The sequence below is a fragment of the Capricornis sumatraensis genome, chromosome 1, assembly GCF_032405125.1.
Source record: "Capricornis sumatraensis isolate serow.1 chromosome 1, serow.2, whole genome shotgun sequence".
Lineage (NCBI taxonomy): Eukaryota > Metazoa > Chordata > Mammalia > Artiodactyla > Bovidae > Capricornis > Capricornis sumatraensis.
The window spans coordinates 212,203,045-212,275,133 of NC_091069.1; the positions used below are offsets into that span (position 1 = coordinate 212,203,045).

General features: G+C 37.8%; 1 protein-coding gene across 1 annotated transcript; it reads right to left on the minus strand.

Moving 5' to 3' along the window:
* Positions 1-27,530: 27,530 nt before the first annotated feature.
* Positions 27,531-58,109, minus strand: NMD3 (NMD3 ribosome export adaptor). Its single transcript, XM_068970289.1, has 16 exons — positions 58,013-58,109; positions 57,394-57,449; positions 56,176-56,310; positions 54,116-54,212; positions 48,673-48,753; positions 47,820-47,948; positions 47,318-47,408; positions 39,427-39,505; positions 38,652-38,748; positions 36,146-36,263; positions 35,113-35,258; positions 33,014-33,126; positions 32,164-32,236; positions 30,712-30,818; positions 29,337-29,407; positions 27,531-28,900 (listed from the first exon to the last, which is right to left on the minus strand). Exons 2-16 carry the CDS (start codon positions 57,435-57,437, stop codon positions 28,770-28,772), a joined length of 1,512 nt encoding a protein of 503 aa, XP_068826390.1. The 5' UTR covers positions 57,438-57,449; positions 58,013-58,109; the 3' UTR covers positions 27,531-28,769.
* Positions 58,110-72,089: the final 13,980 nt, after the last annotated feature.

Sequence of the window (72,089 nt, forward strand, 5' to 3'; positions counted from 1 at the left end):
GATGAAACACAAGCTGCAATCAAGACTGCTGGGAGAAATATCAATAACCTCAGATATGCAGATGACACCACCCTTATGGCAGAAAGTGAAGAGGAACTAAAGACCATCTTGATGAAAGTAAAAGAGGAGAGTGAAAAATTTGGCTTAAAGCTCAACATTCAGAAAACAAAGATCATGGCATCTGGTCTCATCACATCATGGCAAATAGATGGGGAAACAGTAGAAACAGTGTCAGACTTTATTTTTTGGGGCTCCAAAAATCACTGCAGATGGTGACTGCAGCCATGAAATTAAAAGATGCTTACTCCTTGGAAGAAAAGCTATGACCAACCTAGAGAGCATATTAAAAAGCAAAGATATTACTTTGCCAGCAAAGGTCCGCTAGTCAAGGCTATGGTTTTTCCAGTATTCATGTATGGATATGAGAGTTGGACTGTAAAGAAAGCTGAGTGCCAAAGAACTGATGCTTTTGAACTGTGGTGTTGGAGAAGATACTTGAGAGTCCCTTGGACAGCAAGGAGATCCAACCAGTCCATCCTAAAGGAAATCAGTCCTGAATATTCATTGGAAGGTCTGATGCCAAAGCTGAAACTCCAATACGTTGGCCACCTGATGCAAAGAACTGATTCATTGGGAAAGACCCTGAAGCTTGGAAAGATTGAAGGCAGGAGAAGGGGATGACAGAGGATGAGATGGTTGGATGGTATCACCGAGTCAATGACATGAGTCTGAGTAAACTTTGGGAGTTGGTGATGGACAGGGAAGCCTGGCGTGCTGCAGTCCATGGGGTCACAAAGACTCAGACGTGACTGAGTGACTGAACTGACTGATATAAAATATATAAATCTTCTTTATCCATTTGTCTATCAATGAGCAGTTTTGTTTCGCCCACGTAAATAATGTTGCAGTAAACACAGAAGTATGTATAACTTTTTAAGTTACTTGTTTTCATTTTCTGCGGATAAATACCCAAGAGGAATTGCTGGATCATGTAATTATATTTTTAATTTTTTGAGGAATCTCTATGCAGTTTCACATAGTGGCTGCACCGATTTATATTCCACTAACAATGCACAAGGATTCCTTTTTCTCCACAACTTTGCCAAAAGCTGTTATTTGTCATCTTTTTGATAGCAGCAGTTCTGACAGCTATTATCTCACTGTGGTTTTGACTTGCATTTCCCTAGTAATAAGTGATGTTGATCCACCTTTGCATGTGTTTGTTGGATATCTGCATGTCTTTGGAAAATGTTTATTCACATATTCTGCCCATTTTTTTAAATGCTATTTGGACTTTTTTAAAGTTGAGTTGTATGACTATATGGAATATATCATTTGCAAATGCCTTCTCCCATTGCATAGGTTGCCTTTTCATTTAGCTGACAGTTTTTCTGTGCAAAACTTTTTAGTTTGGTATAGTCCCATTTTGTTCATCTTTATTTCCTTTGCCTAAAGACATATCCAAAAAATATATATATACATATATATATGTATATATATATTGCAAGACTGATGTCAGAGTGTATTGCCTGCATTTTCTTCTAAGAGTTTTACAGCTTCAGATCTGACATTTAAGTCTTTAATCCATTTTTAGTTTATTTTTGTATGTGCATGTGCTCAGTTTTTCAGTCATATCTGACTCTATGATCCTTTGGACAGCAGCCCACCATGCTCCTCTGTCCGTGGGGTTTTTCAGGCAAGGATACTGGAGCGGGTTGCCATTTCCTCCTCCAGGGGATCTTTCTATGATGATAAAAGTACTTCAGTTTCATTTTTTTCATGTAGCTGTCCAGTTTTCACAGTATCTTTTATTGAAGAGGTTGTCTTTTCCCCCATTGTACATTCTTGCCTCCTTCAGCATAGATTATTTGACCATATAGGCATGGGCCTATTTCTGGGCTCTCTATTCTCATCCATTAATTTGTTTTGTGCCAGTACCATATTTTGATTACTGTAGCTTCACAGTATAGTTCAAATCAAGGACAGAAATACCTCCAGCTTTGTTTTTCTTCCTCAAGGATAATTTGGCTATTCAGGGCCTCTCATGTTTCTATACAAATTTTAGAATTATTTGTGCTAATTCTGTGGAAAATGACATTGGTATTTTGCTAGGGATTGCATTGAATCTGTAGATTGCCTTGAGTAGTGTGGCAATTTTAACATTATTTCAATTCAGGAGCATGAGGGATCTTTCCATTTATGTCCTCTTAAACTTCTTTTACCAGTGTCTTATAGTTTTTTGAGTAGGCCTTTCAAATTCTTAGTTAGATTTATTCCTAGGTATTTTATTCTTTTTGAGACAACTGTAAACGGGGTTCTTCTCTTAATTTCTCTGACAGTGTTATTAGTCCACAGAAATGCAACAGATTTCTGTATATTAATTTTGTATCCTACAACTTTACTGAATTCATTGATGAGTTCTAACAGCTTTGTGATGGCATCTCTAGGATATTTTAAGTGTAGTATCATGTCATCTGCAAACAGTGACAATTTTACTTCTTCCTTTCCAATATGGACTCCTCTTATTTCTTTTTCTAGTCTGATTGCTGCAATTAGGACTTCTAATACAATGCTGAGTAAAAGTGGCAAAGCAGAATCCTTGTCTTGTTCCTGATCTTAGAAGAAATGCTTTCAGCTCTCCACCTCCGAGTATGATGTTAGCTGTGGGTTTTTCACTTGTGTGCTGTGCTAAGTCACTTCGGTCATGTCCAACTCTTTGCAACCCCCAAAACTGCAGCCCACCAGGCTCCTCTGTCCATGGGGTTCTCCAGGCAAGTATACTGAAGTGGGTTGCCATGCCCTCCTCCAGGGGATCTTCCTGACCCAGAGATCGAACCTGTGTCTCTCATGTCTCCTGCATTGGCAGGTGGGTTCTTTACCACTGGCGCCACTTGGGAACCCCTGGGTTTGATATATATGGCCTTTATTATGTTGAGATATATTCTATGCCCACTTTGTTGAAAATTTTTATCATAGATGTTGAATTTTGTCAAAAGCTTTTTCCATATCTATTGAAATGATCATAGTGTTCTTAATTCTTCAATTTGTTAATGTGGTGTACCACACGGATTGAAGAATTTGAACCATCCTTTCATGCCTGGTATACAGCCCAATAGATCATGTTTCATGGTTTATGATCCTTTTAATGTATGGTTGAATTCAGTTTGCTAATATTTTGTTGAGAATTTGTGTGTCTATGATCACAAGTGATACTGACCTACAATTTTTTTTTTTTTTTGAGGTGGTGTCTTTGTCTGTATTGATATCTGGTGATATTAGCCACATAAAAGGAATTTGGAAGCATTCCTTCCTCTTCTGGTTTTTGGAATAGTTTGAGAAAAACAGGTGTTAACGCGTTTAAATGTTTGGTAGAATTCACACGTGATGCATCTGGTATTGGACTTTTGTTCGCGAGGCTCTGCTATAAGGTGTCCCCAGCAGCTCACGAGAAAGCTTCTTGACGGAGTCTGTGACACAGGAGGATCTGTGTCCCTGTGATGCCCTCCAAGAGCCCGGTGCCTCCCATCTTCCCCTGCACCTGCCCAGTCATGCCGCTCACAAATCGGGACTCTGGATGGAATGAGAGAGAAATGAGCCTCTTTGAGCAGCCCACAAAACTGCAAGGGCAAAGTGCTCATTCATACACTCTCATTTTCTCCCACAGGAGAAATCACAGATTGAAAAGCTCTCTCTTGGCTCTAAGCAGTGCTGTCTTGGGATGGGGTGACACAGAACAAGTTCCTCTTACCCACTCCAGTGCATCATACGTTTTTGTTTTAGTGGTGTGCTAGAACTTCTGCACTGGAAATTTTTGACTTCCAAAATGGCTCTCTTGTTCATGAATGACTGTCTAAGACAGTGTTTTCCAGGAGTTCCTGGTCTGTAGCCAAGAGGGGCTGAAGTCAGCTGGGTCTAGGGCCAGGACCAAGGTCCAGTTGCCTATTACCTGATGCATGGGTAGGCAAGACTTCTCCTGGATTCCTTGGTTTATAGCACTGGATCCCACAGCTCCCACAAAGGCACTTTTGTCCTTGGATGGATGCAAAGTTGTTGTTGGAAGAGGGCCACAAACGAGGGATGTCTTAGTCAGCAATATGTTTGACGTCACTCCCCAAAGAGCCCAGCCCTGTATTTTTCAGCAAGCTGAGCAATCCAGGAATGGAACAATGTGGACACTATAGATTTCTTTACTTAAAATTCTTGGATCTATCAATTACCTAACTCTCAACCTCCAGCTCCATTCCTACAATTCCCAGCTTCAACCCAATACAGTATTGCCTCTAAACTTTGAACACTGCCCCCGCCATTGTCCATTCCATGCTTGTCCTTTGGATCTGAAATGAACTTGGCTTCTCTGATTTGATCCCCTCCTTATTACCTGGTCCCATCCATCCTTGGTGGCTCAGATGGTAAAGAGTCTGTCTGCTAATGCAGGAGACCCAGGTTTGATCCCCGGGAAGATTCCCTGGAAAAGGGCATGGCAACCCACTCTAGTATTCTTCCCTGGAGAATTCCATGGACAGAGGAGCCTGGCAGGCTACAGTTCATTGAGTTGCAAAGAGTCAGACATGACTAACTGACTAACACACACACACATCCATCCTGAGTATCTACTACAAAAGATCAAGCCTAGGTTCGCAGATCAAATTAGTCATTAGCCAGAGGCATGAGACTACCACTGAGCTTATCTAGTGCTCCCCTTGGGAAGAAGTGGGCAACAGTAAACGATGGTTGGACATGTTACAATTATCATGAGTATAGTCAGAAGGAGAGCACAATTCTGCCAGGCTGTCTGCTGCTTCTACCACCATCACCAGCAGTTCCTTTCCATGTCCTGGGTGTGTCAGAAGGAGTGGTCTGGCTCAGCTGACCACCACCAGAAGCAACAACTGATTTGTCAGGAATAGCAGAAATAAACTGAGAGACCGAGGCATGAAAGTAGAGAAGACTATAAGCTCCCTAGAGGTAAGAATTGTGTGTCTTATTCATAATTGCCTGTCTAGAGTATGCCAGTGTCTAATATGTGAGTAGGTTCTCAATAAACTTGTTGAAATAATTAATTAGGAAAAGAGTGGTACTATCTTTGACCTGTATCTTGTTGTTGTTATTCAGTCACTCAGTCATGTTTAACTCCTTGCAACTCCATCTTACTCCATCTGACAGTCCTTTAAAGGAATTTAAGTCCAAAACATGTATTGTTCCAATCATGGTGCAAGGCGTTGCAAATATATGATAGACAAAAGGAGTTAAATGTAATCTTTACTCTCAAGTTTATAGCTTCCTTTAAGCAGAAAGGCGGACACATTTTAGATGTTTGTGTGTTAAGAGTTTCACTAGAGTTATGGATAAAGAACTGTGAGTACAGATAGTGCTATTAGGAGTAATTTATTCTATTGAAGTTGGGAGCCTACAGGAAAAATAAAGTGACGTATGGGGTGGGCCTTGAAATAAGCAGTATCTCAGGGGAACTTATGAGGAGACTGAAATTGATCACACAGTGAGGCCTCGTGAGGAACAGCTCCAGCCCGACAGCAGAGTGAGTTCAGGGCTGCTAGTGCCCCTCTGGCAGACAGAGCTAAGTGACAGACAGTAGTCTCTACCACAGAGAGCCTAGGATATACCGGAGATGTCCTAGAAGATCCCTGAGGACATATATTGTGGGCAGAAGGCTAAAGACAATTACAGAGCATTCCCAAGATAAGCCAGTGGTCCATACAGCTCAGCGTGGAAGATGCCTCAAGACACTGGTCAGTTCAAGGCCCTCTCAGAGGGTTTCTGGGCTCTTCTGGGCAAGCCCTGTGGATCTAAGTCTAATGAGGTGGGTCAGAGCCGAGATGGAGAAGTCTAGGACTCAGAGATGGCCTGGAACTACTTGAGACTCTAAGACTATGGCTAGCTTTCTGTGGTCACCCCACAGAGGAATCTTCTGTGCAATTTCCCCAGCTCCTGAGATCACCAAAGAACAGAACCTCCCTGGAGATTTGGGCTGGTCTACACATAAAATAAGGGACATCATTTTACCTGCAGTCACCTATACAATCTATAGAATACAGGCTGAGGCCCAGATACTGAAGTCCATGTGGGAAGAAAAAGTCCATGATCAGTAAAGATGATATGGGGATGGATTAAAGTCAGCAGGTTATCTCTCTTGATTATTTAGAAGACAAAATAGAAATTTCACTGAGCAAGAAACCAGTTACACAAAATTAAGGAAGTGAGACCCCAAGCAGCACTGAATGCAGGTGACATAAAGACCCCAAGGAAGCAATGCAGGCCATGAATCAGGATATTCATATACTTCCCAGAAGCGTCATCAGAGCTCCAGCTGCAGCACTGCTACTTATTGTATGCCTGATGTTTTTGTTCAGTTCAATTCAGTCACTCAGTTGCATCCAACTCTTTGATGTTTTTGTTAATTATTGATAAATAAGTATTACCAATAGAATATTATAATAGAGAAAACATCCATTTGCTAAGGAAAAATGAACCTCATTTAAATTATTTGCATTATGAACTAGGATTAATGAGTAATGACAATAACAGTACAGAAGTTTCACTTTTCAACACACTTTCCCAATCATTGTTGTATATGGTATTCATAAACTCTGATGAAATAGGCAGATAACACACTAACAGAAAGGTTATGTTATCTGCACCTCCCGTGAATTCACAGCAAAACAGGAGTCAAGCCCAAGAAGGCTGATTCCCAATCCTGTGGTTTCCTAATCCTGGCCAAGGATGGCCACCAGGAAAACCACTATGACCCACTTATTTAGCCATTTCCAGAGTTCATCTATCAGATGCTTTCTATCTGAGTTGCTCTGATGAATTCCTGCACCTGATTGTTCAGCAATCAAAGCACCTGAGTTCTTAAATACCTATTACATACTTCATGAAAAGTTTTCATAGTAGCATTTGAAACAAAATCATCCTCATCTTTCTTTTATGATGCATGTTCCCTTTTGCATGTAATAAGAGGAATAAAAAACAGACTAGCTTTATATCAGGCTTTTACATGTCTAAAGTCACAGTTTGGATAACTATGTTGAGGGTAGATAAGACACGCTGCTAAGGAGCGCTGAGGAACAATTTATCACGACTGAGATCTCCACACATTCCCTTATTTTAAAATCTGAATTCAGCAACCAGGAAGGATGCCAGTGAAGTCTTTAACCTATTTGCCATTATGTGGAAAATGCCCAGGGCCCAACCCTGAGCAAACAGACACTCCCTTGGTGGACGCCTACTGGTCCCCAGTCTCTCACAGCCTGGTCTCACTACACCTCACCTCTGGTCACCCACATGCTCACGGCCACCTCAAGACAGAATACATGTCTGCTTCCCCATCTAATGCTCCACTTGTAGATTTGCCTTGTCAAGAGTTCCAGCTCTGGTCTCTACTATTAATCAGCACAAGCTTGAAAAGAAGCATTAGCCCACATGTTGGATGAGTAATAAATTTACACCAAAATCACAGAGGAACGTAAAAAAAGTCCAACAAAATAGCTTAATGCACTTGGCAGCAAGCATCAAGTAAAAATGTCTTGCTTTTCTTTTTAAATTTATTTTTGTTGATATTTGCTGCTGGTATTACTCAGATTGCAGCTACAAACAAAGCCAAAGGACAGAGAAAGGAAACAGAGAAGGAACGAAATAAAGAAGAAAGTTAGCTGCGCAGGAGGCTCTAGTCTCACCTCCGAACTTCGGAGTTTTGCTCAAAACTACTAAGTGAGTTATACTTGCCTATCAAGTAGTTTCAAATGTCAGTTTTTTAAGAATATCTTCCTAATAGTTCAAGAAAATTCAATGGCCTGATATTTATGGATAGAATTTAAGAGACTATGACATCTGAATGGAGAGACTGAAAGATAGGGAATTCCTTCTGAAATTTCTTACACCATGACATTCTTAGATTTCAAAACAAAACTCAAACTTGCTTATGAGTTGCAGGCAAAAAATGTTGCCTGCCATTCCAGCAAACAAATATTGCCTGCCAACAACCCATCAGCCACAGCAGCTGCCCCCACTGGTATCTGCTGAGGAAATCAGGATGGAGAAAAACAGGATACAGGCCCTAGATAAGATGCATATATAAGGAATAACTTCAATGAGCCCAGACTATTGCACCTTCCCACACATAGGAAAGCACACAACCATTAATTTGAGGTATCTGCTTTGTGATTGGATGTAATCTTTTGATGTTTGACTAAATGTTTTGTTTGTTTTCTCCTGGCAAAAACTCCTATACTGTACATCCTGGCTCTTTCCTTACCTCTTCAGAACTGCTCCTCCGAGCTATCTGAGAAGCTGCCTCCTAGGCTATAGTCCTCAGTAAGGTCCCCAAATAAAACATAGGTTGCAATTTTAGATTGCACATTTTTCTTTAGTCAGTTGTCTTCAAAAAAATTTCTCACAATACTCATCCTAAAACAAAACCACAAGATTCCTCCTGTCATGTTCTGAGGTTAGAGTATACCCTAGCCTGTTCCTCTTCTGTAATCCATAGCTCTTCTCTGAAGCCAGACTCCCCAGGTTCAAATCTCAGTTCTGCCACTCGGGACAAAATACTGTCCCTTCTCCATCACTTACTATTTTGAGTACGTGATTGAACCCTTTTTTGCTTCACTTTCTCATCTGAATAAAGATAACAGTATTACCTACCTAATAAAGTTTGTGAAAGGATTACATGAATTAATGTACATAAGGCATTTAGAATGATGCCTGACATAAATAGCACACACACACTATGTGCTATTACTATTTCCTCTTAAGAATAAAGACATCCTATATAGGCTTGCAATCTCAATTTTTGGTTATGCAAATACCAACCACAAGCCTCAGGAAGAACAAAAGGTAATGGTAAAACACATTCCACCAGGTAATTTTAACCAGTGAGCTGTCATTTCACTTACTTTTCCTCCCCTTGATCACCCTTTTGATCTAGAGATACAAAAAAAGGTGATGGACTTGAAAGCCAAGCAACAAGCAGGAATCAGGAAATGCAAAACTGGTGCCTTCCAGACTAGTCAGCCCCTTACTGGGGGAAAGCTCCACCTGGCCCAGCACTGCTTTGTCATAGGGCTCAACCTCTCCACTGCCTACTTACTCCCTGGTTACAAAAGCACAGAGGAATAGAGAGAAGTCTGTGCCAGAGTCAGCAAACTTCCAGAGTTATAAGATACAGCAGAAAGGGCAATCAGAGAATCAGATCTGGGAATCAGGGCTCTCATCCTGGCTCTGAGGGACCTCAATTCGCCCTTCTGTTTCATACAGAATGAGAATGCCTATGCTATATACCTTATTAAGATGTTGTGAAAATTAGTTGAAATAAGGCATGCAAAGGCATCTTGAGAAGTATAAAGTACTATAAAAAGTTTCAGTAATACTAGCTAGTATAGCGTGAGTATCAGAGAAGTTGCTCAGTCGTGTCCAACTCTGCAATCTCATGGACTGCAGCCTATCAGGTTCCTCCATCCATGGAATTTTCCAGGCAAGAGAACTGGAGTGGGTTGCCATTTCCTTCTGCAGGGGATCTTTCCAACCCAGGGATTGAACCCAGGTCTCCAGCATTGCAGGCAGACACTTTACCGTCTGAGCCACCAGGGAAGCCCAGCATTAGTATAACCTCCCCTAAAGGTAGCAGATGTTACAAAAAATAATAGTTCATTTTTATTAAAATCAATTATCAAAGTTAATTTACCAAATGCAGGGTTAAGAAAATTCTCCAGACATTTTTAGAGAATTTAGGATAGTGGTTCCCAACCCTTTCAGATCCAATATTTCCTTGTGTAAACATGTATCTTTGTAATACCTCCTTTACCATCCTGAAACAAAATTCATATGAAACATAATTTCCAAAAAGACCAACAATAACATAATATATATTTTAATATATAAATCTTGGGAATGACTAAACCAAAAGACATAGATAGCCAGAAACTTGCCTATATATGGAAAATCACAGTGAATATAACAGGTACAAACACAGGCTACAGAGTTGTGCTATATCAGATTCAAATACAACCAGTGTTGTTTGCTTTCGATGTCCTTTTCTGAAATAGTAAACAATCCTGAGCTCTAAACAAAACAAAATACAATCTTCCCTTAATTTACATGGTCACTGTATTCCTAAGATACTCAGTGTCTAGGATTATAAAATCACAACTACTTTGTGCTGTAAAACAGAGTTAGGTCCTGAACTTAATTATAAACAGATTTCAAAGCTACTAGAATAAAAATAAGTCCCAGGTAGCAAAGGACAACTCTTGCTTTTACAGAACAGACTGTGCGTTGCAGGCTATCCAAGACCTCTGGGCTAACAACATTCCCACAAATTTATAATTTATAGAATGTCTCCTAGGGAGCAATACCATTCCTTTGAGAATCATGGCTATAGGGCTTCAGAGAGACTTTAACAAGTTTATGTGGGCAGTGCTGCGAAAAAAAGTTTGCTAAATCACAGAATACTTCCCAAAGCCCCTTCTGGAAAGACTATTAAATCACTAATCACACTTTCGGAAATAATGGTATTCATCACTTTTTAAAATTGAATTCAATAGTAAAAGCATGCTGAATACCTGCCACAAGAGAACAACAGTAAGAAAGCTCTGAAGATATGTTTTCCAGGAATGGAAGGCCTGATGCTTGGCTGGGCCTCTCAATTTATCAGTAATACAGAAAATATAACATGTCTCCAAAAGGACAAGAGGGAGGGAGCTCATTAAAACTGTTGTAGAATACTCAGACCTAGACACAGAGCCTAAGTCATCAGTACCATTCAGGATAAATGGTATGCAAATTTTATACTTGGAGTACAGATTGTTGCTTGGAAATTACTTCTATGGTCCTTGGATGTACTATATTTATTTTTTTAAGGTCTATAAATTTTTCTATGCCTACTTCCCAAAAGAAAATGGGATTTGTAGATCAGTCCAGTGAAGTCTAGTGAATGAAGTGGGTAATCTTGGCTGTTTTTTCACTGTCAATATATAAAAGTAAACCATGAAATATATATATTTCCATTCTTTTCCCAAACAAGCAGGTTTTATATGCATTGAAAGGTATGCTTAAATTAGAAAGCCTACATTTTAGGTTTCACTTTTCCCAAACCTAGCTTTAACCCATAACCTAGTGATTACTAGAAAAATATATAAAATCTCCACTATTCATGGCCTACTGAAGCTAAAATGTCCCAGTCTCTGCATCAAAGGAGGGAAATGTTAGTTGCTCAATCATGTCCGCCTCTTTGTGACCCCATGGACTGTAGCCCACCAGGCTCTTCCATCCAGGTGATTTTCTAGGCAGGAATATTGGAGTGGGTTGCCATTTCCTTCTGCAGGGGATCTTCCTGACCCAGGGATCAAACCCAGGTCTCCCACATTGCAGGCAGACTCTACCATCTGAGCCACCGGGGAAGCCCCAAATGAAGGAAATAGACTCTAGTAAATAATTACAAAGAAAGACACCTCGCCCAACCTGAAGCCTTGGAAAGGGTTTCTTGAAGACTAATAAGGAGCCAAAATTATCTCCTTAGTTACACTGTCAATACATTCTTATTTCAACAGATTTTAACACAAGTGTGAGAATAATGCTTCTGATTTTAAGTACTTATCATGCACTAGTGCCACCTGGCGGACATTTTTAAACTACAGCTTAAAATTATTATTTAAAAAGAGTTTGAGGCTTTCTCTATTAACTTTTTTTTTTTAATTTTTTAACTTTACTTTATTTTACAATACTGTATTGGTTTTGCCATACATTGACATGAATCCACCACGGGTGTACATGCGATCCCAAACATGAACACCCCTCCCACCTCCCTCCCCACAACATCCCTCTGGGTCATCCCCATGCACCAGCCCCAAGCATGCTGTATCCTGCATCGGACATAAGACTGGTGATTCGATTCTTACATGATAGTATACATGTTTCAATGCCATTCTCCCAAATCATCCAACCCTCTCCCTCTCCCTCTGAGTCCAAAAGTCCACTATACACATCTGTGTCTTTTTTGCTGTCTTGCATACAGGGTCATCATTGCCATCTTTCTAAATTCCATATATATGTGTTAGTATACTGTATTGGTGTTTTTCTTTCTGGCTTACTTCCCTCTGTATAATCGGCTCCAGTTTCATCCATCTCATCAGAACTGATTCAAATGTATTCTTTTTTAACAGCTGAGTAATACTCCATAACTTAAAAAAAAAGTTTATATATATTATTTTGCAACATACTTTATCTCATAGTTTCTGTAACTTGAGGACCAATGCATTAATTCACTCCTATGAGATTCACCTATTAACCTAACTCCGGGTCATTTGCAACCTGGCCACATTTCATCTTTGTCCAGATTTGTAAATGGGTTGCTCCTTGGAAGAAAAGCTATGACTAACCTAGACAGCACATTAAAAAGCACAGGCATTACTTTGTCGACAAATGTCCGTCTAGTCAAAGCTATGGCTTTTCCAATAGTCATGTATGGATGTGAGAGCTGAACCATAAAGAAAGCTGAGCACTAAAGAATATATGCTTTTGAACTGTGGTGTTGGAGAAGACTCTTGAGAGTCCCTTGGACTGCAAGGAGACCCAACCAGTCCATCCTAAAGGAAATCAGTCCTCAATATTCATTGGAAGGACTGATGTTGAAGCTGAAGTTCCAATACTTTGGCCACCTGATGCAAAGAACTGACTCATTGGAAAAGACCCTGATGCTGGGAAAGATTGAAGACAGGAGGAGAAGGGGGTGACAGAGGATGAGTTGGTTGGAGGGCATCACCAACTTAAAGGACATGAGCTTGAGCAAGCTGCAGGAGTTGGTAAAAGACCAGGAAGCCTGGTGTGCTGCAGTCCATGGGATTACAAAGAGTTGGACACAACTGAGAGACTGAACTAACTTTAAATGGGTTAAGTTATCACATACATAAAATAAGTATTTGCAGTAGTGCTGCAAAGCAAACTCAAATGAAATGAGCAAGAAGAGAGCACAGTGTTTATCCGTATCTTTAAACCCACTTCAGTTCTTTAGTGAAAAGACTTATTTATTCAGCAGATCCAAATTATAGATGGGTTTCCCAGGCAGCTCAGCTGATAAAGAATCCGCTTGCAATGCAGGAGACCTGGATTTGATCCCTGGGTTGGAAAGATCCCCTGGTGGAGGGCATGACAACCCACTCCAGTATTCTTGCCTGGAGAATCCCCATGGACAGAAGAGCTTGGTGGGCTACAGTCCGTGGGGTCACAAAGAGTTGGACATGACTGAGTGACTAAGCACAAATTTTAGTTTTCAGTGGTCCTGCCTGAATAGGATCCAGAGAAGCACAAGCTTTAAGGAGAAAGAATTTATGGTTATAACTACATCAAAGTTAAATACTTCTGTTTAATGAAGGATATTATTTGCAAATTTAACAGCTTAATATAAGGAGTGAAGATATTTATAATTTCTGAAACCAGTAAGGACTACAAGACATTTCACCAAATCAACACAAGGCAGAAAAATCAAATAACGGGCAAAGAATATTAATAAGCACTGACCAAAAAGGAGTATTAATGGATGTTCTGCATTTTATCAAATAAATATAATTAAAATGAGAGATTGCTTTACACCTACTGGGCTGGCAAAAAATTATTTAGGAAAGTCTGATACTAGCAAGTGCTAGTGAAAAGTGTGAGGAAACAAAAGCCCTCAAGTATTGCTGATATGAGAGAAATCTGGCAGTACTAAGTATGCATATACCCCACAACCCAACAGTCACATTCCTGGTTATATTAGCTACTTATTACTATACAACAAATTACCTAAGATTTAAAGGCTTAAAAGGACAAATATTTATTATCTCAAAGTTTCCGTGGGTCAGGAATCAGATGTGGTTTAGCTGAGTAGGGTCTCTCAAAAGGTTGCAATTGGGCTTCCCCAGTGGCTAGGGGAATCCACCTGCCAATGCAAGACAGGTTTGAACCCTGGTCCAGAAAGATCCCATATGCTGTGGAGCAACTAAGCCCGTGCACAAGTACTGAGCCTGTGCTTGACAGCTGGGAGCTGCAACTACTGAGCCCACATGCAACAACTGCTACTGCCCGGACGCTCAAGGCCCTGTGCTCTGCAACAGGAGAAGCCACTGCACTGAGAAGCCTGCACACTGCAACTACAGAGTAGAGCCTGCGGCTAGAGGGAGCACACAGGGCAACAAAGACTCAAAGCAGTCCATAAATGAGAGTCAGCTGGGGCCTCAGTTACCACAAGGGTACTGGGGGAAGCATCTGCCTCCAAGCTCACTCACAAACCTGTTGCCAGGCCTCAGAGCCTAGCTGGTTGTCGGTCAGAGACTTAAGGTCCCTGCTGTATGGACCCCTCCATGCTTCTCCCAAAGAAGAGAGGATGAGAAATGGCAGGTAAGAGTCAGATCTTTAAAAATTTCATCTTGCAAGTGGCATCTCATCACAATTGCCAGATTTTATTCACTAGAAGAGAATTGCTAGGACCAGCCCACATTAAAGGGGAGGAGATTACACAAGGCATGAATATTAGGAGGCAGGGATCATTGGGAGCCATTTTAGAGGCTGCCTGGCACACTGGATATATATCCCAGAAATTCTCAAAAGGTCAATATAACAGGGATGAGACTGTTCATTGCAGCACTGTATGCAAAATAACTGAAGACAACTTAAATCCCCATAAGTGGGAAAACAGATGAGAAGAGAAAGGGTGATAAATAAGTATGGTAGAATATCATGGGGAAAAAAAAGTGAACCAAGTTTATTTTACAGCAACATGGATTCACTTCAGAAACCTACTTCTAAGTATAAAAAAGTAATAAAGAATCAATTATCAGCACACTTATTTAAATTTAACCCATCAATAACATTATTTATCTTTAAAGAACTTATGGTAAGTAGATACACATGGTATACACATGGTATAACTGAGAAAAAGGAATGGGCATAATAAATTACATGAACCAAGATCAACATGCTACTGAAATGGGTAAAATCAACTTAATTCTGTGGATCTAAATGCATTAAAAACAAAGCTCCAAAGACGAGGAATAAAATGACTACATCCCTCCAGTGCTATGCCCAAGCCCCCAAGTTCTTCACAGACAGTTACTAATTATAGAAGATATGTGCACACTCTGTGCACAGATTAGCTACCTGTTATTTTTCACCCCACCTACCCTTCTATATGCTACTCTGAACATCTGGGGCTGGGAAACATCAAACTATTGATACATTTCTAAGGTCTCCTGCCAGGTGGCTTCCTGTTAGGCACTGAAGGGAACTGAGGAACCTGAAGAAGCAGAAAGGCCCTGGCTTCCAGTGTATGACAGTTGCTGATAAGACACTTGCTGCTATGGAAACAAGACTCCAGATGAGCAGCCAGTGCAGAATCATCAGCCTTTAGTTAAGCGACACCACTTCAGCAGACCCTTGTGTCTTCAGGACTACAACAGCAGGTCAACTCAAAGGCAACACCACTTCTGATCTCTTCTGATGCACTTCTGACCTTCACCTTCCTTTTTCCTGCTCCAGGCCCCTTGTCTTCCTTTTTGCACTTCCAACCCCTTTACGTCAGTACAGTGTACAGACCATCTCAAATACCACACTTCTGTAATACTATCTTCACAATCATTGGACACAATTTTAAACAACTGAATTCCCATTTTACAGATAAGGAGATTGGAAAGTACCTGGAAAGTCAGATAAGAGAAGGAAAGTACCTGCCTGAGGATCACAGCTGGGAGGTGAACTCAGGACATTTGACTCTTATGTCTATGCACTTAACTATATTCTACTCTTCCTTTCACACACATATAAGTAGACTAAAAACTGTATTTCCACATGATGTCATATTAAAAAAATGTGACTGTATGGTAAAGACAGCTGAGTACCACCTGTGGGCCTTTAAAATAAACATTTATTTTGTATCCTCATACTTTAGAAAAAGGAAAATATTATAAAAGTTATACAATAAAGGATATGACCAACCTCCCTTCCTTGATAGATTCACTCATATGCTTAGGGGTAAATATGGTTCCATAAGTCATGCTACATGTCTGATACTAATTATATGGATAATAATATTATCATGCTTTCCATGATAATAATATCTGGCAGCAAAGGAGCATGTTACTGTGAACATTTATATTAATAGATCTGAACATTCTTAATGGAAAGAAAACTGCTTTTAACACAAAGGCCTCCCTGGATTGCCAAAACTGAAAATTGCATGTCCTCATTAGTTGCCTTCTGCCTAATAATAACCTCAAAATGAAGATCCTCTCTTATCCCTCACCTAAAATCCTCCTCTTCCCTTTTGCTAATAACAGCAATAACAAAGGGTCCTTTTGTGGACTCCAATAATTCCACTAGATGGAACTAAATACACACACATACACACAAGCACCCTCTCTTCTATCACATTTTTCTCTAAAGAATATGTTAGATTATCAAAAAATGAATAAACTGCCTAATGAAATGTCAATATTCACTTAAATTTCTTTCAAATAAATCACCTGATTTATTTATTATTATAATTTATTATTGGTGGCTCAGTGGTAAAGAATCTACCTGCAATGCAGGAGATGCAAGAAACACATTATCCTGGAGGAGGAAATGGAAACCTGCTCCAGTATCCCTGCCTGGAAAATCCCATGGACAGAGAAGCCCGGTGGGCTACAGTCCATGGGGTCACAAAGAGTCAGACACAACTGAGTGTTATGAGCATATACACACACACCCACGATTTACTATTAAAGAAAGAATCATTTCTTTTCCTCTAATATTAGCTCTACCTAATGACTCAGTAAAGAATCTGCCTGCAGTGCAGGAGACCCAAGTTCTATCCCTGGGTCAGGAAGATATCCTGGAGAAAGGAATGGCAACCCATTCCAATATTCTTGCCTGGAAAATACCATGGACAGAGGAGCTTGGCAGGCTACAGTCCACGGGGTCACAAAGAGTTGGACACGACTGAGCAACCCACACTTTCACTTCACTTTCACTATTAGCTTGTATACATAGCAATGCTTTTTGCTTTTAACTCTCAAATTTTAATTCTGAAATAATCATCTACTTACAGGAAGTAGAAAACATATATATACACACACACATACACAGGGAGGTCCTGTGCATTCTTCATCTATCCTCCCACCATGGTAACATCTTACATAACTATAGTACCGGACCAAAATAAAGAAACTGACCCTGAGACAATCCATAGAGATTATTCAGATTTTACCAGTTTTACAAACATATGCGTATGTATATGCATGTGTGTGTGCACACACCTGTCTGTGCTATTTCATCACCTATGTAGTTTCATGTGCTCACCACAATCAAACCACAGAACTCTTCCATCATCATAGCTCCCATGTGCAATCTCAGTATAGCCACACCCAACCTCCACACATACCCCCATCACTAAACACTGACAATCACTAAGCCATTCTCTTTATAAATGTGTTGTTTCAAGAATGCTGTATAAATGGAATGACACAATTTATAACCTTTTGAGATTGACTCTTTTCACTCAGCATAATTCCCCTGAGATCCATCCAAGTTGTGTGCATCACAGTTCATTCCCTTTTATTGATGAATATCCCATGGTATGAATGTACAAGTTTGTTTACAAGCAAAAATTTTTAATTTTGTAAAAAATACCTGTTTTTCCCTAACAAAATCTTACATGAAAATCAAAAATCTAAATAAAAATGAAGTTGCTAGCTTGACGCATGAGTTGGGACAAGCAGAGCTAGGTCTTCTTGGCCTCCTCCCCCATGTGCCCAAGACACCATTAAAGCCTAAAAAACAGGCAGGAGAATGCATGGGAATGAACCCAATAAAAATTTTATATCTGCTCACAACAGTGAAAGTAGCAGTAAAACTCAGGCTGCTTTAAGGGAATCTACAGGAGTATACCCCATCATCTTAACTGTAACCCTATGTGATGAGAGGGGGGAAGGGAAACTGCCTGTTTCTACATCAGAGAAAGTACTGTCTGTTAACAACTACTTAATGAAATGAATTTTAAAGATGAGACTATCAGTTAGCTATTGCCAATAATACCACATAAGAAACCACTCCAAAACTCAATAGCTTAACAATAATCATTTATTCTTATACTTGGCATTAACAGTTATTTAGAGTGACACTGCTTCAGATGTTCCATTCTGAGCCCAGATGAGGAGGCAGAGACTACCAAGGGTATTTCTCTTTGTGGTGAAAATAGAAAGACAGGAACACAAGTGCAAATAAGCAAAGGCATTTTAATCTTCTTACCATATCCACTAACAACTCACTGCCAAAGCAAGGCACACAGCCAAGTCCAAAGTTAAGGAGCAAAGAAATATACTCCATCACCATGAGGACTGGGGAAATAGAACGCTATTTATTACCTGCATAGGGATTAAGAATTGTAACCAACAATTCAATCTACCACACCCAGAAGACTTGCTATCTCCCAAAATGTTTCCTCCATCTGACTGTGTCTTTGCTTAAGCCTTTGGTCCCTAACAAAAATTAAAATACTCCCAGGACTAACACTTTACTCCATAACTATTTATCCATCCCTTACTATGAGAATCAGACCATTTCCTATGAAGAGAGAGAAAAGGCCAATGTGACTAGGGAAGGCAAAGAATAAGGGACTAGGGAAACATCCCCAAACAAACTTTTGCACAGAATCTTTGTATTCTTACAAAATGAAAGGCAAAATGTTACAGAAATACAGTCACAGATGTAGAAAACAAATGTATGGTTACCAGGCGGAAAGGTGGGCGTAGAGGGGGAGGGATAAACTGGGAGACTGGGACTGACATACACACATTGCTATACATAAAACAGATAACTAAAAGACCTACTGGACAGCACGGGGAACTCCACTCAATACTCGGTAATGGCCTATGCAGGAAAAGAATCTAAAAAGAGTTTATATGTATAACTGATTCGCTTTGCCATATAACTGACACTAACACAACACTGTAACTATTCTCCAATTTAAAAAGAAAGGCAAAATGCCAAAACAGAACTCTACAATCAGAACACAGATATTTTTAAGATCCTCTCTGAAACACAGAATTCCACATCCCTGGCTATTCATAGTGTCACCATCTCAGGAATCTGTCTCATAACACTCTGCAGAGACTTCTACAGCACTGATTTATGCGGACACTCTAGAATCCAGATGAACATGGATTTATCTCAGCCTCTGTCAAGCAGCCTGCGCTTCAACATTTCTGATCTAAATGCATAAACAAAGGAGAACTATCAGACATACTTAATACTTCCTGAATACAGCCCAATAATTTTGATTAAAGCCCTTTTGATTAAAGGCTACCTTCTCTGAGTAGGTCATCTGTACTTCTCTGTCCACATGACCACTGACAAATATCATTTGTGCTGTTATATACAATAAAGTACCCTGAAGGAAGAAAACTATTTACTGTGTGTTGCACTTAACAGTTTGTGATACTAGATCAGACTTCTGTGGTTAACTCATTATAACCAGTACTACTCAAATAAAATTTATCAAGCTTAGAATTAGATGCAGGTTTTAAGTAAAATGAAGTCTTGACCAACATAAATAACTCTCCCTACAAATCCCATTTACTCCCTCTCTAACACCATTCAAATCTGCTTGATTTCTTATTTCATGGGCAGACTCATAAGTAATTACTTAAAACTATGCCCATTTTTTAAAATACTGACTTCAATCAAATCATACTACTACCTACCTGAAGACTATGCATTGCACTCGCGTTGCCTTAAATAAATACTAATTAGAAAAGTCTAGTTAGAGACACAAGTACATATAAAAACAGTAATGATAACTTAGGAGGCATCTAAAAACTAAGGAGAGATGATAACTGCCCTAGAAGTTCAACACACAGATCACTGTGGACGGGGCCCAACCTACTTAAGTCCAGAAAATACTAAGTGAAAAGAGAAAACGGGTCAATCATTAAGAACAGTAAGATTTTAAGAGACACTCCTAAAAACTGTACCACACAGTATCATTCCGGAAAGGACTTTTTTAACGCATCCTGAGATTCTTATATGCTCTTTGACAGCAATTTCATTCCTAAGAAAATAATGAGCAAAACAAAGACTGTTATAAGCAAAAATTGTGGCAACAACCAACTTTAGAGGTAGGATAATTAAATGTTGGCATATCAATCTACCAACTGTCTAATGCTGTGCAACAGGAGCAAACACTAAGTGGCATGTAAGCTTATTGCTCACATGCCAAGTTACTTGAGGCTGGTTCACCAGTTCTGCTGATCTTAGCTGGGTTTGTTCAATGTATGAGGTTGGCTGGCTTCATACAGGGTAATTAGGGCAACCTGGTCTGTGCCATCTCTTCCGACAACACTCATCATTAAGACAGAGGCACGAGCCTCCTGAGCCCTGAACTCAGAACCTCATTCTAATCACCAAACCCAAAGAGGAGAAAGGCCCTACAAAGTTACATCAGGGGTCAACAAACTATAGACTACAGGCAAAATCTGATCCACTACCTTTTTTTTTAAATAACGCTTTATTAGAATATAGACACTTCATCTATATATTTCCCATGGATTTTTTACACTATAACAGCAGTGTAGTAGTAACAGAGACCACTGAACCTAAAAATCCTTAAATGTTTATTATTTGGTCTTATTGTGAATTACAAGATAAAGAGAATGGACACAGGGAAGAGTAAAGAATTAGGACTATTTTTGTAATCCACCAGTGGAATATGTTTTATTAAATGTTTTAAAAATTTTAATGGTTTAGAAAAGGTTTATAAAAGAATGTTAATGTTAAAGAGCAAGGAAGGTACAAAAATATACACAGTATGATCTCACCTCTACATAATTATATATAAGTAAATACAAATATCACAACTAATTCATGTATATAATCTTCATATAAATATTTAAAGGCAAGCCACAGACAAAAATATTTTCAAAATACATAACTGATAAAGGACCTTTATACAAAATACACAAAGAATTTTTAAAACTCAAGAATATAATTAACACTGTTGTATGTTATATATAAAAGAGTGTAAATCCTAAGAATTCTCAACACAAGGAAAATTATTTTTTTCCATGCATTTAATTCTGATTCTATATGAAATAACGGTGTTCACTAAACTTATTGTGATAATCATTTCATGATGTATATCATTATACTGAATACCTTAAACATATATAATGCTGCATGTCAATTATATCTCAGTAAAACTGGAAAAAAAAGAAAAACAATTTAAAAATGGGCCGCCAAAGACAAATATCATATGATATCCTTTATATGTGGAATCTAAAACAAAAATGATACAAGTGAACTTCTATACAAAACAGAAATAGACCCACAGACACAGAAAACAAACTAATGGTTATCAAAGAGGACAGGGGATAAATTAAGTGTTTGGGATTAATATATACACACACTACAGTATCTAAAATTGATAACCAAAAAGGACCTACTGTATAGTACAAGGAAGTATACTCAATATTTTGTAATAACCTGCAAGGGAAAAAAAATCTGACAAAGAGATACATATGTATATATAACTGAATCACTTTGTTGTACACCTGAAACGCACACACTGTATATAAACTATACTTCCATTAAAAAATAGGCCAAAGATCTGAACAGACACCTCATTATATACAGAAGATATACCAGATGGCAAATAACCAATATGAAAAGACACTCATCATCCTTTTAGCAACGGGGAATTGCAAATTACAACCATAAAATGCCACCACGCACCTATTAGAATAACTAAAATCCAAAAAGCGAACAAAACCAAATGCTGGCAAGGCTGTAAAGCAGCAAGAACTCTCATACATTGCTAGTGGGAATGCAGAATGCCACTCTGACAGACAGTTTGGTATTCTCTTCCAAAGCTAAACACAGTGTTACCATAACAGCCAGCAATCTTGCTCTTAGGTATTCAGCCAATTGACTTGAAAACCTTTATCAACACAAAAACCTGCATACAAAAGTTTACAGCGGATGTATTCATAATAACCAAAAGCTGGTAAACAAGGTATTTTGACAGGCGAATGAATAAAGTATGGTACCTCTATACTAAGGAATATTATTCAACAATAAAATACATGCACTAACAAGGCACAAAAGACAGAATAACATTAAAGACATATTGCTAAGTAAAGCCAGTATATAAAAGGCTATACATGATTGCAATTACATGACACTCTGGAAAGGCTAAACTATAGAGAGAGTAAAATGATTAGTGGCTGCCAAAGGTATCAGGCTCAGGATGAATAGGTGAAGTACAGAGAACTTTTAGAACAGTAAAACTATTCTGCATCATACTATAATGGGGGCTAGAAGACATTATGCATTTATAAAACTCCATAAAACTTTATAGCACAAAATGAACCTTAATCTAAGAAAATTTTTTAAAATCATTTAGGAAGTCAGGGGATTAAATGCAGACTGTGACAAGAGATTCTACCTGAATTACCAATATACAGAAACTTCACTGAAGATGAGTTGAGTGTTCAGTCCCATGTCCATCTCTTTGCAACCCCATGGACTGTAGCCCACCAGGCTCCTCTGTCCATGGGATTCTCCAGGCAAGAACACTGGAGTGGGTTGCCATTTCCTACTCCAGGGGATTGTCCCAACCCAGGGTCTGACACTGAGTCTCTTGCATCTCCTGTGTTGGCAGGTAGATTCTTTACCACTGGGTGAGCCACCTGGGAAGCCTATACACGTATACCGGAATTGAATAATTAGATAAATGAATGGCAGATGAGAGGACCAGAGTTTTAGGGTTTTTTTGTTTTTTTTTTTTTTACTGTTGGAGTGGGAGTTTACAGATAAACAGTGGAAGTCAGACGGATCCATGAGGTAAAGAATTAAAAGCTGGAGATAATATGAACTCATATTTAGCTTAATACAGATATAAATAAGTATAAATATTAATACATAGGTTACTATAAAAGCATTTTTTTCAGTCACTCAAGGCCTGAAAGAAATGACACCCAGTAGCAACAAGCATACCTTGTGCCTAGATACTGACTGGCCTTTAAAACCATTCTCCAATATATGGAACCAGTATTTCTTGGCAAAATGGCTGATTCTAAAGCAGTAAATATACAAAATGAGTCTGCAGCACCATAATTATGGTGGCAGAGAAGGGGAATGTGAAGGGGGAGGGAGACAAGGAATGGGGAAAGGAGTAGAGAGCGAAGGAGGAGAAAGGAGAGGAAAAGGAAAAAAACCACATATACAAGCCCAATGGGGTTGTGTCAAAGGAAGGCCAATCAAAAGAGCTACAAACAGCTGAAGCCAGAACATGGTGGGGTCGCTAACAGTTGGACACGACTGAGCGACTTCACTTTCACTTTTCACTTTCATGCACTGGAGAAGGAAATGGCAACCCACTCCAGTGTTCTTGCCTGGAGAATCCCAGGGATGGGGGAGCCTGGTGGGCTGCCATCTATGGGATTGCACAGAGTCGGACACGACTGAAGCAACTTAGTAGCAGCAGAACTCAAAACGGCAAAGAACAATAGTATTAGCTAATAACCTCAATATAAACTAAGTACTTATGAGTCCATGTTGCTCAAAACAAATGACTGATCTAGTACAGATGTCCCTGGGAATCTGCAAAGGATTAGTTCCAGGACACCTCAGAGGCTCCAAACTACAAGGATAAAGGGCATAATATTTGCACATTGCTTCAAATCATTTCTAGATTTATTTAAAATACTTAATACAATGTAAAGTGAAGGTGTTAAGTCACTCAGTCGTGTCCAACTCTTTGCGACCCCATGAACTACGGCCCATTGGGCTCCTCCTTCCACAGATTTTTCCAGGCAAGAACACTGGAGTGGGTTGCCATTTCCTTCTCCAGATCTTCCTGATCCAGGGATCAAACCTGGTTTCAGGCATTACAGGCAGACTCTTTACCATCTGAGCCACCAGTGAAGCCCAATACAATGCAAATGCTATATAAATCACTGTAACTTTTCCCCAGATATTTTTTTACAAAATTTTTTTAAAGTGAAGTCTAGTTGATTTACAATGAAACACTATACTGAAGGGAAAAACAGAATGGTTGTATGGATACAGAATGACCTTAAGTTTATTGAATGTTTACCCTCATTGCTGACTTGGAGCTATGCTCAATGCCACTGATCAACAGCACAAGAGTACTGTATAGCATATTTCTAGCCCCACAGAAGATCAAAATTGAAAACACAGTTTCTACTGAATACACATCATTTTCGCACCATCATAAAAGTTGAACAATTCTAAATTGAACCATCATAAATCAGTGACCATCTGTACAAGTAGAATTGCTACAGAAACACAGTGACTGTCAAACCTACTTCTAATAAGTTTGAAATATTATAGATCTTGTTTAACCAGAAGGAATCCTCCAGCATGCCTCTTACCAAGGCAATAAGGCAGCTATTTCAAAATGTATCAAACTGATTATTCTCCTTAAACTACTTTTAAGTACAGAGAGATAGTGAGACTGATTTCTTGCTTTCATCAAGGCTCACCACCTTACTGCTCAAGTTAGTTTAACATGTGACAGAATTGATAAACTGAGAATGAACAGCCTACATCTGTGCTTTTTATGACACCATTTCCTGATTCCTTAATTCCTAGGATGACTCAACTGAGGCTGACCTATTTTTAAGTAAATTGGTCTATTTTAAGGAAAATTTGCCCCTATCATGAAAACAAGCCAAAAGCAGACTGCACAAAGGCCCTGAATAAGGGAAACCCAAAACTTGCTCAAAGAGTTACATTATCAGCATCCATGAATAAAATCAAATATATAGAGGAGAATATGTGAAAATCACACAGGAGCCAGACTGATGGCACACCCACTAGCCAATTACAGGACATGAACATCAAAAGAAAAAATTAACTCAACAAAAAGAAAATAAACAATCTGATTTTTAAAAGTAGGCAAAGGTTTTGAACAGCGATTTTATCAGTTGAAGATATACATGTAACAAGCAAGCATATGAAAAGATGCTCAACATATTAAGCCATTTTGTGTGTCTGTGTGTGCCTGCTCAGTCATATCCAACTCTGCAACTCCATCAGGAAAATACAAAGCACGCTATCTACTATCTATCAAAATGGTTAAAAAAAAAGACATCAAGTGGCAGTGAGGATACACAGTAACTGAGATGCTGACACACTGCTGGTGGGAAAGCAGGTGTGAGTGCTCAAGTCCCTTCAGTCGTGTGACCCCAAGGACTACAGCCCACCAGGCTCCTCTGTCCACGGGGATTCTCCAGGAAAGAATCCTGGAGTGGGTTGCTATTCCCTTTGCCAGAGGATCTTCCCAACCCACGGATTGAACCCACAGCTCCTGCACCTTCTGCAGTGCAGATGAACTCTTTACTTGTGAACCACCAGGGAAGCCTGGTGGGAAACTTTCAAAAAGGCACAAATCAACTGGAAAACAGTTAAATACACAATACTATAAAGATCCAACAATCAGATCCCTAGTTATTTATCCCAGTAAAATGAAAACCTATACAAAAATGTTCACAAGAGCTTTACTCCTAATCATCAAAACCTGGAAATTCAAACGTGTCTCAACAGGGGAATGGATAAACTGCGGTACAACCAATGTAACAGTATTCAAAATAAAAAGTAACAAACTCTTGATATATACCACATCTTAGTCAAATCTCAACTGCACCATGCTATTTGAAAAGAAGCAGACTTAAGTGGCTACATACTGTATGATTTCATATTACATATTTTGGAAAAAGCAAACCCTAAGGTTAAAAAACAGACTGAAAGTTGGCAAGGGTGAAGGATAGGTGAACAGTTTGAAAACAAAGGGGTAGGGTAGCAAAGGGAATTCAGGGGAGCTGGGGAGGATGACAGGCTTTTTTTTTAATTGTAGTGGCAATTATAAGGATCTACACATGCTAAAATTCAAAGAACTGTAAATCAAAGTATATGCTTTACCATTTAAAAATTAATGAATTTAAAAAGAAAAATCAAGTTAAAATAACACCTGCAAAGGATAAAGTCTTTTAATCCCTTAAAACAGAAAACCAACTTAAAATAACACAAGGTCTGATAAGGATCTATACATGTTAAAATTCAAAGAACTGTAAATCAAAGTATATGCTTTACCATTTAAAAATTAATGAATTAAAAAAAAATCAAGTTAAAATAACAACTGCAAAGGATCAAGTCTTTTAATCCCTTCAAAGAGAAAACCAACTTAAAATAACCCAAGGTCTGAAAACACCTGGGCTAATCAACACCATATATTTCCTGATGCAATGCAATGAGAATTGACCACTATATCTCGGGTAATCCTGCTAAAAGAGCTTAACATAACTGTGAGGAAATATCAGACAAGGCTAAATTGAGGCATTCTGCAAAAACAACTGGTTTGGACTCCTCAAAAATGCCAATTACACCTTTAAAAAAACTCAAGAACGGGTTCAGATCAAAGAAGTCCAGTAAGAGAACTCCACACAACACAATCTTAGATAAGGACTTTATTATAGATGGGGATAACTGACAAAATTTCAGTGTGGTCCACTGATTAGATAACAATATTGTGTCAATGTTAATTCTCTGATTTTTATTCTTGCACTGTGATTATAAAAGAAAATTCCTTTCTTTGAAGAGGAAAAAAAACAAGTATTTAGGGTGTTACTCATAAATGGCTCAGGAAAAAAAAATATTTTAAAAGACAAAGAAAAAAAATAAGGTTGTGTTTACATTTGGCAAATCTGAGTGAAGGGTTTCTAGGAATTCTTTTTACTATTCTGCAACTTTTGTCTGAAATTATGTCAAAATTCAATTATTTTTTTAAATAAACATCCTTCAGGCTAAAAATAACAGATCAATTTATCTAAAAGTAAGAATCACCATGAACACATTTAATAAAATTAAGAGTCACGGGAATGCTCTTAGTACTTACTTCAAAACTGACCAGAGATTGGTGTCCCAGCACAAAGCCTGGAATTCTGGGTTCTACTGTGGCAAGGAACTAGCTTGATGCTGTTAAGCATCTTAACTACTGAAGCAACTCTCTCCCCTTGACTGCTTCCCTGTTCATCAAAGGCCTTTTGCCTATAAAATAGTGACTTGATGTGCAGATCTGGCTCTAAAAAAATAATCATATTGCCTTAGAAATTATTCGTATTTATAAACTGGGTTATAAACCAGGTTTCTGTGGTTCTGATTAATACCAGCACTTCTCAAATTGTATCAGCTCTGGGACATCAACAAGAGTATTTTGGGACCCATAAGCCTGAGAACTATCCTCTAAAATGGCAGATTCAGCAAGGCAGTGTAACTGTGCACACTCTTAGCTAACAGCTTTGTTTTTAGCTATATTCCCTCATCTTGTCACAGCCTTCTTTCAACCAACAGATTTCATTACTCATAAAGACACAACATCAAAACAAGTAAGAAACACTATCTCAGAAAACTGCAAGAAACTAAAATATGACACAAACATAATCACTTCAAGGACACAAAAAAGGGGGAGATTGTTTTTATTTTCATGCTTTTTGAAGTCCTGACATAGAAGAGATACAGACAGACCACAGGTAAAAATTTTAAATATGCGGACAGAAAAGAAGTCACTTTAGAAAGAACAAGGCTTTATTCATAACTTCAGGATTAAGGAGTCAAATCTTAAATAGGAAAGTGTTCCATTCGGCACTTACTCAGTTTCCTTATTTAGTGATGTATATAGAATTTATGAGCTGGCTCTTAGTTCTGGCATGCTCAGTTATCTTACTTATAGAAATAGGATCTTAAACCTTCATTTTCGGAACACTTTAAAAACCAAACCAATGCCTTCCCTTCAAGGATATGAAAGGTATTTCCTATTTAAATCTGATTCATGGTTTTATAAAGCAAGAAGATCACTTATATTATTTCATCATCCATATGCTGGATTCTAACATTCTTTTTGATGGTGATGTGTTCAATGAAACAAACTTATAAAGACAGAATTCCTTCTCAATTTGTTAACCAAAATTTTAAAAGCAAAACCCTTGTAGAGACACGAAGACATTTTTATAACATAAGCAGCTACAACACTAAGCTGCTGGCACAGACCAAAACAATTAAGGGATAAATTATTATTTAACCTTTCAATACTGTTTGCTATATAATTTGTAAATATTTTAACTATACATTCTTCTGCAACAAAAAGTAAGATTATCCCCAGCTTAACAGCTTTTGAAGATGTAAATATTATAAATAAAAAAAGGCAACTTTCCTACTGAATGTCCAATTATAAACTGAACCCCCAATTTTCCTATCCCAAGGATATAAAAATGATCGAAAGTAGATTAAAGTGCCCTATAAGTTCATACTAAAAATGACTTTTCATATGCTCTTCCACTAAACCAATCAATATAAAAAGAATGTAAAAGCATGTTTAGTGCTTGAAGGTTTAGGTAACCTCCAAGGAATCACAACTCACAAGCTTTTAAAGCCACAGCTATACAATATATGAAAATACTAATGTCTCATAAAAAAGGCAAGCCAATAAACTTCTATTTGTTAATGGCCTAAATTTCAGTAATAATTCCTTTCTCCATAATTTTTTATCTAAAACTTCAAAGCCATCAACTTTTTAGTTCTTCAAGTGAGCAACTGAAATAGTTGCATTTACTCAGGTTTAAAACTAAATTTCTCTTCTCTCAATGTGAAGGCATAGACAGAACAGACAGTGACAGTATTCTGTCCAACATCCTGACCCTACTGATGCGGAAACCACATACAACATGATCTCAGGTCATCATCGATTCACCCTCACCACCAGTGGCATCTTGAGAAATGTGAAGGTCTTCAAGCATCTCAGCCAGACTAACTCGAGGTGCTCCTTCATCATCTGTGTCACTTTCCACAGGAATGGTTGAATCTATGACAAAATATAAAGAGAACTTCAAATAAATACACATATGGAAATACACAAATACTTGCCCTCCCCATCATTACTACTATTTAACCATATTATATCTGTAGCACTTATATCACATCCAGAGCAGGCACTTAAATATGCATTGAATGACTGAACTTGCATAAATATATGAATAACTACCCATTTGCATAGGTGACAGCAAATTGAGGGATCATGCTAGGATGCAAATTATATAAATGTAGCAAAGTAAACAATATTTTACTGTTGCGAAAGTTTGGGATTTTTTTTAGGGGGAAGATGGATAAATGTTTAGAGTAGTTGTAGAACATACAATAAAAGTCATTTATGGATTCAAAGTTTAAGATATCAAGCTACTCATACTGCAGTAATTATTTATTTACAGAAGATACAACTTCAATACTCCTTATTCACCAACCTCTATAAATGTTCACATTTTTTCTAATTGCTTCATCTTCTTCAAGATCTTCAAGGAAATCTTGGTATTGCCTACAGAAGGATAAAGAAACATTTAATCTCTCTCCTTTACCAAAAAGTATGAAGTTAATGTCTTCTTCATTTTCAGTATTACAAGGTTAAGTGTGTTCCAAGTATTAAAATCTTTAAAAATAATAACTGAAGGTCAAATATGGATCTTAAATAAATACTGACAGGTTTTTGAAAAATATTTTCCTTCAAAATTACCTCATTAATAATAAACAATACACACTTGAATAGAAGTGAAAGTCACTCAGTCGTCTGACTCTTTGTGACCCCAATCACTATACAGGCCATGAAATTCTCCAGGCCAGAATACTGGAGTGGGTAGCCATTCTCTTCTGCAGATCTTCCCAACCCAGGGATCGAACCCAGGTCTCCCATATTGCAGGTAGATTCTTTACCAGCTAAGCCACAAAGGAAGCCCAAGAATACTGGAGTAGATAGCCTGTCCCTTCTCCAGCAGATCTTCCTGACCCAGGAATCGACCAGGGTCTTCTGTATTGCATGTGGATTCTTTACCAACTAAACTATCAAGGAAGCCACACTTGAATATAAGGGGACATTAAATATAAGACAATGAGAAGACCCCTTCATACTTTACCCTTTCCCCCCAAAAATGTATAGCCAAGTTGAAACACACCATTTTTAAGATTATAGATGAAAGTGAAATATGCACTTAAAATATCTATTTAATATTATATATTTATACATACATACTTATTTTAAATTACACTGAGACTATATTTTATAAATATTGCTGTCTCCCACTCACATTTCAAGACACAACTTTATTTAAACTTTTCGTTTTCGTAGATACCATTATTATTAATGTCATCATTAAGGCCACTCTTTCAATCATACAATAAATTTTTCTAGAACACAGCATCTTCATTTCTCCTTAAATTGAAAACCAGCATATTTGGTATCAAAGAGCTGTTTTCTTTTACACTAAGTCGTAAGTTCTCATTTGCTCTCTGTGATATCTACAAGGTTATCATTATACCTTGTGGATTACACTCTGGACCCACAAGAACTCATTGTATTTTCAAATGAATCATCCATAACAGCATTGCAATCGTCAGGTCACAAATCAGGAAAAAATAACTAGATCTGTGGCAAAGGTCATTACATCTGCTCATCCTGATCCAAACAACATATTGATAAGAAAACAAAATTACTCAAAAAAAAAAAAAAAACAAAATTAGTATTGAGCAAGAAGCAACCATGTGGTAACTATTTCTTGATGATATAAAAACCATAAAAATTTATCAAAAGGATTTAAGACAACATAAAAAGTATAAACCAAGTGGGACCTTTCATCATCTGTATCCATGTTTTCTCTATCTCTTGCAAGCTCTTTCAGTTTCCAGTTCCTACGACGCTGACGTTTGGTACGGTCATAGCTCTTCTTGATTAATACCTGAAGAAATATTTGCAAAATCACAAAAAATGGGAACGAAGTAACAGGACCTCAAAAGCCAATAAAATTTTTTAAATGAATGGTTATGGGAATGTCAGAAAGACCGCCAACTGATGATAGTGGTTATACCTCAAAGGAAAGGAGTACAGATCAAGAAGCAGTGTCAGAACTTTCAACACTTTTATTAATGCACTTAATATTTTATGAGAATGCATTTAGCCTTATGTGTGTAACTGCTAAATTTACTGAAATTTTCCAGTGACTGAGACTTTTTTTTATTAAAAATTTCATGCTTCTGGTGGTTTTTTCCTTCTGTTACATCACAGTTCAGTTTTCCGCTACCATTCATGTAAGTCATTCTGAAACATTATCAAAGGAAGACAATTTTTCTTCCTCATATTCTTACTAATAAATACTTACAGGCTACATATATTTATTCACAACTATATGTCCTAGAACAATTTAATAAGTGGGAATAAAATAATTTCACAAATTCTTGTAAGACCATTTTAATCTTCTTTATGACCTCTTTGAGAAATACCGATTTAGACTTACACCTAAACCATGTTTCTATTTCCTAATTTATTAATTAATAAAAGCACAATTGGGTGATGAGGAGGGGAGTCCTTCTTATGCCATGACTTGATTTCTGCCCACAGCTAAAGAGATTAATATTTATTTTAAAACATTAAGTTAAGCAAGCAGGAGATAGCCTTTCACATTTCACATTCACTGTTGCTCCTGATTCTTATAAACTCATGTTAAAAATTACCATTTTTTTTTTCCAGAAGTAACATCCTTTCTCTTAAGACTTAATACTGTGAAGATTATTTTCAACTAATAATTATACTCAAACCTTAATGATGGTGTTAACTTTAAATGCCTTCTTAACAATACATGAGAGACTTTCCTGGCAGTGGTTAAGACTCCACGCTTCCACTGAGGAAGCACGGGCTCAATCGCCGGTCAGGGAACTAATAAGATCTATCTGAGCTGCCACCAAAAAATGAAGAAAAAGGGCATGAAATAAACTGAGCCTAAAAGAATGAACAGAATAAAGGTCATCATTTTTAGCTATAAATTTATTTTTGCTCTATAGATACTATCAAGCAATTTGACAGAATGAAAATTTGGTAAGAGAAGACAAAAAACTCAATAAATCTTGGATTTTGAGATTATCAAAGAATAATCTTACACAAAGATTTTGCTATTATAACTTAACTACAATTTCAAAAGAAATCTCTAAGTTTATTATTTTCAAAAAATGAGAACTCATGCATCTTCCCCATAACAGTTACATTAATCCCCATCAACACAAGAAAAAGGGAAAAATCTAAAGCCTTACCACATCTGGGACTCTATCTGATTTCATTTTGTTGACATGCTCATCATTTAAGTTACAGTTGACCAAATCAAACCTGAAATGAAAACAATGAAACAATGACACACTTACTCCTTCCGTGTTGTTTTATAAATGATCACCTAACAGTTCCTCCTAAGATCAAGCATTTAATATGCTTTCCCACTTCAGAAGTTGTGCAGTAAATAGGCTTCTACAGATCACAGTAAAGATAATAATGCATTCTATCTCTGAGTTTCACAAGTCATCCACTATTGCCCATCTTACCATACTCTTGTAAAAGAACAAAACAGATATATATCAGTCTAATGTAAGGATTCAGTTAGATGGCTCCATTTCATTTATAAACAACAAAAACAAAACACCCTTCATTCTCCAGTAAAAAGAACTGAAACCCCAAGAGCAAAAGTAGTGTCTAAGGCAAGCTTATTACATTCTGCATCATAATGGGCTATCCTACGTCCATAAAGACCCCTTACATATATAGCTGCCATATTTGAACAGTGAAATTTATTTTAACAACAGCATATGCCTAACAAAAAACCATTTGCTCCCCAGAAAACTATACAGATAATCTTATTATACAATTTCAGGATCAATTAATTACTCAAAATCTTGTAACAAATGACTCTAAGATAATGGCCAAAATGGAATAACTATAAGCTTCTGTCCAATCAGTAATTTATTTATCAATAATAAAGTGAGCTATATAGCTCTTAAGAATTCTTAAGTTCTTTTTAGGATAAACAACTTTATTTTTAGATAGCTCTGCTGGCTCCCAGAGAAAATCTGCAATGCTAGTGGGCAGTTTAAAATAATATAAAATAATACAAACCCCAACACCAGGTCTCCAGGATTTAGAAGATGTCCCAAATGAGTGCGACAAAAATACTGTTTATCTGTATTCATTTCAGATGTTTTCTGTACCCAGACTTCCCCGAGGGTATGCTTAACAGGGAAGAAAATGAACTCTTCAATAATCTAGGCATAACTTAAAAAGCATCTCATAGAAAAGTTAAATACAATGTTGATTTTGGTTTCTGATTTTCATTTTAAATTAAAAGTGTTTGACTTTCCAGACCTCTGAAACACTGTCAAAATTAACCAATTACTAAGTAATTTGTAAAATAAATATTTTTGTTAAGATTTTATTCAAGGCTTCTAGAAAACATTAACACTGTCACCTAAAAGCAGACACATATATAGAACTTTCAAAAGAAATGTATTCACAGGGAGTTCACGCAACAAAGACTGAGCAGAAAGAATAAAGTATGTGCGTCCACGCGTGTGCTCAGTCACGTACAACTCTTTGCGATCCCAGAGACTGTAGCCCACCAGGCTCCACTGTCCATGGGATGGCCAGGCAAGAATACTGGAGTGGGGTGCCACTTCCTTCTCCAAGAAATTTTCCCAACCCTGCATCTCCTGCATTGGCAGGTAGATTCTTTACCACTGCACACCTGGGAAGCCACCTACTAAAAATGCAGGGGAATCTTCATTTAAATACAGCGAATATCTTAAGTAACACCACTGTTTTACACATACGGTTAAAAACACCAGAGTTCATAGAAAATAATCTAACAATCCCAGCAGCACCACTGCCACAACAGCACCCAAATCTTCATCAAATTAATTTTCTGAATGTCTACTATTTTGAGGCATAACTTTTTAAAAAAACTATCATGAAAACATCTCAAGTTTGAACTTTTTAAGCAAAAAAACCACTAAAGGCCCTTTTCCAACATGGAATTTTACAAGCAATTGTAAATGACATTTCAAATTTCCTGGCTGAATTAAGTATAGCCATGCCAATACCTTTTACTAACAAAAACAAACCCAAGTAAAATGGGTTTCAGAACAAAATACTAAGAATTATAGGTAGAATTAACGAATCTCAAAGAGGTAAAAAGAAGAGGTAAAGATAGAGGAAAAAACTGAAGTTACAGACAGGTTCCAGATTTCGGGGAAAACTGGGTGGCGGGGGGGGTGGAAATTACCAGGCAAAGACTAAATTCTAATAATGTATTTTCTGAAAACAAAAAAAAACATATATCTAGCTTTATATATGCTGGAGAAGTGGTGGTGTTTAAATGATAAGTGTTTGCTCTTAAATACTACTTTCAAAGTAGAAGAAATAGGACTGACATGCTTGAAGAAATATCTGATTTCAGATACTGGGGTAAGAACTACACAATGTGATTTTAGAACACCTAAATGTTGTGGTGTTATCCCAAAACGTAAGGATGCTTTCAAAGACTAGTAAAGAAAGGCATGTCAAAGGATATAAGAATACACCTACAGCTATTAAGAAACTGAGTCAATAATTAATAATCTTTCAAAACAGAAAGCATCAGGCCCTGATGGATTCACTGGTGAATTCTAGCGAACATTTAAGGGAGATACACCATTCCTCTAGAATCTTCTCCAGAAGGTAGAAGCAAAGGGAACACTTCCTAACTCAGTGACAAGCCCAACATTACCATAAAATCAATACCAGACAAAGACATTATAAGGAAAGTAAACTAGATTTAAGTAACATAGATTTAAAACTCCTCAACAAAATATAAAAGAACTGTACACCATTACCAAGTGGAATTTAACGTATGTATGCAAGGCTAGTTCAATATTTGAAAATCAAGTTAATGGAGCTCATCAGTCATTAACAACAGGCTAACAACAAAACAAAACAAAAATCACACAATGATATCAGTAGATAAAAAGCATTTGACAAAATCCAACACTTATTCATGATAAAAGCACATGTTAAAAGCAAATAGCATACAAACACAAAACGCAGTTTTAACTGAATGTGGTGTTAGCTTATTTGGAACCACATTTTGGAATTACTAACAAATTAAAATAAAAAAAAGAGTGAGAGAGGGAAACTAAAACAGTAAGTTAGGATTAGGGGAAGGTGAGCAGGATGGAACTTACCTTTTTTGATATCATTCCAGCACCTGCACTGCGCTTTATATCTCGGACTATGCTGCACTCCATAACAATAAACTCCTCCAGTTGTTTGGGATGGCATAAACTATTGAAAGGGTGACTCCAGAAAGTGTTCCCATCGATATCTGCAACTAAGAGGAAACACAGAACATTAAAGAATGAAAGAACTGAAGTATTTCAAAAGCCATCAAATGTGTTAACTGGGAAGAAGTTGATACACTGAAATGGGAATCATCAGGTCAACAGAAACCAGAATGGTAACTCACACTGCAGGGGACATCAACCCCAAATTTCTCAGAGAGTAAGAGAAATATCAGGTGTCAAAAATATCTTAAGTAGCTACTAACAAGTACCTTTAAAATAAGATCAGATCCAATCAGCTGTATAGCTGTTTCATGTGCTGGCATTTTATTTGACACATTATCAGCCATCTTAGGTGTTTAGTTTATGGGAAATAAATTTCTACCTGACAGACGTTCATCCCAATACTGCAAACAGAATTTTGACTGACAATTCTAATTGATAAGGATAATAAGTGACTTTCTAGAAAATATCAAAATAAATTCAATGTTTTATAAAAGAAAACTTGTATTACAGTAAACATATGAAAAAGATCAAGTAGGTGATGCAACCAAGTACTAAGAGACACCTATCCATATAGGGTCTTCTTTTAAGTCAAATGTTCCAAACTTTAAAACATATGCTCTACACTAAAATTTGATAATGAACTTAAATAATTAGTCATAAAAAATAAAAGAGGTAAATAAGTCCAGTTCAGTAAAAATAATGGGATAAGACTAATAACTTAAAAATTCAAAGAAATTTTTCTTCAGAGAAAAAAAAATACAAGGGCAACTTACCAAAAGTGTTAAAAAAATTCCAGTGTTTTAAACACTGTACAGTATTAATTTTAACTAATTTTTTACAACAATATTACTGAGAATACTTGATAAAATTAACATTAACAAATTATCACTGCTTTTTAAATACAAGTGTCAAGGCAGTTTCTAAAGCTTACCTTGTAGGGTATTTGGATCTATGAGGTGGATGACACTCGTTACTCGAATACACACACAAATCTGGTTCATGTTTCCCAGACTTTGTGCCAGTTTTGGAGACAGACAAACAACATTATCCTAGGAATAAGAACTAACATTTAGTGTGAAGCAAATTTTAAGTAGGAGTCTTTGATAAACACCATCAATGTAAACCTGATCAAGATGAATCTGATCAAACCAAAATGTCATTTTTAATTCTATGTATCAACAAATGGCTTAAGAGAATCAGACCTTGCAGAAACAGAAAATAAGCTATACCTTAAGATGGAGATAACTATCTTAATAAAATGGCTTTAAAAAGTATTTTAAAGATCCTAGTCACCAAGCTGTTTAGTTCATTTAAATGTTATTGAAGTGTGAATGCTTGCTTATTATTCTGTGTTAATATAGTGTGACTTCATTTACTCTCCATAAAAATTTCGGAGGAGCTGTATGTTCCTCCTTCTCGTCTACATGTACCAATGTGTAATCAAAGATCTAATGTCCCCCCAAGAGCACATATGGCTATGTGTGCACCAGGACATACTAACACCAATGTGGCTATCTGTTTTTAAGCTGTTACTGAAATATAAAAGGGATCTGGATTATATTTTAAGCTCTATCTATTCACAATCACAGGCTCCCTCACTGAAAGGACATTATGTACATCCTTACTGACACCTAGCTCAGTCCTTTTTTTCCCCTGAAACTTACTAAGATTCTCCAAAGATTAATAGAAAAACTTCTTTACACTTTGTATTCATTCAGATACCTATATGAATCACTGAAAGCACTTAATACACAAGGCCTAAATATGTCCTCTCACCTAGATTCACTGTTTTATTTAAACTGGGGGTCTGCAAATTAAGACCCTGAGGCAAATATTTGTAAATAAAGTTTTGCTGGAACACAGCCTCAGCCCCGGAGAAGGCAATGGCAACCCACTCCAGTACTCCTGCCTGGAAAATCCCATGGACAGAGAAGCCAGGAAGGCTGCAGTCCATGGGGTCGCTGAGGGTCGGAAACGACTGAGCGACTTCACTTTCACTTTTCACTTTCATGCATTGGAGAAGGAAATGGCAACCCACTCCAGCACTCTTGCCTGGAGAATCCCAGGGACAGGGGAGCCTGGTGGGCTGCCGTCTCTGGGGTCGCACAGAGTCGGACATGACTGAAGTGACTTAGCAGCAGTAGCACCAGCCTCAGCCCTTCATTTACCTATTATCTATGGTCAATTTTGTGCAACAACAGCACAGCTGAGTAGTTGTAAAACAGACTATATAACCTAAAAACTGCAACTATTTACTATCTGGCTGTTTACAAAAAAAAATTTGCTGACTCTGTTTAAGCCATCACTTCATGGTACTGTAGTGATTACAGATTTAAAGCCTTAGAGTCACGGACCTAGGTACAAATCCTGGCTTCCTTTTGTTGTTAACTTTGGGCAAATCATCTAACCTCCCCAAAGCATCAGTTTACTTATCTTCAGAATGATGGTATGATTTACTCCAGTTGTTATGAGACTAAACAGGTGAAACATACTTAAGTACTCAGAAAGTACCTTTATGTAGAATGCTCACATTAAATTAGAGCACTTATCATTATTAGTGATTTAAACATGGACATGTAAGTTCCTATGTAGCAGAGACATCTAGGACACACTCCTTAGTAACAGTCTTCTATACAACAGACCCTAATAATTTTTTGTTGAATTTTAATTCATTTATATTTTTTGAAGCAGAGTTTTACCTTAGTACAACTAATGAAATGACAATTTTTGTCTTTAGTAAAAGAGATCAGATTTGCAACTACCAGAAGCGGTGGGGGTGTGGGCAAGGGGAAAGAGGAATTGGATGACTGTAGTCAAAAGGCACAAACTTCCAGTTACAAGATCAATGACTATGAAGGATATAATGTACAACATGATAAATATAATTAACACATCTTTATGTTATGTATGAAAGTTGTGAAGAGAGTAAATCCTAAGTTCTTATGCGGAGAAAAATATTTCCTTTCTAATTTAATTTAATATCTATATAAAATAATGGATGGTCATTAAAAATGATAATCTATATCTTAAGTATTATTCAGATATTTTTAAAATCACAAAAATAATTCAATGCTCTCCTTCCATAATATTCTTTAATTTTATCATGCCAAAATCCAGTTTGCACACATTCCACAAAGTGGCTCACTGATAAGTAATTTCCTATATTCAAAGTTTCATAGAATTATCATGTGTCCACTAGGACTGCAAAGTTTAAGGAATATATGCCTTAAAAACTGCAATGAGGCCTTTTAATTAGTACACCAAAAATTTATAATTTTAAGCATGATTACTCTTAAATCTTTTTAACCTGACTAAAATGTGTCAGAAATCATTAAGAAGTTATTCTAAATGTTTAACCAATCCCAGAAGGAAATCAGGAGCTAATAATTACATATAAACCAATTAAGGACATGGATTAATTAAATGAGAAAAAGTACCTTGCATATTGGAACAATTTCCACAGAAAAAGTGCTTTTGTAATTGTATGTATTACTATGGATATCCTGAGAGATCAGTCTCTGTGAGGCTTTGTATCTGTTAAGAGAAAAAGTTAACCATTATAAAAAGGCAAAGGTCTTTATTTGTCTAATCTTGGGAATATAAATTTTCATTAAATCATCACTGTCCAAGGTCTGAAACAGCTTCCTGATGCCTGCTAGGGTGAAGTCTCAGTTCATCCACTTCATTTATAAAACTTCACCAGTCTGATTGCACTCTGTTTTCCAGTTTATCTACTGAAAACCTTCAAAATATGCCCATGATTTAGACCAAGCAAGTCTACATCTATCATCCATTAAAAGCCACACTAATGTCCACTCCCAGTCACTGTTCACACTAATCTCACCCTTCAGCATAAACTCTACTTTCGAAAATTCCCCATTTTAGGAGCTTAAGTCCTTCCAACTCCATAAGGTTTTTCCCCAAAGTCCTTTAACCCTGTTCTTTTTTCTTATTTAAATACATTGAATCAATGGTTCAGGACTACAGTGCTTACTATCATAGACTGAGTCTTGCTCCCCAGAGATTCTTAATGCTCTTTGGCTAACACTTCTGTTAAAAGTAGTTTATCCTACAAATGCTTACTAACTGTGTAAGTAACCCTACTATAGTTTTACATATTTTAAGGTAAGTTGCCTAAGCCTGAAAAATGGATGTGACCTACGTTCATTCCCTGTTGCCTGGATTTAATCATATGTAGGTTTCAGAACATACCTAGTGGGGACAGTACACTGAAGAAATTCTACCATCTTCTGAGCATGTTGTTTTGAGGAATAATAGAAATCCAGACCATCTTTTAAAGAAAAAAGCCATATTAAAGTAATACTGCAAAATTTTCTTCTACTAATATGACTATATCACAAATTAAATGCATGTTAAATAATTAAATTATAATTTTCTCGCCATAGCACACTAGGAACACCATATCACTTAAGACTTGTCTGACAAAAGGACAGATAAATCAGACAAATGCAAACAAGATTCATAACTTAAAGTTCAGACAAAATTCAAGGTCAAAGGGAAGAGAAAAATATTAAACAGAACAAAAAAGGGTATTTTATGTAATAAACAGACAATCCACCACGAAAACAACAGAAATGCATCTAATAGCATAGTGTTGAGATACAGAAATCATAAACTACTAGAAAGAAAAAAACACAAATGTTAACACATGCAATCATTGAGAGAGACTAGTATAAGACTAACAAAACCAAAATTATCAAAAAATGAAATGTGCTGTGCCGAATCGCTCAGTCATGTCCAACTCTTTGCAACCTCATGGTCTGTGGTCCACCAGGCTCCTCTGTCCATGGAGACTCTCCAGGTAAGAATACTGGAATGGGTTGCCATGCCCTCCTCCAAGGGATCATCCCAACCCAGAGATCTAACTCAGGTCTCCCGCACTACAGGCGGAATCTCTGCCATCTGAGCCACCACGGAAGCCCAAACTGACCCAAAATAGGAAGGATACAAAGAACTTGAAGAACCAACTATCAAGGTTGATTAAACTGAGATTATAGAACATGGTCCAAGAAAGAATACCTATTATTTTCAAAAAATTGATAGAATATTCATAAAATATTCACATACAAAGATTAAATTTTAAAACTTTCATGATTCAGAAGACGTTATTATAAGTAGGCACCACATATCCTAAATTCAAAACATATTACAAAGTTACAGTCATCAAAACAGTGTGGTAAAGACAAAAAGGCAAGTCTACAGAATCAATCCACACATACATAGTCAATTGATCATGAACAAGTGTGCCAAGAATACACAGTGGGAAAATAATAATACCTTCAACAAATGGCATTGGGAAAACTGGATATCCACATGCAAAGGAATGAACTGAACTCTTAATCTTATATCATTAACAAAAATCAACTCAAAACAGATTAAAAAGACTCAAACTAGGACCTGAAACTGTAGAACTTCTAGAAGAAAATATGGAAAAAGCTTCATGACATCAGTCTTAGAAATGATTTCATGGATGACATGAAAAGAAAAATAAACAACTGAGGCTACATCACACTAAAAAAGCTCACACACAGCAAAAGAAACAATCACCGCATTAAAAGGGCAACCTGCTGCTGCTGCTAAGTCACTTCAGTCGTGTCCGACTGTGTGTGACCCAAGAGACGGCAGCCCTCCAGGATCCTCCATCCCTGGGATTGATTCTCCAGGCAAGAACACCGGAGTGGGCTACCATTTCCTTCTCCAATGCATGAAAGTGAAAAGTGAAAGTTAAGTTGCTCAGTTGTGTCCGACTCTTAGCAACCCCATGGACGGCAGCCTACCAGGCTCCTCCATCCATGGGATTTTCCAGGCAACAGTACTGAAGTGGGTCACCAGTGCCTACAGAATGGGAAAAAATATCTGCAAACCATGTATCTGAAAAGCAGTTATCTCCAGAATCTATCAGGAATTCATATGACTCATCAACAACAACAACAACAACAAAAAACCTGATAAGCCAATAAGAAATGGGAATGGAATAAAACATTTCTCAAAAAAAGATGTACAAATGGCACAGATATATGAAAAAAGCTCAATGTTGCTAATCATCAAGGAAATGCAAATCAAAACCACAATGAGTTTACATTTCACTGCTTTCAGGATGGCTATTATCAAGGAAAAAAAAGACACATACTAGTGAGAATATGGAGATACTGGAACCCTTGTACCCTACTACTAAGACAAATATGAAACAGTACAGTCACTATGGAAGACAGTGCAGACATTCTTCATAAACTTAAAATCAGAACTATTAAATGATACAGTAATCTTTCTTCTAGGTATTTATCCACAAGACGTGAAATCAAGGTCTCCTATGTCTATTGAGGTATTATTCCTATAGCTAAGAAGATGGACATTTAGGTTGTTTCTACAACAGATGAATGGATAAACTGTGATATATACCTCTAATGGAGTATTATTCAGCCTTAAAAAGGAAGGAAATTCTACAACGTGCAACAATATGGATGAACATTGAGAACATTGTGCTAAGTGAAATAAGCCAGTCACAGAAAAACAAATACTGCATGATTCTATTTATATGAGGTACCTAAAATAGTCAAAGCACAGAGTAAGAGTGGAACTATGGATGCCAGAGAGAAAGGAGAAATGAGGAGTGACTAGTTAATGGGCATAAAATTTCAATCAAGATGATTCAGCTAGAGATCTGCTATATAACACTATACTTACCCAACTATAAGGTATTATACACCACCATACACTTAAAATTTTAAGAGGGTAGTTTTCATGTTGTGTTCTTATCATAATTTAAAAAACAAAGAAAGAACCCACTAAGAAAATGAAAATACAGCCCAGGAGAAAATATTAACAAATCTTATGTGAAAAGGGGCTTATATCTATTGTGTATTTTAATAAATCTTACAACTAAGACAAACAACACAATCAAAACTGGCAAAAATTTAAACTGCTGTTTTACCAAAAAAGATACAGAAGGTCATGAAAAGACAATTAAGATTAATTAAGTCATTAGCGAAAAGCAAATTAAAACCACAATAAGATACCACTTCATCCCCTAGAACAGCTATTTATACAAAGAAACAATAGCAAGTGATGTCGAGATGTAGAAACTGGAACCCTCAAAGACTGTTGTCAGGAATATAAAATGGTACCGCCACTTTGAAAATGGCAGCTTCTTAAAAAGATAAATACAAATTTACCATATGACTCAGCAATTCTACACCTAGGTAGGCATGCAAGAAAATAAAATAGCTTAATGTTTGCTGAGAAAAAAATGGGAAAATATAGCTTTAAGTACCAGCTACAGAGACAATATGATATTCAGAAGAAAATTTTATTAACTTGAAATCTATATATTAGAAACTTAAAATAAGCTAAGCTTTCAATTAATTTAAATAAAAAATACTAAAGAAAGTAGAAGGAAAAAAAATTGTATAGCTATGTATGGTAATGCATGTTAAGTAGACACAGGGTGATCATTCAACAATATACATAAATATGCAATTAGTATGTTGTACACCTGAAATTAATATAGTTTTATGTGAATTTTACAATTCTATTTCAATAAAAAACTTTTAAGTAGAAGGAGTTAGTAATAAAAACAAAAATTAAGAAAAAAGTAATTTTTGATTAAGCTAAAGCTAACTCTTTAGAAAAAACTACTATAATAGGCAAAACTCTGGCAAATCTGATCTGAGTGGGAAGAGAGAGGAAGTGAAAGATGAGAAAAGACAAACATTAGCAAAAATGAAGAAGATATAATGACGAGTTATGGATGAGATTTAAGACCACAATACACACACACACACACACACACACACCCCATGTTGAATTCTACACACACACACAGACACACACACACCATGTTGAATTCTACACGCACACACACACACCATGTTGAATTCTACACAAGTATACACACACACCCCATGTTGAATTCTATGTGAAAAGCCAAATGACATGTATTTCCTTGGAAAATGCTATTAAATTGATTCAAGAAGCAGTATAATACCTGAAAAAAATTAACATCCTAACTAAAGGATTTGAAAAGGTCTTCCTTCCTCCCTCTCCTCTTACCAAACTGAATGGCTTAATGGGCTGCTGCTGCTGCTGCTAAGTTGCTTCAGTCGTATCCCGACTCTGTGCGACCCCATGGACTGTAGCCCACCAGACTTCCCCGTCCCTGGGATTCTCCAGGCAAGAACACTGGAGTGGGTTGCCATTTCCTTCTCCAATGCATTTAAGTGAAAAGTGAAAGTGAAGTTGCTCAGTCGTGTCCAACTCTTCACGGATCCCATGGACTGCAGCCTACCAGGCTCCTCTGCCCATGGGATTTTCCAGGCAAGAGTACTAGAGTGGGGTGCCATTGCCTTTTCCGGCTTAATGGACTGGTACTTATTAAACTTAAAGATGTTGATTAACACCATGCAGACAGATAAAAAACTCTGATTGCTTCTATATCACTAACATAACTACTAGCAAGATTAGAGAGAACAGTTTTAATATAATTATGTATGCAAATGAACCAAATACAAATCTCAACAAATATTCTATTTAGGGGTGAAACACAAACAGACAATAACCCCTGTTACATTACCACTCAACGCTATTCTCCACTCCTAGACACGGGGGAAAAAAGAAAGGGGAGAAAAAGAGGGAATAATATCGTAAGGGAAGAAGTAAAACTATCATTGTATACAAATAATAATTTACCTAGTAAACCAAGAGTATTATGTAAATGACACAAGAATATAAACCATTAGTGATATTAAATTTCAGAAAGATCAACCTATAAAATCAAGAGCTTCCCGAAAATATTAGCAATAATGACTTAGAAAATGTAGTAAAAACCACCATCCCCACTGACTAAAAGTATAGAATAGTCTGGAAAAAAAAGTGAGAATCATTCAAAATTTTGATGAGGAAAACTATGTTAAAGAAATACAGAAAAGAACTGAAAAAAACATGATTTATGCACCAGGTCACCTAGGGTCACACAGCAAAAACATGGTGGGAAAGAGATTCAAATTCACAAAATCTGGTTCCACAATTAATGCTCTTACTATCAACCAAGTTTTACAAAAGAATTAACAAGAGGGTACATATTATCAAGTATAATTTACATATTGTGATAAAAGCAATGAGACAAAATAAACTAGAACTGTGGGATGTGTATAGAGGAATTTAGTATATACAAGAAAGGAGGTATTTTAAATCAGTGAGTAAAGAAGAGACTACTTGGTAGGTAAGTATGGAGACAACGCAAGTCAACTTTTTGGGAAAAAGTCATACCAGGTAAGATTAAAGATCCAAAAGTAATACAAAAATCTACTTTTTAAAAATAATCTTGAGAGTGTAACGATAGAAAGATTAAAGAAAGATAGAAAGATTCTATCCTGTGTAAGATACAAAGTCATAAGCCATAGCTAAAAAACTAAAATGGGATTCCCTAGTAGCTGAATGACTAAAATGGGCTTCCATAGTAACTCAGGTGGCAAGAATCCGCCTGCAATGCAGGAGACCCCAGTTGGATTCCTGGGTTGGGAAGATCCACTGGAGAAGGGATACGCTACCCACTCAAGTATTCTCGGGCTTCCCTTGTGGCTCTCAGCGGGTAAAGAATCTACCTGCAATGAGGGAGACCCAGGTTCGATCCCTGAGTTGAGAAGATCCCCTGGAGAAGGGAATGGCTACCCACTCCACTATTCTGGCCTAGAGAATTCCACGGACTGTAAAGTCATGGTCAAAAAGAGTCAGAAATGACTGAGTGACTCTCACATGTCTTCATATGACTAAAATATGAACAGCTTAGATAAGAGTAGACATGAGACATTAAGTATCTGCTCTCTCAGTTCACACTCAAGGGCATGCTCTGCATGCTTCTCTCTGTATATAAATACACACATAATGAGATTGATATCCTCTATAACAGGAAATAAACAAGGAAAAATTAGATATATAAAGAATAATTTACATTAGATAAACAGCCAATAGATATGAAAACGTTAACCCTCATTAGTAATCAAGGAAATGAAAATAAAAACAAGATGCCATTACTTTCTTCATTAGAACAGCAAAAATTAGAAAGCCCAATACAATCTTCTGCAGTACTGGCAAGTGTTTGGTAAAACAGAAATTCTCACAAGCGATGGGACTATAAACTGGTACTATTTGGGAAAACAATCTAGTTGCACATGTAAAAATTTAACATTTGCAAACTCTTGTCCAGTAATTTCAATTTTTGAACTCAGTCCCAAAGAAAAATTACTAGCTATGCACAAACATAAAGATGTTTGCTACAGTAGTGCTTGTAGTAGCAAAAAACCGGAACATCTTGTAAGCCAATTAATAGGAAACAACTAAATAATTAAAAACACAATGATTAACAAATACACAACCACAGAGTTAAAAATAATGAAACAGGATTATATGCAATGATGTGGAAAGGTTTCTGAATATAGTAAGATGGCAAGTCACAGAATGTTACAGAACCATCTCAAATATGAGGAGAAACCAATGTTATCACAATTGATATACAGAATAAACACTGTAATATCCTGTTTTAAGGGGCTATATCTGGGAATAACAAGTGGACAAATCGGGCAAAAGTCCTTTATTCATAAAAGCTTGTTTTCTTTATAATTTTTGTAATTTTTAGAATTTTAAATTTAAAATTTTATGAAATTTTATAATTATGGTTTTAAAAACACAGTTACAAGCAAATTAACAAAACATTAATTTACATCAAACCAAGAACCAGTAGAAAAAAAACAGATTTAATTCTGGATGAAAAAAAGGATTGTTACACTTACAGCATTTTTGGTTTTGAAAGTGACTGCAAAAGTATGTCTCAGAATGTATCCAAGTCTTTTGCTACAAAAAATTCGGTGAGGATATTTCTGCCATGGTGATGAACAATAATCAGAGTTTTCTGTTTCCTTTGCTAGCATAGCATATTAGGATCCCAATTCCCAAGTTACTCAAAACAAAGTTACTCAGAACAAAAGTGCATTTTTGCCAGATGGCTAGCCACAAATAGTAGACACCGTGTTAAACAGGTAGCAAAGTACTTTACCTACAATAAGTATTCAGTAAGCTACATTCCACAGATTTTGACTATTAACCTTATGTCTACTGGTAATGCACTCAAATCAGATACAAAGTTTAAAAGAGTTTCTCCAGGTGACAAAAGTGATATTCTCCCCCCCCAATTTAAGAGACCCCAAACCACACTTCTAAGTACTTTCTTCAACTTATGAATAACACATCAGTAAGTAAAAGAGGAACTTACACTTTTACAATAAGTAGCACAAGAATTTGGTCGTTCCTTCAGGAAAAGCTATCTCTAAACCCGTACTGGAACAACTAGCAAAACTATGTACATGTCCTACAACTAAAAACATTCACTTTTAGCAAAAGACTGAAGTATTTGCTAAAGAATACTTATATTTTCTATTATGAAAGAAATATTCATCCATCAACTAGCATATGTAAGTATGCTACACTAATAAATAATAAGTGCTAAGACAGAACACACTCTGAGGAGCCATTATGAAACTACGCAAATATTTTAAAATTCCATCTTTGAGAAATCTAACTATATCATTTGTGTATCATTGTTTATTATTACTGAGTTTACCCTTCTGATTCAATGTATGCATCACAAATGCCACTAGGCATACGAAAAACAAAAATATTACAATTAACAGATCTCAAAAATAATCTCCTTTCAATGAGAAACTGAATTCTGCATAAAACAAGTTTTTGATAAATTTCTACCACTTTACATTCTGTTAATGCAGTTACTGGTTTACTCATTTGGTAGCCATTTAGTGTAAATATAAACTAAAATAGAAAAAAATTAAAATTTTATTTAAAAAACTAAATTAAAAAATTAATCACATTTCAAATAGTCAACAGCTACTTATGGCTAGTGGCTACCATATTAGTTGGATAATGCAGAAAAAGAAATAAGATTTTTATTCTTCCTAACAGAAAGTTCTTTTGGACAGTCCTATTCTAGATATTACCAGTAATGATAAAAGACTCCTTATTAAGATAGTTAAAATAAAATCTGAAATCATTTCAAATGCTTTAAATTTTAACTCACCATGAATCTCTTTGATACGAAGTGTATTCTGGTGCATCCCATACTTCAAAATCAACTGTTCCAGATAGTAGAAAGTTTTTTTGTGCAAAGTCTAAACATAAATGAGTCACCAGATTAACAGATGAAATTTAAAAAAAAAAGGCACTTACAGACATAGTACACTATTTTTTTTTAATTTTTATTGGAGCATATTTGCTTCACAATGTTGTGTTAATTTCTACTGTACAGCAAAGTGAATCCACTATATGCATACATGATCCCTTTTTTTCAGATTTCCTTTCCATGTAGGATAGCACAATAATTTTTAAAACAAAAACAATCTAAAAATTATCTAAAATGTGGCAGTGATCTGTTTCTAAAGGTGAATGTCCCAAAGACCTGCACTATCCTTGGTGCCTGAACTACTTGGAAAGAAGGGAAAGGAGAAGGCTTTACCCACTATTTAAGATGGACAAAGGCAAAATACAGATGGAGGACTCACACATCATCTTTCTCTCATTACCTTTTGCCTGACTTGAACCACAGCCTTCCAGAAATCCTTAGCTTCCACTCTATGGCAATCTCCACACATCTGGGGCTGAACAACATAATCCACCACAAACACTTGCTGAAGGATGGCACCATTCATCACCTGACGAAGAAAACAATCCACTCCTTCATTCTTTCCTTTATCAAAAGAAGATCCTTTAATATTTAACTTAAAATCTTTTTCTATGAATGCTTTGAGGACATTAGTAATAAATAAGTTACAATTAAAGTCATTAAGTTATCCTATTTCCAGAAACATATATAGGTTTAATTCATAGGATTTATTAGATTAACATTTCAAATTTACCTTTCAGTTGAAGTGGTTGAAAGATATTCTTTGAAGATTTTTTATAGCTATATATACACATATATGCATGTGTGTGTGTATAAAATTCATCCTTAGGAGACAAAGAAAACTCTCAAAGAAAGAGGTCATTCCTTAACTGTTCCCAAACTTGACCAATCATCAGAAATCACCTGGGAGGCTTTATAGACTCTCAGTCTTATATCCAGGTGAATCCAGTTTGAATGAGTCACTGTGAGGCATAATCATCAGCCAAGTTTGAGAAGCACTGCCTTAGCTCATGTTTTTACTTCAATCTTATTTCAAATAAAAATGACTTTGAGAAAGTTAACTTAGCCCACTAATCATGAACAAAGGCTGGTCTTACTAGTGACCTGATCATTTCTGCAGACGATCCAAAAGAAAACAAAGAATTAAGAATGTTATTTGTTTCTCTTTAAGCTGTCAAGTTATAATTTACCAATAGCCCCATATTTTCACTACCTACACTTTAACCATGCCAAAAAAATTACGTATAGCTTACCTCTTTCTGAACAGTCAGTTTAACTTTAAGTCTCTTGGAATGAGGCTCAGTCCAAACAAAGCTTGCATCTACAAGCCGTACCTTCAATAAAACACAAACAAAAAGAAAGATAAGTTACCCTCTGAAGAGAAAAAAGATGAAAGAATAACTCCAAATAAAAAGATTTCAAGATGCTTATACAATCCTGTGACTAATCTACCCAACATCACCAATTAAAAAAAAAGCCATCAGAGGTATGGCAACAAAAACAGCAAGTAAAGTGAAAATCTAATGACTATATTAAAGCAACTGGTATAATTCAAGCAAAAATTAAAACGGAAAAAAACTCCTTTCCCCTAAAAACAGTAGTTTTTCTAATTCAAAGTACACTTTTTAGGAGAAAACAAAGACCTGATGACTTCATCATCTATTAGAAATCTCATGAACAAAGGTTTCTACTTTTATTATTCTCTCTATAGTAAATTTGTGGCTTAAAAAATACATATAGACATTCATTCTTCCGAGGGAGTCTCATGCACTGAATACTGAATCCACAATGGTAACTCACTGCTAAATCAGCTGAGTCAGCAGAGGCCAAAAACAGTTTGCCCTATGTGACAAACTCAATGCAGCTCATGTGGCTAAAATGAGTGTTTTAAGAAAGGAGGTTGGAGGACAAAAAATAGAGGTTGTTTCATTAATTTGAGAAGGAGTTTAGGAAACCTGAACTGAGGGGCTGGAAATAATAGCAGCAGAAGGATCCAAGCCAAGAGATACTTGGGAGATAAAATCTATAGCATTTAATAACAAATAGATATGGGAAGATTTCAGAATGATAGTCAAGGATCCAGCTTGGACACCAAGGTTAACACTATTTTTCTGACACAAATAAAAAAGAGATTAAATGCAGAGGAATGTGCTATATTTGGTTTCAAACACTTAAGTTCAAGAGGATTTATCTGAGATATCCAAGTGAAGCTGTTCAGGAGATAGTGAGATATACACATTTGGTCTGGTGTTCTATGGAGAAATCTGAGTTAAAGGTAACAGGTTTGGGAGACATCAGCAGGCAGATAATAATTTTATCAAGACGTGTCTGGTGAGAAGTAGATAAGCTAGTGTAGATACAGCAGTTCAGAGTAAAACCCTCCTGATATGACTGGCTCCCCTAAACCAAAGCCTAGTAGTCAGTCGACAAGTCACCAGGTACAAAGGGTGACAGAGAGCTATTTATTCCCTCAGTCTCCATCTGCGGCAGTCTAAGGAAGCTCCATGGGCCTGTATAAGACTGCCCTTTCCTCAGCCTCCAATCTCCATCTGTAGGAGTGGAGAGAGAAACAGATCTACTTCACCATTCCCCAGCTCAGTCTCACCACACTATCTGTCCTCAGACAATCAGGACTAATCCAACTTACTGAGCCCTTCAACCTTCTTTACCATTACCTCAGCTACCTGCTCATCTCCCACACTCCCATCTCCATGCCCTCTTCTGTCCCATCCAACACTCCTCCCCAAATCCTGAAAACCTTTTTATTGTGGCCTCTGGAATTCAACATTCACTAACAACAAAACCTTCTAAATCCTGAATCTCTTTCCTGAACATTCCCTTCACCTTCTAGATCTCCTGATTATCTATATATATATAGCTCTCCCTATAGCTAATGAGGCTGCGACGGCACAGAAGCGGCAGCTATGGTTTTTCCAGTGGATGTGAGAGTTGGACTATAAAGAAAGCTGAGTGCCGAAGAATTGATGCTTTTGAACTGTGGTGTTGGAGAAGACTCTTGAGAGTCCCTTGGACTGCAAGGAGATCCAACCAGTCCGTCCTAAAAGAGATCAGTCCTGGGTGTTCATTGGAAGGACTGATGCTGAAGCTGAAACTCCAGTATTTTGGCCACCTGATGTGAAGAGCTGACTCACTGGAAAAGACCCTGATGCTGAGAGAGATTGGGGGCAGGAGGAAAAGGGGACGACAGAGGATGAGATGGTTGGATGGCCTCACTGACTCAAAGGACATGGGTTTGGATGGACTCCAGGAGTTGGTGATGGACAGGGAGGCCTGGCGTGCTGCAGTTCATGGGGTCGCAGGGAGTCAGACACGACTGAGTGACTGAACTGAAATGAGAAGTAATGACTGATTTTTTTTTTCATCTTCTCAAACTTTTATCATCAAAGGATCCCAGAATTCAGCCCTCAAATTTCTCCTCTAAACTCCCTAGGAAATCTCATCCAATTTCATAGCTTTAAATACCATATACATCCCCAAATTCATTATCTTCAGTCTAGACCATGCCCTTGCTTATTCATCCAACTCCCCACTATTTCTGCTTCCATGTCTAATGAACAGCTAAGTACCACCTGAGATGAGTTTTTATTTCTCCCACCTGACCTCCTCCTTTTGAAGTCTTTCCTACTTCACTAATAGCAACTTCCTCCTGGTTGCTCAAGAACCATAGAAGTCACCCTTGACTCTTTCAACTCATAAGCATACATCCAGCTTCATCAATAAAGCCTACTGACTACCTTCAACAACAGAGCCAGAATCAATCCACTTCTCACTACCTCTACTACTGATTCAAATATCATTTCTCATGATTACTACAATCGCTTCCTAAAGGCCCCCATCCCCCTCATATCTATTCTAAACATATGGAATTCTCCAGGCAAGAATATCGAAGTGGGTTGACATTCCCTTCTCCAGGGAATCTTCCCAACCCAGTGATCGAACCCGGGTTACCTGCACTGCAGGCAGATTTTTTACCATTTAAGCCACCAAGGGAGCCCCACTCAGAGTAAAAACCAGTCTTCAAAAGGGCCCATAAGGCCTGACCTACTTGGACTTTCCAAGTCTTCCCTAGCTCACCCCCAAGTACTTTGTCCTCTCAGTTCCACTCTAACCATACAGGTTTGCTCCTGTCCCTGGCCTCTACACTTGTTTCGCTACCCATAGTGCTCTTCTCTAAACTGTGGCCTCCTCCCTTACTTTTAATGTTTATTCTAGTATCACCTTCGGAGAAGGCAATGGCAACCCACTCCCGTACTCTTGCCTGGAAAATCCCATGGATGGAGGAGCCTTGTAAATGGCAGTCCATGGGGTCACTAGGAGTCGAACACAACTGAGCGACTTCACTTTCACTTTTCACTTTCATGCACTGGAGAAGGAAATGGCAACCCACTCCAGTGTTCTTGCCTGGAGAATCCCAGGGACAGAAGAGCCTGGTGGGCTGCTGTCTATGGGGTCGCACAGAGTCGGACACGACAGAAGCAACTTAGCAGCAGCAGCAGCAGGATCACCTTATCGATGAGATCTCCTCTAACCACTCTTTTGAATTCCAACTCTTCCTGAGCAGTTTTTATCCCCTTCCTCAATTTTTCCTCCACAGAATTTATACCTTTTAATATACTTATTTATTTTGCTTACTGCCCACTCCACACCCTCCCCTTCAACCAAAATAAAAGGTCTCCAAGACAGAGATTTTTCCTCTCTCATTCACTGCCATATTTCTGACACCACAAGCAGACTGGCACAAGGCTGACACTTAATAAACATCTGTGAAATGCTAATGAATTAGTAATGAACATTTGATAAAAGCCTGAGGAATCAAAGCAAAAGACCAAGTTACACAAAAGACTGACTCCAGGGGGAAAAAAAAAGAAAAACTTGAGACAAATAGGGAACAGAAGCAAAGTATAAAAACAATAATTAAACTTTCAGAAATATGCAATAGACTGAATCAAAACATTAAAAATTCTAAACTTAAACTATTAGTTCTGAAAAAAATTCATACAAAAATTGGAAGATAAAAGAAACTGCCAGGAACACACGGAAAAAAAGGATTAAAGACAATACAAGGGCAAAAATGCATTTCACAAAGTTTTAAGCTGGTAGGGCCAACATTTGACAAATGAGAATTCCAGGGAGAAAGAAACAAGGAAAATAAAGAGAAAAACTTCAAAGAACTATTACACGAAATTTTTTCAGAAGCTAAGAGAATCTGAAGGCCTTCAAACCAAAAGAGTCCATTTCAATTAAAAACATAGCTGGTGGAAAAAATTAATAAAGTTCAGCACAAAGAAAACTGAAAGTGTTATGTAGAGAGACTAACTAGACTAACAAACCTGTTTGCTTTTTGGAGATGTTTATGCACTGACTTTAAATAATAAGTACAGGTATCTTCCTTCCAGAGAGTAATGAACATTTTTAAAAACTGACAACCATAGTCCTAATATTATTATAGTCTCCAAAATTATGTTTAGTGATGGTCGTGTATATATATATATTTTCATAAAAGATTACTGCACAAAAGGGGTTCTCAAATAATCAACTAAAAAGTTTAATTCTATACTAAATCTTTTAAAGCAAAAGGACTTTCAGTTCCATTAAAGAATATATACAGACTGGTTTCAAATAGGAAAAAAAGTACCTCAAGGCTGTATATTGTCACTCTGCTTATTTAACTAATATGCAGAGTACATCATGAGAAACGCTGGGCTGGAAGAGCACAAGCTGGAATCAAAATTGCCGGGAGAAGTATCAATAACCTCAGATATGCAGATGACACCACCCTTATGGCAGAAAGTGAAGAGGAACTAAAAAGCCTCTTAATGAAAGTGAAAGAGGAGAGTGAAAAAGTTGGCTTAAAGCTCAACATTCAGAAAACTAAGATCATGGCATCTGGTCCCATCACTTCATGGCAAATAGATGGGGAAACAGTGGAAACAGTAGCTGACTTTATTTTTTTGTACTCCAAAATCACTGCAGATGGTGACTGCAGCCATGAAATTAAAAGATGCTTAATCCTTGGAAGGAAAGTTATGACCAACCTAGATAGCATATTCAAAAGCAGAGACATTACTTTGCCGACTAAGGTACGTCTAGTCAAGGCTATGGTTTTTATGTATGGATGTGAGAGTTGGACTATGAAGAAGGCTGAGCGCCGAAGAATTGATGCTTTTGAACTGTGGTGTTGGAGAAGACTCTTGAGAGTCCCTTGGACTGCAAGGAGATCCAACCAGTCCATTCTGAAGGAGATCAACCCTGGGATTTCTTTGGAAGGAATGATGCTAAAGCTGAAACTTCAAACTTTGGCCACCTCATGCCAAGAGTTGACTCATTGGAAAAGACTCTGATGCTGGGAGGGATTGGGGGCAGGAGAAGGGGACGACAGAGAATGAGATGGCTGGATGGCATCACAGACTCGATGGACATGAGTTTGGGTGGACTCCAGGAGTTGGTGATGGACAGGGAGGCCTGGCGTGCTGCGATTCATGGGGTCGCAAAGAGTCGGACACGACTGAGCGACTGAACTGAAAGATGAAAACAGCATGTGTAGTAGTGTGCTTATCAACAGCAGCATTTAACAGTTATTTTGTAAAATCTACTCATATAAAGATTATCTGAAAATGAGATATTAAATCACACCCACATACACCTACAAACACTGATTTTAGCTATTTGACCTACCTTACTCAGAGGGGCTTTGATTTTTTTCAAACACAAAGCAAGAAGATCCCTGGATTCTAATGCACACTGTACCCAAGTTGCTGGCGGCTGGAAATACCTGGGAAAAAGGTACCATATTGAAACTCAGTATCTCTCAGCAAAAAAAAAAAAAAAAAAAAAAATCACTTAAATATGAAGACACAACAATGATTATTAACCAGATATACTAATACTCAAGGTTGATCAGAGGCAGTTAACCCAAATATATTTTAATAGGTTCAGAAACTTTCAATTAGACCAGTAGTTTAGTTAAAAAGGTGAAATTATGAGTATTTGAGAAAGTCAATCTGTAATAACTTATTAAAAGGTCTTATTACTTCAAGCACCAAAGAATTACGATGACGAGAAAATGCGAAGAATTTCCTGGTGCTATGTTCTGAAACATGGATAAAAATTCATCTCACAATAGCATTAAAATGGTTTATAGTAAACAAATAAAATGCTTAAGAACTGCTTATTTCTCACATGCACAAAAAATGTAAATTAGTACCTAATACTATCTATAAATAAGAGCTCAAGACTACTCACGTACTTCAAATCCCTTTTCAGGCTTCCCTGATGGCTCAGACACTACAGAGACTGCCTGCAATGCAGGAGACCCAGGTTTGATCCCTGGGTAGGGAAGGTCCTTGGAGAAGGGATCGGCAACCCACTCCAGTATTCTTGCCTAGGAAATCCCTTGTACAGAGAAACATGGTGGGCTACTGGCCATGGGTTCACAAAGAGTCAGACATGACTGAGCGACTAACACACGAATCTTAATTTTAATTTTCAAATTTTAAATTGTAAAATTTAAAGTCTTATATAAAACGTGACTAAATTAAAATCTTTTATATATGTACTTGAAGTCTTATAGCCCAACCAGGCAAGGAGTTAGGGCAGTGCTTAGCATATAATAAATGCTCAACAAATGTTTGTTAAATACGTAATACTTCTAAATGTATTATGTGAATGCTTTGTTCATACTCGTTAAGTATATATTCTTATTTTCACTTTTAAAGGTTCACTGAAAAACCTTACTTACACAGGTCCCTTTGTTGTAAGCCAAATTTTTAGATTTAGAAAATTTTCATATGTCATCTATTAAAGCCCCTTCATTATGAGGAGGAAATTAAGGCATTAGAGAGGTTAAATGGCCAAGTTTCAGAGACCTAGTTCATGAGGAATCTAGTGTTTTTCTCACTCCACATCGCTATAAAGAATAGAGAATATTACAGATTAAGATTACAAACTATAATCTCCCTGAAACAGAATACAAGTTTCCTGTTTTTATATTTATGTACATGTTTTATGTATTTTTCTGGGGAAATGCAGCTTTTAAATTCTTAAAGGGATTCATGAACTCCTCCCTCCCAAAAAAGTTACTCACCACTAGAGTCCTAACCCACTTGGGAAGTCACAGACATACAATGTTATGGGTAGCTTCAATGGGCAGTTTTGTATTACTCAATAGCAGACTAGACATAAGCTATTTATGCAACAGCTAAAGAATATAAAAAACATTAAGTTTGCCTTCAAATTTTTGACCATCCTAGACATGATATACTGAGCTTTTTCCCCATTAGCCATAGTCATTTTAGTTACACAGGAACATTAATATAGGATTTTTAAAACACATTGCCAAATTACTTTTAAATATAAGGTGCTTTTTATCATATATGGCTTTGAATGATTGAAGGGAAAAACAAAAACTTCATGGCAATTGCAACAGTTATGTCTTTAAAATCTGCTCTCATGCCTGAAAACATTAACTTTTATGTATTAATTATACATATCAAACCTTTTAATTCCTTAACAGAAAAAAAACAGATTCATACTAACTTCACCACATTAGCAGGGAAAACTAGAAAACTACATTACAAAATTGCAAATTCTATAATCTCTAGCTTTGACACCATGAATAAAACGTAAATCTCAGTTACATGCACTTTAATATATGTATCTTAATCTCACTATATTCTAGTGGCTCTCTTATATATGAATTTCAACTTTAAGTAGGATAAAAAAGTATCACACTATACCTTTGGCATTGTTTGCAGAAAGATATAAAGACTTGTTTCGGAATGCCTTGGCTGATGTCTACTTTGCTTCGCAGACAAGCCACACAAATGTTAGCAGGATTTGGACTAATTGGGACACCACAATCGCAGCACAAGCTTAAATAAAGCATACATTTTTTCAAGTTACATTTCATAAGTGTACTAGTTAGATTTAAAAACTATCAAACAGGGATTAGCAGATACAAACTACTATATATAAAATGAAGAAGGTCCTACTGTATAGCACAGGGAACTATAATCAATATCCTATAATAAACCATAATGGAAAAGAATATGAAATATATATATACACAACTGAATCACAGTTATATATATAAAACTGAATCACAGTGCTGTACAGCAGAAACTAACACAACATTGAAAAATCAACTATACTTCAATAAAAAATAGTAATAAAATTAACAAACCAACCGAAGTCTTCAAGTTAGGCCATAGTATCTCTGCCCTTTTTAAAAACCTGACTTTCAGCAATCTTCAAAGACGCACTAGATTTTTAAAAGCCTTAGATTATTGAGGAAAAAAAATAAATATGGCCACAATTCCAAAAAGCCTCAAAATATGACTGATATACAAAAGGTTAAAAAAGGTCTAGAGAATCTAAATAACTGCTAATAGTAATCATTAGACAGCGTTATAGTCCAAAGGCAAAAATTTTTTTTGAAGCCTCAATATAGCACCGGGACTCCCAAAATGTAAAAAGGATGGAAGAGTATCAGTATAAATGATGGCAGTGTCATAACCCTAGGTGTATTGAGAACAGAAAGTATTTAAAAATCATTGAGCTACCCAAAATAAGAGTTCTATAATCATTAATGTCCACTGTGGTAGCCACCAGGCATATGTGACTACTGAGGCTTTGAAATGTGGGTAATAGAAGAAGTGAATACTTAGTTTTATTACATTTTAATTACTTGAAATTTAAAAAGCCACATATGGCCAATGGTTGATGCCAATCTAGAAGAATGTACAGAGACTATTTTAATACTTTTAAAACAGTATTTACCACAACAAACTTTCTAGCGAAAAACGACCTCGTTTTTTTCCAGGAAACAAGGCTTTTCATTTTTTCCACTTAAGACAAATCCCCCTAAAAGAAAAGCTTTCCCCATAGTAAATTTTAAAGACTCATTTTAACGTTTTTAAATGTAATGGGGATAGGGGAAAAGGGACGCGACTCACATATGTCCAGGTGTGTGCTTGACGGGTTCCGTCATATACTCCATTTTTCTGTACACCTTGATTTCAAGGACAGAGAACAGTGAAATTTAGACATTTTTCTATTCACTCTTTTATACAAATCATCCTTCTGCCTCTTCTGTATAAGACAGCCAAGCCTCGTACAGCCGCAAATAAGAAAAACCCATTCCACCTGCAATCTCTGGAAGAAGTAATTTCCTTAATAACAGAAGGAAGCGACTGGAGGAGGATCCCATATGCAAGACCCTCGGAGCCACGAAACTGGGCGCTGACCTCAGGTGTCACCTGGGCGCCAACCCTGGCGAGCTCAAAAAGGGGCCAGAAACGGCCAGGGCCGTTCCGGACACCACCAGGCCCAAACCCTGCTGCCGACGCGCCTAGTACCCACTGCAGAAGTCCGCGGGCGGTGTCACCGGGCCTGCAGGCCACCCACCCCGACCTGACCCCGCACCCCGCGGATAAGACCTCATGCAAGCTCCTGCTGGCGGCGCACACGCCGCGCCCTAGCGGCCCGAAGTCGGCCCACGACCAGGGAGTCCGTCCCGGTCTCTTCTTAGAGACCCCCGAGACTGCAGCGCCGGACTCTGCCACCAGAACTTACTTAACACCACTGGGCCTGACCCAAACGTGCTCAAAAATCTACAGCGAAACCAGCTTCAGTAGCCCGGGGAGTAGCCGCCAGAGCTGACGCCGGTACAGCGCAGATCACGCGAGAGAAAGGTTCGAAATCCCGCGAGTCGCGAGACGAGACTCACAGCGGCGAGTCGGGGCGGAGGAAGGGGAGGGCGCTGGGGAAAGTTGGGCGGAGCGGAGGCCGAACGGGTGGGATGGATCCAAGAGAGAAGATAGGGGGCTCTCTCGTCCTATGGCTCCTGAGATTTAACAGACTTTACAACTCTTCTATTGGGTTATCATCCTTCCTTGGCCAGAACTCATTCAAAGCCACTCTTTAGATATTCCTATTGGGAACTTGCTTCTTGGTTAAATGATTATATAAAAGTTATCCATTCACGGCACCACATTACACAAAGAAATTAGAGTAACTTCCATTGAGGGCAGTGCCTTTTGTCTCTTTTGCTCACCGTTATATGCCTAATGCCTGTCACATCATAACTGCTCCAGTGAATATTTGTTGAATAGATGAGAAAGAAATGCAAGAAGTAATTGTGAAGTCTATGTTATTTTAAGACCACTTATTATTAGAAAATGCTCCCCAATAGTGCACTTAATGACTTTATACCTTGATCCTAGAGCAGCTCAGAAAGAATATAATCACTCTTTCTTAAGACAGAATTTCAAATATTTGAAGAGGGCAACCATATTTTTTTTTCTGTCTTCTCACCCCAAATTTCAAGGAATAAGCAAGGTTACCTTGTGATCAGAGAAGGCCTCCCATGTCTTGTGTAGGGAACTTAAGTAGTCCCCCTGCTGCTGCTGCTGCTGCTGCTGCTAAGTCGCTTCAGTCGTGTCCGACTCTGTGCAACCCCATAGACGGCAACCCACCAGGCTCCCCAGTCCCTGGGATTCTCCAGGCAAGAACACTGGAGTGGGTTGCCATTTCCTTCTCCAATGCATGAAAGTGAAAAGTGAAAGTGAAGTCGCTCAGCCGTGTCCGACTCTTAGCGACCCCATGGACTGCAGCCTACCAGACTCCTCTGTCCATGGGAGTTTCCAGGCAAGAGTACTGGAGTGGGGTGCCATTGCCTTCTCCGAAGTAGTCCCCCATTCCTTCTTATTTCCACACCCCATCCTTCCAAGGTATAAATTTAATCTTGTTATATTCCCTTGCTTTTAATCCTTTGAAGGTCTCTGCTCTGGATTATTACCTATATGGAAAATTCAAATTTCTCTGCATAGAAAAAAGACTTTTCAGGATCTGGCCTGGACATAACCTGTCACATTCCTAAGCACACAGCCGTACAAGCCAACTGGCAGGTCCTGCAGAAACTAATCCTTTTCTGGCCGATCTGTGAGTACGAGCCACATTCTGAATGTCTGGGGCTGTTCCTTTTTTCTTTCTCAATACAGTGCTTCTATACTATGTATGATTTGTCACCAAGTGCCATAGTGCCAGCTTTGCTAGGCATTAGATCAACTCAGACATGGTTCCTGCCCTCATGGAGCTTATGTTTTACAGGTGAGGCTGATATTTCCAAACAACTAGGTAATTTGCTGAGAGTTCTATAGCAAGCAAGTGGCAGAACCAGGACCCAAACAACAGTTTGTCTAAGTCTGTGTCCATGTGCCACTATACTAGGCTCCCAGCCCTTCTGAGGCTCAGATCAGCTATTCTTATTCATGGGCAGTTTTTTTTTTCCCCCCCAAGAAACTATGTATTTTCCATCAACCTTATTTACATTTTCTGTTTAAGAGTATGTGAAGGAGCCGTGTAAGACCACTGTGGTTGTTCCTCCCAGGTCAGTGGCCTGAGCCGCAGCAGCTGTAGACCACCCTTCAGAGGCAGGCAGAGTGCCGTGGTCCTCCAGGAGGAGCTGCTGGAAGGCACCAAGGCCACCTGTGCCTGCAGACCCGTCTGCAACTTGGGGTTGAGTAGAAATAAACTCGGGACCTGGAGTGATTCATTCACCCTGAAATTCCTCCTGAGTCTCAGCCTTATCAGCACTACCTGCTCTTCCTTTTCAGTCTCTTCAGGCTCCCTGGTGAAGCAGAGACAGGACCTGACCTCACACAGGTGCACACCTGAGATGGAGCCTCGCAGGCGCAGAATCCCCAGGCCAGCATGGCCACATCAAACCCTAGGAGCTCCCCTCTTGCTGTGGGGGTGGCAGTGCCCACATAGCACAGGGGAGCGTCTGAGTGACCTGGAGCAACAGTAGGCTGGTTACTGTAAGATGCCTTTGTGATACTGGTGGTCACCCCTGGGGTCTGTAAGCACAGAAGACAGGGCAGAAGCTGCCTACATCTGGTTAGTGATGATTACAGGAGTGGATGACGCACCCCACAATGGAAGTAGCTCCCATAGCAAAAGCAAACTTCAGCACAGCTTGGCCAAATGGCCAGCATTCCTGGAGCATGTGATACTGGCATCAGCTGGGCTTTCAATGTCAGCAAGAGCATGAGCTGCCCAGAAGAAGCTTCTCCAAGATTCTCTTCAGATTCACAAGGTAACACCATCACTTTTCCTTTTGTAGATGTGCTATCCCGTTGGGAAGCCACGTTGGCGCCCCGTAACTGGGCTATGCTCTGAGGGATTTGAGGACATTTTCCTCCGTTTGCAGGCTCTCAGGGGCTCCAGATATTGTGAAATTTTCCCTCCCAAGTTACAAGGGGGAGCATGTAATCACAAGCCACAAACATGACATTGATATAAATATTTTAAAAATTTATATCAGAATCCATAAAATCTCTTTCTTGACCAATTAAGGTAAATATAAATATTTTCATCAGTTTTGTTTTAGCTTACATTACTTTCTTGGAGACCCCGATTCAATTCCTTGGTCAGAAAGATCTGCTGGAGAAAGGATAGGCTACCCACTCCAGTATTTTGGGGCTTCCCTTGTGGCTCAGCTGGTAAAAACTCCACCTGCAATGTGGGAGACCTGGGTTCGATCCCTGGGTTGGGAAGATCCCCGCTCCAGTATTCTGGCCTGGAGAATTCCATGGACTGTATAGTCCATGGGGTCACAAAGAGTCTGACACGACTGAGTGACTTTCACTTTTCTTGGAGACAACTTGAATAAGTGTTTTAAAAGTAGAGTTTTCTTAATTTTAAGTATCTTCTATACCTAGCAACTAATAACTGCTCAATAGCTGTTAGTGAAATTCTATACAAAACTTTCGAATGCAGAGTATGGCTATTCTTACCCCATGTGATAGCACATGTGTCTCATTATCCAGAGATTAGTGTAGGAGAGGTTTATTATGGAGCACACTTAGAATCAACACCTGTGGAAGGGGAGGGAGGAACCCACAGTTGGGTAGGGAGAGAAGATGTGGTGCCCTGCACTCTGATGTAGGCCTCACCAACCATAATGCCAGAAGCTCTGAAGCTGAGATGAGTTCAGTTTTCCCCAGGGTGCTGGGCCATGGTTCACTGATGCGTCATTGGATGTGACTGCCCGCTAAAGAAGGCATAACCTTGGGTGAGGTTTCTCTCTTCAGCCAAGGGAGTCCCAGAAGTGGTGAAACTCAGAGTTTTCCACCAGTAGCAGGGATAAGGAATAAGTACTTCCGAGGAATAAGTCCTTCATTCCTGAAAGGGTATCTAGTCAACGCGTCACAGCATGCCTTACACAAAAGCAGTTTGTCTATAGAACGGATACTAGACCTGGACTCTCAGAAACCACTCAGGTGGCATAGTGGTAAAAAAGTCCTCTTGGCAATGAAGGAGATGCAAAAGATGCGGGTTCGATCCCTTGGTCAGGAAGACTTCCCTGGAGTAGGAAATGGCAACCCACTCCAGTATTCTTGCCTGGAAAATTCCAAGGATAGAGAAACTTGGTGGGTCCATGGGGTCAGACATGACTGAGCATGCATGAATTCCTTCCATGCTGGACTCTCAGGGCCTTGCTTCATGTCCCACGGCTTTTAGACCCTCTGCCCCCAAGGAATTGCTTCACCTTTTTAAGCCTCGGTTTCCTTCTTTCTTTAAAAATTTTTATTGAAATATAGTTGATTTAGAGTGTCGTGTTAGTTTCAAGTGTACTGCAAAAGTGATTCAGTTTTATATATCCATACTGTTGTTGTTTAGTTGCTAAGTCAAATGCGACTCTTGCAACCCTGTGGACTGTAGCCCACCAGGCTCTTCTGTCCGTGGGATTTCCCATGCAAGAATACTGGAGTAGATTGCCATTTCATTCTCCAGAGGATATTCCCAACCCAGGCATTGAACCCACATCTCCTGCATTGCAGGCAGATTCTTTACCACTGAGTAACTGGGAAGCCCATGTATATATTTATGTGTGTGTATGTATACACACACACACACACACACATATATATACATACACACATATATATATTCTATTTTAAGATTCTTTTTCATTATTGGTTACTACAGTATATTGAGTATAGTAGTTTCCTGTGCTGTACAGTAGGTCCTGGTTGGTTCTTTCTTTCTAAAACTGTGTAATTATTTGTCCCTCATAAAGTTGTTATGAGAAATGATTAAGATAAGGTATGTAGAAATATTAGTAAGCTGTAAGCTACAAAAGGAAGTGTTTAGTAAACTGCAAAAACTATTATGGATGGAGGTATGTCATTCTCAGCCAGAGTTCCTTAATAGCAATTGAGTTAAATGGCAAGAAATGGTTAGTATTTGATACATCCATTGTATAGAATTTCAGATATCACACTTGTAATCTTGCTTCACTATTAATTTATAAGATAAAGAAATTATAAACAAAATAAAATTTGAGTGTTCATTTTTGTGAAATTCATTCAGTTATAACATCTGTGCGTATGTCTGCATGTACATTTTACTTCAACAAAAAGTTTTAAAAATACAAATAAACTTGTACATAGAAAAGTTTAAAAAAAACAGATAAAATGATAAAATCAAAATAATAATATTTGAGAAATTTCCCCACTTTTGCAAAGTGGAAAAATAGGTATCCTAAAAGAGAAGATGAACAGTGAAAAAATAGAAGTGAACAAATTTAGATGTACCAAAATAACTTTCAACAACAAAACAAAATATTGTATAGCACAGGGAACTCTACTCCATGCTCTGTAATGACCTATATGGGGAAAGAATCAAAAAAGGGAGATATATATATGTATATATATATATATATGTATATGTATATATGTATATATATATATATGTATATATATATGTAACTGATTCCCTTTGCTGTACACCTGAAACTAACACAGCATTGTAAATCAACTAAATTCCAATAAAAATAAAAAAATAAACTTTATCTCCACTGGGTCCCAAAGATCTAAGAATTTGGGGATATGAAACTTTTTCCTCTCATCTTTCTTTTCAGTAATTGCTACCATGTCAGTGTCTCATTCATCCTAAAAGCCTCCTACCTCTTCCTCTCCAATGATCTCAAAGATGTTTGGTGTCTGTTTTTTATTTCACTCCTGTAGAAAGAATGGAAGGGACACACAAAACTGTACTTGTAATGACCAGTCAGTCTGGAGGTAATGGGGAGAATTTTTCTGCCAAAACTGTTAAGAAGTAAACTGACTTTGCCTATGTGGGCATTTTATATCATCTGAAGTAGAGTTTCAGGGGAGATTTCAAGGATATACAGGGAGTGTATGTAGGCAAATTTGGATGTTAGATAGAAGCACTTTCTAAAACTTCTGGTTATGTAGCTGATTTACTTTAGGATGCTTATCTGTTAGTTGAACCATGGCCTCCCAATTAGTGATGAAAAAGTCCTAAAAGTTTCCTGATAGGAAAAAACAGGTCTCCAACAGAGGCTCAAGATCAGAATAGCTTCAGACTTCTCAAAAGCAACACCAGATACAAGAAGACATACTTTGAAATTTTTGAAGAAAAATTGTTTCCAACCTTGAATTCTATACTAGACTGAATTATCAATAAAGTATGAGAGTTGAATAAAGATAGTCTCAGTTTCACCTGTCTGAGGAAGTTACTGGTAGATATAAACCAAGCAGAAGGAAGACACAAGACTCAGGAAATAGGAGGAAAGCAAAATCCCAAGGTGATAGTTATACGCTATACAAAGAGGACCTCACTCTGGATTGGAGCAATCAGATGGCTCTGAGAAAGATTTCTACAAGAAACTAAAAATTGATGGCATATAGGGTTTCTGAATATCTTAAAGAGTTTGGTAACTGGCAAATAGTTGGATATTGATAAGGGAATACTATGAAAAAATTCCACACAAAAATTTGAAAACTTATTGATAAATAGATCAATATCTTAAAAAGCACAAACTACCACAACTCACCCCAGATGAAGTAGATAGTTTAAATAACCTAATAACTACTGAAATTGAATTTGTAGTAATTTTTTTCACAAGGCTTCAACACTTTTCTTCAGCAGTCGGCTAAGTAACCCCATATTTATTCCCCTTCTCCCTCTTTACCACTAGCAGCAACCACGAGGCATGACTTTGGCCAACAGGTTACAAAGGGGAAGCCTATTGGGCAATCTTCCAGAAAACTTTAGCTTTCTTAATAAAAAGGCACGGACTCAGAGGGTATGCCATTTTGCCCTCATTCTTTGCTCCTTTGCCCTTTTGTCTGCCTATTGTCTGAAATGCAAATGTGATGTATGGAGGCACAGCAGCCACCTCCTAACCATAGGCAAAGAACAATAAGGGCAAGGGCCAACAAGCAGAGGGTGAGGCAGAAGAGAGCTAGAAAGAGCCTGTGTCTAGGCTGTGTTATTATATGGTGGCACCAACCCAGGAGTCCTTTCCCTTGAAGGAGAAAAAAACCACTTTATTTGTGTAAGCTACTATTGGCCAGATTTTCTATTATTTGTCACCAAACACATTTCTAACAGATTCTTCACTCACAGGAGATTCTCAGCAGGACTAATACACTACAGCTACCTTCTAAGACTATTAAAGGTTGAAAAGTCTGATAGCTGCTTAATATTCTCTGTTTCAGAAACCAAATTGCTGACACTGCCTTTTCCTTTCTCCTTTCTCTACAATATTTTCTGTTTCTTATTCTTCTCAGCTTGGCCTGAATTTGTATTATAATTAGACTCTTGCCAGTCATTCTCCTAATTGGATTGGACTTTTGTTCTAGCTCAGACAGCTCAGAATTTTTTAATGGTCTTCCTAAACCATTCCAGCCCAGGGCAGTCACTCACTTCTTTGACCCCATAGCTCTTACTGTCTGTACTTCCCAACTGCCAATTCATCATGCAGCATCCCATGACACTTCTCATACAGCTTGCATAGAATAATCGATGTTTAGAGCTGGAAGGGACATTAAAAATCATCTTCTCCAGCCACCTCAGAGAATGTGAATTGTGGCTTAAATCTTGAATTTTTCTTTACCTCGTCATGGGTTTACCACTGATCATCCCAACTAGATCTTAAGCTCCAAGGGAAAAGAAAAATGAATAAATATTTGTTAAGTTACCTGCTATAAGTCAGACACTTTACACTCACTGTTTAAATTTAATTTTCACAGCAGTCCTATGAAATAGGCATTAATCCCCATTTGCCAGGTGAAGGAACTAAAGCTCAGAGAGGGGTTACTTAGCAAAAGTGCCATTAGCCTAATTTTAGAAACTGAGACCTGATTCAGATTTTTAAAAATGCTCATTTGGGGTTTGTTAGGACTGCCTCCTAGGACACACAGATCCAGGATGCACTTGAATTGTGTTCTGCCAGACTACAAAATGAGAGAGACTGTAAAAGGCAAAAACTGCAAGGCTACAGTTAATTACATGAGTTACTTACTAAGAATTATAATTGGAGCTGGCAAGAAGTAAGGGTGATTGTTAAGTAAGGATTGGTTGAGGTCTGAAATAGTTGCATAGCTATAAGGGGAGATCTTGAGAACATAAGATTGCAGTTGGCAGGATTTGTTTTAAATGCAGCTGCTAGTTGTGTCCCTATTGGTTTAAAGAATGTTAAAAGAATGTTCAATTCTTAGTAGTTGAAGGGACATGTCTCAGTAGTTTAGGAACATGGCCACCCAACTCCATTTTTGTATACCTGAACTGTGATCACTCCACTATAATTTCAGTTTGTCATCAGAACAATACCTAGAAAGAGGGGAAGCCTATTCTGGCTCAGGTCTTAAGTTTACGTGTCTTTAACCTCCCTCTAGGCTGTTAAACCACTTGATTGGATTTTGTCTTTGGGGGTTCTGCAACCTATAAACTTCAAGAAATTCTGCATTTTCTTCCCAGGCTTTCTCTCTAATAAGAGATTTTAAATATATCTGTGATATTTTGCCATATAATAAGAAATATCTGTATTTGGTCTTTATCTCAAATCCCTGACACAGGACTCCTGAAACCTTTGTAAATTCCTGAGCACAGGGAGCAACTTTTTTCAAGGAGACTCTGGGTGGGCTCCTGGCTGGCTCCTGCATGAAGGATGATCACCAGAAAGACCAAGCCATGATTAGAATTTTTGAATTTTCATCTCTACCGCCCATCCTCCAGAGAGGGGAGTGGGACTGGAAGTGGATTTAGCCAATTGACCATGGCTACATGAGGAAGCCTCCATAAAATCCCAATAGTTAGGGGCTCACAGAGCTTCCAGGTGGGTGAACATGCACACACCGGTAGGTAGACACACCCCACTTCATGGGGACAGAAGCTCCTGTGCTCAGGACCCTCCCAGGCCCCTCTGTGCATCTCTTCATCTAGCTGTTCATCTGTATCCTTTATTGTATGTTTTAATAAACTGGTAAATGTGTTTCCCTGAGTTCTGTGAGCCACTTTTGTAAATTAATAGTACCTAAGGAGAGAGCTTGGAGAAGGGCATGGCAATCCACTCCACTATACTTGCCTGGAGAATCCAATGGACAGAGGAGCCTGGCAAGTAACAATCCATAGGGTCGCAAAGAGTCGGACACAACTGAAGCTACTTAGCACAGCACAACAAGGAGAGAGCTGTGAGAACTTCCTGACTGTAGCCAGGTCAGAAATTCTGGGAAACCTAGAGACCCAGGGATTTAGGACTGATATCTGAAGTAAGTTGGGAGCAGTCTTGTGGGATTGAGCCCTTAAGTAGTGGAATCTGACACTATCTCCAGGTAGACAGTGCCACAGTTGAATTAAATCGTAAATCCACCTGGTTTCCTGGAAAATGGCTTGGTGTAGGGAAAATGTCCTCACATTTCATGACCAGAAGTGTCAGGCATGTGATGAATGTGACAGTAGTGTGAGAATAAAGAGAAGCACAGGAGAATTATAGGTTTTTTCCAACTCAGTATATCATAGCCAAATAAGATATTGGTTCTTTGTGTTTAATGTAACATGGTTAAGATGCAGTGCTGATAGAACAAAAATATTTTACTGTTTTGTTTTAGTGAAAAAATTGTTAGCTATCCATCATAATAAAATCTTATAACAAAAATACATATATTGTTAAGTTAATGTGGAAAAGTTTTTGTTCTATCTGAACAGCAGCAAACAAAAGTGCCTTGTAGAGAATAGCTTTGTAAGCTATTTGAGATAATTCATACCATTAAGAAAAAAATAATGGAAATATTTAGAGAAATGAAATTTAGTAGTTCCAAGTTTCATAGAAATGTCAGCAATGTTTGATTCCATTCAGTAAACCAATTGTATCTTTATTTTTATCTGCAATATTCCATACTTTAATCTGGGCCTCTCAGGTTTTTAATTTGGAGATTGGAAGTCTTTCAACTGTGTTACCTTTTTACAGAACTACCTTAATGCTAGATTGGCAATTAAAATGCAGGTGTATGAGGAAACCAGAATTGAAAGAGAGACATGTACCCCAATGTTCATTGCAGCACTGTTTATAATAGCCAGGACATGGAAACAACCTAGATGTCCATCAGCAGATAAATGGATAAGAAAGCTGTGGTACATATACACAATGGAGTATTACTCAGCCGTTAAAAAGAATACATTTGAATTAGTTCTAATGAGGTGGATGAAACTGGAGCCGATTATACAGAGTGAAGTAAGCCAGAAAGAAAAGCACCAATACGTATAGTAATGCATATATTTGGGATTTAGAAAGATGGTAATGATAACCCTGTATGCGAGATAGCAAAAGAGACACAGATGTAAAGAACAGACTTTTGGACTCTGTGGGAGGGGGAGAGGGTGGGATGATTTGGGACAATAGCATTGAAACATGTATACTATTATGTAAGAAACGAATTGCTAATCTAGGTTCAATACAGGATACAGGATGCTTGGGGCTGGTGCACTGGGATGACACAGAGAGATGATGGGGGAGGGAGGTTGGAGGGGGGTTCAGGGTTGGGAACTCATGTATACCCATGGTGGATTCATGTCAATGTATGGCAAAAGCAATACAGTATTGTAAAGTAAAATAAAGCAAAAATTAAAAAAAATTTTTTAAATAAAGAATTTTAAAATTAAAAAAAAAATGCAGGTGTAATTTTCCTCTAATGCCATCGCCATTGTTTAGGTAACAGGAAAAATCTTAGGTAATTGGCTTTGAAGAGTGCACTCCTATATCTGTCTTCTGTCTCTGATACAAAACACATTTGATTTTTTAAGTGCATAGATAATCTCTTCATTTTTTAAAAAAGTATAGATTTACATTTCTGCATTTTAAAAAGACTTTGGTCATAGTTTTAGATGCCTGATTTAATTAATGTACATGCCACTTTGGGGAACATACCTTTGCCTTTATGAGTTTATTTATAACTTTCTAATTATATACTGCTTAAGTATATAAACTCAAGACATGCAATGAGTATCAAACTTTTGAAAATACCACAGGTTATGGTAATTGGTTGTACATGCTTAAAACATTAACCAAAAATAAATAAGCTAAAAATATATATATATACATATATCTAATAGGTGTCTGTGTGTCACAAGGCCGCACAGGCTTCTAGTCATGTGGATGATTATTCCTATTAAGCAAAAGCCTCAACAGACAAGGACTATACCTTGTAGATCTTTATATCCATCAGGTCTAATACAGGAGAGTCTAATAAACATTTGAAAGATGAATAAATGTGTTTCCTTGAAGGCCAGTCAGGTCCATACTTCTTTGAGTTTCTTCAGATTGTTAACACCTTGTTTTGTCCAAAGTAAACAGCATTTACTAATTGGAATTAAGTGTTAAAAGAATGAAAGGGGAAAGTCTCCTTTGTCTTTCTCTTCAGGCTACCTGATTGTTCTAAATATTATGGAATATAATATATTCCATATATTATTTTCCCATCAGCGTGTTATGTCAGGAATTCAGGCAAACCAGATGTGCACTATGACCCAGCCATTTTACCACTGAACTTTGTCTTTTCTTTGATCCGGTAACAATTTGTTAAAGAATACTTAATAATTATTACTCTGTTAAAATACTCTTTTAAAAAAATAGGATGCTAGGAGAAAATGAAGAAACCCAGCTTGTATGAATTCTGTTCATATTTCTTTCCCCCCACTTTGTTTATGAAGAAGTTTGCTATTTATTCATTTATGTATTTAGCCTTACCATGTGGCTTGTGGAATTTTAGTTCCCTGACCAAGGATTGAGCCCTGGCTACAGCAGTGAAAGCAGAGAGTCCTAACCACTGGACCATCAGGTAATTCCCAGGAGCTTATAATTTATAAGGGAGGACTCGAAGTGATGTACCATCACAAAGCCAGTCCATGGGGATTTTTGATATCCTACATTGGCTTTTAAAAAATTGAATAAATAGTTCAGTTCAGTTCAGTCGCTTAGTCGTGTCCAACTGTTTGCGATCCCATGAACCACAGCATGACAGGCCTCCCTGTCCATCACCAACTCCCAGAGTTTATCCAAACTCTTGTTTACTGAGTTGGTGATGCCATCTAACCATCTCATCCTCTGTTGTCCCCTTCTCCTCCTGCCTTCAATCTTTCTCAACATCAGGGTCTTTTCAAATGAAATACTATGTTCTTAATTGTAAGCACGAGAAACTAACTCTGGCTTAGTTAGCAAAAGGAATTTGTGACATACTCTTTGTAGGCCCCAGAATCCAAAGGAAGGTGAAAGACAAGACTGAGGGCCATGCAGCCAGGAACACCACCCAAAATCACACAGCAGAGCTAACATATTCAGTCAAAACTGCACAGATATCACTATCGCAGTATATACACGGCAGCCTGCCCTGCAGACACAGCTATTGCTGCTAGAACCGCAGTCCCTGCTTCCCTAGAACTCTGTGTGGCCATTATGAGGCTTCCTGCCATCCTTGATTCTTTGCATTATTAACTCAGAAGTTAAGGGCAGAGCCTACATCATGTAAGCAGATTGAGACTGGGCAGTAACTAAAGATGCACAGAGAGTTTGAGCCACTGACCCCTGTAGTCCAGTCCTATTCATGCTAATTTTCCAAGAACTACCTCCTACTCTCCTACTTTTGCCCTTTCCAAGTTTAGAATCCCTATACCAGCTTAGCAATTTGCACATTCATTGCCAAAATTAACACAGTTGGGTGCATTCAGTTAAGAAGTCTAATAGCCAGATGTTCTTGGTAAATGTTTATTGGGCTATTTTTAGACAGTAGTGATGTATTCAATTAATATTTGTGAATGTAAAACAGAAGGCCTTAAATGGTCATGACTGCAGTCTTCCAATATTCTTTTAAACTTCAGAACTAGCTCTTGAATAAAGTCTGTAAGTGCCTTGAGAAACCAATTAAAAACTTAATCCCTGTATGGAATGATTTTCTTTCTCTTCATTACTGTGCAGTCTTGCTGCTTGCTGATCCATCAGCAGCACTGTCAATGACAGTCCCTCTCTAATAATCTTTAATCCGTCTAACAGACTGAGCAATCAAACAGCTCAGTGAAAATTTACTTGAGTTCAACAAATTCTTGGTTACACTTATTAATTTTTTCAAAAAGCTTCTATGAGGGTAAGTGGTGGCCGAGAATATGATATTGATTCATGAGTTGCTTGGCATGTAGCTGCAAGTCTTAATTTCATGTACAAGGAAATGCTTTTAGCTGCAGGCACTTTTACATCTGTTGACAACACAACAAACTTATCCTCTAAAATCTGAGCGATGAATTTATTGCTGAAGTTTAGAGACTTTTCAGTAAAACCCATCCATGTCAGTAAAATCTATAGACAATAAACAATTTTTTGCACATGCGATATTTCAAGAGACTAAACTGATTTAGACTCAATTTATGTTTATTGAGCACAGACTGTGTGTCAAACACTGTTTAAGGCCAAGTTACAAGCATTCTCTACACTGTTGCTGCAAACTCATAAGGGTAATAGATTAGATCCCACTTCACTGGTGAGGGAAACAAACTCGAGCCCCATGGGACTTACTGGAGATCACAAGTGTAGTAGTTGGTAAACCCAGGGTTTGAGCCTGGCTCCCAATCTAAATCAGCTCTCTGCCTCAGTGGAACCATCCAGGGTAAGTAAGGGTTTCAGCATGACCGAGTGGTTAAGGTAGATTAAGCTTTAGGCAGAGATGTGTAACATCTAGCAATTCTTCTTTGATTAAAATGCCATGGGGGCTTCCCTCGTGGTCCAATGATGAAGAATCTGCCTGCCAACACAGGAGACGACAGTCCCAGGTCTGGGAAGATTCCACATGGCATGAGGCAACTAAGCCTGTGCACCACAGCTACTGCAGCCCAGGCACCATAGAGCCTGTGCTCCACAGTAAGAGAAGCCACTGCAATGAAAAACCTGAGCACAACGACAAAGACCCGGTGCAGCCAAAAAAAAAAAAAAAGTCATAGATTAAGCCAATGATGACCCCAAATTGCTGGGATCTCATTGTGGCACTGCAGTTTGGCATCCTATTATTCAAAACTGAGTTGAAAGGAAGGACACCATCCAAAGCAAATGGGTGTTTCACCTGGTAAAAGGATGCCCCCAGATGATGGAGGATGGTTAAATAGAAACCTCCTCACATTTCACTGCATAGGTTTAGAAGGCAACAAAAACAAGCAAAATAAAAGCACATATAAAATAATGATGTAGAGTGAAGTATGTCAGACAGAGAAGGACAAATATATGACATCCCTTGTATGTGGAATCTAAAAAGAAAAGATACAAATGAACTTAAAAAACAGAAACGGACTCATAGACTTA

Coding starts and splice junctions, on each gene's coding strand:
- NMD3 (XM_068970289.1), bottom strand. CDS start 57,437: ATGGAGTATATGACGGAACCCGTCAAGCACACACCTGGACATAT. Junction 56,311..57,393: donor AAGCACACACCTGGACATAT/GTGAGTCGCGTC, acceptor GCTTTATTTAAG/CTTGTGCTGCGATTGTGGTG. Junction 30,819..32,163: donor CAGATAGAGTCCCAGATGTG/GTAAGGCTTTAG, acceptor ATATTTCTTCAG/GTATTAATCAAGAAGAGCTA.